The 70,430-nt window shown below is 33.8% G+C and overlaps 4 protein-coding genes and 1 long non-coding RNA gene across 7 annotated transcripts; 4 read left to right on the top strand and 1 right to left on the bottom strand.

Annotated features, from left to right (window-relative positions):
• Positions 1-19,956: 19,956 nt before the first annotated feature.
• LOC128675768 (tryptase-like) lies at positions 19,957-27,166 on the top strand. 3 transcript variants are annotated; one of them, XM_053755427.2, is made up of 10 exons: positions 19,957-20,206; positions 20,867-20,916; positions 22,442-22,498; positions 22,743-22,884; positions 23,362-23,424; positions 23,799-23,881; positions 24,634-24,813; positions 25,391-25,610; positions 26,094-26,257; positions 26,960-27,166. In XM_053755427.2, the coding sequence occupies exons 1-10, from the start codon at positions 20,170-20,172 to the stop codon at positions 27,143-27,145; spliced, it is 1,182 nt and encodes a 393-aa protein (XP_053611402.1). In that variant the 5' UTR covers positions 19,957-20,169; the 3' UTR covers positions 27,146-27,166. The 3 variants fall into 3 exon arrangements, with proteins under 3 accessions (XP_053611402.1, XP_053611404.1, XP_053611403.1); XM_053755429.2 differs by lacking the exon at positions 24,634-24,813; XM_053755428.1 differs by lacking the exon at positions 19,957-20,206 and having other exon boundaries at positions 20,861-20,916; positions 22,696-22,884.
• A 2,223-nt stretch (positions 27,167-29,389) lies between these two features.
• Positions 29,390-46,004, top strand: LOC128676089 (uncharacterized). Its single transcript, XM_053756028.2, has 20 exons — positions 29,390-29,545; positions 29,647-29,693; positions 31,212-31,265; positions 31,897-32,095; positions 33,098-33,160; positions 33,982-34,070; positions 35,348-35,530; positions 36,924-37,140; positions 37,510-37,673; positions 38,892-39,089; positions 40,326-40,365; positions 40,546-40,592; positions 41,442-41,489; positions 42,115-42,247; positions 42,749-42,811; positions 43,207-43,304; positions 43,825-44,007; positions 44,399-44,618; positions 45,326-45,489; positions 45,792-46,004. The coding sequence occupies exons 1-20, from the start codon at positions 29,503-29,505 to the stop codon at positions 45,984-45,986; spliced, it is 2,448 nt and encodes an 815-aa protein (XP_053612003.1). The 5' UTR covers positions 29,390-29,502; the 3' UTR covers positions 45,987-46,004.
• Positions 46,005-46,518: 514 nt separating this feature from the next.
• LOC128675767 (serine protease snake-like) lies at positions 46,519-54,018 on the top strand. The gene is made up of 10 exons (XM_053755426.2): positions 46,519-46,663; positions 46,821-46,867; positions 47,700-47,747; positions 48,331-48,457; positions 50,707-50,769; positions 51,229-51,326; positions 51,893-52,075; positions 52,442-52,661; positions 53,332-53,495; positions 53,806-54,018. The coding sequence occupies exons 1-10, from the start codon at positions 46,621-46,623 to the stop codon at positions 53,998-54,000; spliced, it is 1,188 nt and encodes a 395-aa protein (XP_053611401.1). The 5' UTR covers positions 46,519-46,620; the 3' UTR covers positions 54,001-54,018.
• A 454-nt stretch (positions 54,019-54,472) lies between these two features.
• On the top strand, positions 54,473-58,990 carry LOC128675766 (serine proteinase stubble-like). The gene is made up of 10 exons (XM_053755425.2): positions 54,473-54,717; positions 54,834-54,880; positions 55,728-55,805; positions 55,887-56,730; positions 56,825-56,887; positions 56,982-57,052; positions 57,279-57,461; positions 57,782-57,998; positions 58,090-58,253; positions 58,613-58,990. The coding sequence occupies exons 1-10, from the start codon at positions 54,681-54,683 to the stop codon at positions 58,889-58,891; spliced, it is 1,983 nt and encodes a 660-aa protein (XP_053611400.1). The 5' UTR covers positions 54,473-54,680; the 3' UTR covers positions 58,892-58,990.
• Positions 58,991-59,172: 182 nt separating this feature from the next.
• Positions 59,173-60,123, bottom strand: LOC128675769 (uncharacterized). The gene is made up of 3 exons (XR_008405330.1): positions 59,998-60,123; positions 59,554-59,601; positions 59,173-59,265 (listed from the first exon to the last, which is right to left on the bottom strand). It is a non-coding gene; the product is annotated as an uncharacterized LOC128675769 (long non-coding RNA).
• Between the last annotated feature and the right edge of the window lie 10,307 nt (positions 60,124-70,430).

Here is a 70,430-nt window from a genome sequence, read left to right as displayed (position 1 = left end):
AAACATCCAAGATCCGGACCGGGGATCGAACCCGGGACCTCTCGGTTCAGAGGCAAGCACTTTACCACTGCGCCACCGAGGTCGTCAAAATCGTTATCATCTTTGTATGTAGATTTATCTGTGATTCAGTTACGTTTTCGCACATTACTTGTATATGTTTTATCGTGGTCTGGCATTCATTAGTTATCTGTTGCATTTAATTTTAATATTAATGTTTACCTTTTGTTATTAATACCTACTATTTAAATTTTTTCATATTTTCGCATGACTCGTGATCATAGATTTTTAAGGTAACTTTTAAATATTCTTACCTTCAGTCATAATAGTTAAGTTAGCTGTAATAATACGACTTATGAAAATAATAATATAAGTACTTAATATTATTTTTTGGATTAGTAACAGAGCGAAACAAAAGGTTTTAAGAACGTTTCAATATACTCAAATAACCGGCCAAGTGCGAGTCGGGCCACGCAGAGTGTAGGATTCCGTAGTTTAATAGTTTTATGACGATATATTCCATGGAGTTTTATAGTAGAATACAGTTGGTCGACAATTACTCGTAAACTTATAAAGCCAACTTAGGTGTGATAGTTTTCCTTCTAATTTTGTTATATATGAGTACTAATGTCGTAACGTTTCAATTCCTAACAATAATTGTTTCGTTGGTACTTGGCTTTAACGAAAACTGGCCATTTAAATCTTAATAATTTTCGAACGGCTTACATATCCAAAAACAGTCTTCACACAATTATTATGAAACCTATCCAACAATATTCCACACTATAAGAAAAAAAATTAAAAATCATTTCCTCTTCACGTGTATTTGACGACTTACTTCTTACTTCCCTCGAGGACTGTTTTCCGCAATTAGGCCTCTTGTCTGGGCCCTTTCTGCGTGCGGAGTCTGAGCCGCTGATCATTCCAGCCAGCCCAACTCCTTCAGGAAGCGGAGCATCGCCGATGGTTAATGGCAGGCTTCGCTCATGGTCCCTGGATTGTATTGAACTCTTGTCTTGTTGATGCAACGCCACGACATTCCAGGAGGAGGTGGCTTGCAGTTTCCTCAGCCTCCATGCATGCTCTGCATAGTGGGCTGTCTGTAAGACCTAGGGTGAAAAGGTGTTTGTTTAGTGCACAATGACCAGTAATGATACCAACCATGATACGTAGATACCTTCTTGGTAGTGAGATCAGACGTCTTGAGTAACGACTGTCCCAGTCAGGTAGTGCTTCCCTGGCTTGTCGACATGTCTCCAGGTATTTGACGACTTTGTCAGCGTGATTAATTTGTATACCCCTTACTAAATTACATCGATCTAGTTCTTATAATTTTTGACTAGACCTCGGACAGACGGACGGACATGGCGAAACTATAAGGGTTCCTTGTGTGTAGGTCTACGGAACCCTAAAAATCAATATACTCATGCATAATCGATATGGAGTCGATTTTGGAAAACCTTTAAAATAATTTCAAATTTAACAGCCATTTTTTTTCTCTAAAATCAATTATGTATTCAATAACTGGAATACATACAAAGCAGCCTAGTTGACAAAGTATGCATCAAGTATTCGTCTAATGGAGCAGACTAAACTCAAACTAGTGTTACACTGGTGCGCGATAACTCCGCAACTCCGACTATACTGTCTCCTTATTCTTGTTGTAGAGATGTACTAATATTTGGATATGGCATAAACTGACACATCTGAAAAAAAAATGGTTTACTATCATAAATGTGCGAACACATTTAATACTTATACAGACTTACCTATACCACTATATAATGCAAAAATTCTGACACATTAGTTTTCTGTTCGCTTTGTTTTTGCGCATACCTTCGTCAGTTATAAATAATATATTTAATAATAAACTATAATAAAAACTTTTTCTTTCCCACTGTTTCTTTTATGTTGCGAGTATTATTATGAACTTGTCAAATTCTATTAAAGTCACCCAATTTGACATGACTTTTGCGACTACTACTTCTATCTAGAGGCGAAAGTCGCTTACTGGTGGGCCAAACATGTCGTTACTCAAAAAGGTGTTGCATTTTTAAATTTGTGCTATTTTTAAAATCGACAATTGCCCATAGTCTATACTGCTGCTATACCTATGTTCCAACAAGTTGGACGGACCACTGGTGTCAAGTGTGCAGGATACCTCGCGATATTTTCTTTCACTAAAAGCGAATACGACGACCTCGGTGGCGCAGTGGTAAAGTGCTTCCTCTGAACCGAGAGGTCCCGGGTTCGATCCCCGGTCGGGTCATGATGGAAAATGATCTTTTTCAGATTGGCTCAGGTCTTGGATGTTTATCTATATATGTATTTGTTATAAAATATAGTATCGTTGAGTTAGTATCCCATAACACAAGTCTCGAACTTACTTTGGGGCTAACTCAATCTATGTGATTTGTCCCAATATATTTATTTATTTAAATGGTAGACTATAAAAACTACTGTAAAATATTTGTGTGAAACCTAAAAATTTTCAAACATTCCTCTTCGATTTTACAACATGGAGTGGTAATAAAGTTTTGACAAATGAACATTCGCGAAACTGCTTTCGTGTCACTAGTATCGTAATAAAAAATAAGCTTAAAATACCGCATCCTACCATTGATCCTACATCCTAAAACTGTAGCACGTTAAGTTTCGGATATAATAACGACCAAACTAAGCAACGATTACAAGTTTGACGTGTACTCTGAGTGCCTTATTGCTCGCAGCAATTTCAAACGTTAATGACGTCTAATTCGTAATGCTTTATTGAACACATAATTATGTATCTCCCTCATTCTTGTTCGTTTTCGATATGTTTTCTATTTTGACGCTGCGAGCAAAGACAATTTTTTAAGACAAAGCAAAAATTATTTTTCTCGTCAAATATCAATATTGACGCTGTTCGCAGCGAGACTTCTTTAAGTTGCAATCTCCTAAGTACGTCTTCAGCCCTTATAGGGTAAACAGAGCCAAGAGTTACGGTGCTCGAAAGCAACTTTACTTGAAAGATAAGTTCATGGAATTAGTATGTACTCCGTTGTACAAAGTACTTACTAAATCCATGGATAAGTTTTAAACTTATGTAAATTCGATTGTAGTTTTCCTGCCGGCCAGTTACTTTAAGTCAATCCTTTTTGGGAATACTGGATCTTTAAAATGTAAACATGTATTTATAACCTTTTCACGCAAGAAGTTTAATTGTTATAACGACTGTAGACGTTAAGGACACTTAACGTCTAGCGTTAAGTGGACCCTAGGTGTCACAGCCGAATTTACGACCAGAGATACATGAGAAAGAGAGAGAGAGAGAGAGAGTAAGAAATTTATAAAAACGTATGTAATGTATAAAAATAAAATAATATAAAAACGTAAATTCAAAGGAAATATGACAAATTCCTAGACTGATCTCCAAACACTCTTCAGATAACAGTATTAACATTATCACCTGTTTAGTCATGAATCCCATAAGCATTTTCATACTAGATCGTAAAATGAGCACTACAAACAGTAAAACTAGTACCCCGTCGAGGATCTGAAGACCCAAGCGGCAGACAGTTACACCGAAACGAACGTATCGAATCAGTCGGTCGTCGATTCCCTGCCATACTATGCACTTGATGGCACGGGTCTTATTATATACCAGGCAGTAAGTAGGTACTTGTGAAAAAATAAAATAAAAAGTTAAATAATTTATTTCAGAATATATATTCTGAAATAAATTATTTAACTTTTACATGGTACATATATATGTACCATGTTTCATACCTTTCTTATTAAAATTTAAGTTAAAAGTAAATAACATTAAAATTTGTAGTTAAGATTTTCAGAAGGTTCACCTCATCATATGTATGACAGTACTCGGTGAGCGTATAAAATTAGACGAAGAAGTTCAGTAGTATGTCTGTATTTTTTTACTTTTTATTTATCTCATCATCATCTGCAGCCTCCTTTCGTCTACATTCCGCCATCCTTATTCAATTATTGTCTGCAATTTCCTTTCTATCGTCGACCCACCTAGCTGCCGAATATCCCACTATCATGTACATACTAGTCCCACATTATTTATCTCTCCAACTATATCCTTATCAAAATCACCTCATTATCATTTGATTCTATGGTCCTTCTTTCGCGTTAAAATTGAGCATCCTCACTTTTTACATGAAAGAAGAACGTATAAAGTACACTTTCACGTTTATAAAATTACTGGAAATATCTATACTATTATTATAAACAAGTAAGCGTTTGTGAGTTTGTATGTTTGAGGCCGATTTCAAAAATTCTTTCACCATTAGAAAGGTACATTGTCGAAGATTGCTATAGGCTATATTTTATCTCAAAATTCCCACGGGAGCGAAGCCCCGGGCAACATCTAGTGAATTATAAAGGCACTCACTACTGCACAACAAAATGTATTGAATTAGAAATACTTTAAGGCTTACCAGACACCCAACGGTGTAAGAGTTGTCCAGCCTTACAGTAATCTTCCATTTGAGGCAGCGATTTGTCTAGTAGATGGATAGCAGTCTCGCAAGCCGCCATGATCCGCGCATTCGGCTCAGACGCACAACCCATTGCGATTGTATGTGGAGCGATGTCCTGGATTACTGCCACTTCCTATTAATGTATGAGCGCCTGGTACTGCTCCTTAAAAATTTTCGTGCTTAAATTGTTTCTAAGTACCTAAACTGAAGCATTTTCAAGCCACCGAGAAAAAACCTGTGCCTATAGAAATTCTAAGTTGATGGATTAGTAATTTCATAATATCTTACACACATATACTAATTAAAAATTCTTGTATGAGCAAATATATCTATTTATTCCAATATGTGCTACATTAATCACTTTCTTTGTATCAACGTCTCACATTTCACCTTATTTCCTTCCTGGCCTGAATTTGAGTGATTGGCGGAAGCGAGAGATTTTATTGGCGTATAACATAAACATACTAGCTATTGCCCGCGGCTCTGAAATGAAGCCTACGATTCCAGTGTGACGAATTTTTATTAAAAAATAATTTAAATAATTTTAAATTATTTAGAAGAAAAATATTTAGAAGAAAAAGAAGTATTTAAATTAAACCGTATGTGTCCACTGCTCTATCAATAGGTACATTTTATTGGTCGATTCGTTGCGATTAAAAGGTAGGTTATAGTGTCTAATTCCATAGTGTGCTAAAACTATTAAATAAAAACCTAATTGGATTATTTGTACACTTAACCGCAAATAAAGTTAAACAATGAATTAGGTTGGTGTGCCATCGACCGTACTATAAAACATTCACAAATTGACGTTATTCCTACAACAAAATAATTTACGATCTCTCAAAGGGAGATTTACTTCCCCTCTAAGCTGCCCATCACGGAATCAGTTAAACAAACTAAAAAGCAAAGGCAATCTGACTGTTGAGTCTATGACCGGATTCCATTTGAGCGGATCTCGAATGTACGGATTTAGTATAATCTGCCTTTAGTGAGAGCGGTTCGTCTGAAGCGCTCAATTCTAGAGAAATAGTGTCTTTTTGATGGTAAAGCGAACAGTTTTGGGGGAATAGAGGCGATATATTAGTATTTTTGTATCGCTTACTTGATCTAGTGGCTTGTGACCTTGAAAGTCATGGGTTCAAACCTTATTGGCATGATTATATTTGTTAAAATAACCGTAGTTAATTTAAATATATAATATACTATGTCGTCGGTCTAAACCCACAGTACGAAAAGACACTTTTATAAAGATTTTGTTTTATTACAAAATTTCCAAATTCTAAATTTTATTTAAAATTTTTTGACCTTAATTCCACCATTTGTACATATCATTATTTTTGTTTGATTTTGTGCAATTTTTTTTTAATAACTAAACAAAATGTTGCCATTTCTAATAATTAAGATATTGAGACGATTACAGAATACGATAGAATTAAAATATTTTTGAAATGTGTAATTTATATTACACTTGTCCATTCTGTTATTTAGAGTTTCTTAGACGCCTACAATGGTAGTAATTACTTCAGGCGTTGCATACACATGCACAAATGCGCACAACTCCACACAATGCTCACACATACAGTGCGTACGCGCCCCTCTGCGCTCGCTATTACAATATTGAAGTTAAGTCCTCAACTCGCTGAATAAGTCCTACCGTACTTTAAGATATTTTCTTGCAAGTTCCAAACTCATTTAGTAACAGGTTAGTATTACTAGGTCACAGTAACGCCACGGTACAGTCGCTTGCATTATAAATGCACTCGCCAAGTTACACACTTAACTTGGTGCCGTGCAACAGGCGCCTTTCATAATTGAACGCACCTGCCCATCCCATTTGCTAAAATTAAGGAGGGTACAGAAGAATAATAAGGTAAAGTGGGGCAAACACAAATTCAAATTCAAAATTCTTTATTCAATTTAGGATAATATACATCACTTATTGATGACAAAAAATAACTTAAACTAAGTCTATTGCCGACTTCCAAAGCGCAGGTGAAGAAGCGGCGCAACAAACTTCACTGCAGTCTTTTCTCCAAGGACGTCAAATAATAAATGTAGGTATTATAACACAGTAATGTCAAATCTAAGAATTATTATGTCATTTTAATGTAATGGATTTCCTTGATGGCTGCAACTAAAGAACATATTTGGAACAAACATTTAGTGTACCTACATTTTTTTCTACATTTGTCTCGGATTTTCAGTAGATGTTGCAAATTTCATATTTATAATCTTTATATTTATTATTGGGTCTCGACTAATGGGAAAAGATCGCAAGGCAAGCCGAAGGAGCGATGGTCCTACGAACTGTCGGCCTTCGATAAGGAATGGCAACAACTGGCGAGGAATAACAGAGGTTGGAAACAAAAAGGGGAGTCATTTGCCCAGCAGTGAGACCTGATAGCTACATAAAAAAGTATATTTTTATTTTAATTTATATATTTTTTTTTAATTTCATAAAATGCATTCACACTGCTTCATTGTGTGAATGCAATTTATACATTTAATTCATGCATAAGTAACTAATCTATTGTTCCATAAATCCGTTTTGATTACTTAGTATTTTAATTACTATTTCTTTTTAATAATACTCTGTTTCTTTTTTCCTTCTTTAAAATTACTATGCAGTTTCTAGTATATATTATATAACTTCTGGCTAGTGTAATTTCTTGTGACACTGTCCTTTTGCTTAGATATCACAATTTCTTATTCTTATGTTATCTGTGGAGACTCTTAATTGGCTCTCTGTTTCCTATTCTTATTTCTATGTTTCTGTTACTTAGCTGTAAGCCTTCCTAAATAGTAAATAAATAAATAAATAAAGTATGCTACACTTCTTCACATTCCTTCTTTTATGCCATCTCAAGCTATTTTCACACTAACCGACAAGGAATCAGGTCGTGGTAACTCTATTTAGCTATATACGGTTACTTTGTATTTAAATAGATTCTGACTACGACATGCCCTGAGCTCAACAATATATTTATTGAAATAACTGTTTTTATTGTTTTTATTATAGACAAAAATGTCATATTCGCTAGTATAGCTTATATAGGTAGGTGACCTATATAATCTATACTAGCTAAGTAAAGTCTCATTATATTAGTCTTCTTTAATCTGTTATATATTTATTCATTGTTCTATAACAACAACATTTACGCTTGTCTGTATGTTTATATATTTCTTCTATATCTTTTTATTTTAATATTTTATTTTTTCGTCTAATTATTTAATACTGTTAAGTTTACTGCACCCTCTTAGTTTACTTGTGTCTCTTTCCATCCAAAGGTTGGCTGGAAGAAATTGCATTAGCGATAAGTCCGCCTTTGCACTCATTATGTTTGAATATCTTGTTGTAACTGTACTCCTTTGTGAATGGTGCAATAAAGAGTTTATCTATCTATCTATCTATCTAATATGACATTTTTGACACAAGTTTCTATTGTCGTCTGAGAGATCTTGTTGAAAAAAGCTCATGACCGTGCAGTAAACCGTTGTGGAGTTCTCTCGTTGGGAGCCGATCCTGGGTGCACCGTCTGGTCAATTTTAACTCTATAGAACAGGTGGAAGTAGTTCTTTTTCTTTCAAGATTTAATTCTTAAATAACTAAAATCTAAATAAGTAAATAAATAAAAGCTTTTTTTCTAGAATATAAACTTATTACAGCTATGTTCCGTGTTAGTATTTAAGTTTCTCATTAAAAATAAATAGGTACAATATCATCCCCGTTTCCTATCATAAAAGCACCATAACTAAAGCCGAAAATCTATACACACAACGAAATCCTATCAAAATTAATGAGAAATGTCCCAAAAATCGTGGTTGATATGCAAAATATATGCAGATACTTAGAATACACGTCCGATTCGTGGGCATCCTGAAATTTATGCGTCGTAAAAAACAGAATAACAAATGAGCTCGGGAAGTTACGAGGTATGGACATGGGTCCATTCACAGGACATAGTATAGATCTATAGAACACAAGGAATATTCAGGAAAATCAGTCAGAAATAGTCTTCTCAATATCAATCAGGTTCGTCTTCAATCATCAGTAAGTAGATTCGTGGCAAAGATACATCCTGTCCTATCTGTAATATAAATGTGTATATGTATTTTTGTTACTCTTTACGGGTAGAATTTAACCTAGAATAACACATAGGGTGCTATTTATCCCGAAATCCCCACGGAAGCGTAGCCCCGGGACGCAGCTATGCAGCTATACGCATAAAAATGATCCAATTTTAAACTACGATCCTCGAAATCATTTTAAGTAGTAGTTGTAGGAAGTTAAAAATTGATTCGTTTTATGCTTTCACCTACCCCTTATGGAATAAAGGCGATACTTTTATATAAATCTGGCCAAATATATCAACATTAATTATTTTATAACAAATATCAATAAACCAGTGAAACTCATCAAATCATCAGCCATTTTATTGGTGTTTCAGTCTTATCACAAGAAAATTCCATGACGGCCAGTAGGTTATAAATTACTATAACCTAATATACATATATATATATATATATATAATTATTAAATTATGTTCACTGATTTATTATTTAGCTTTTATACAGGCTTATCCTGAACCCAAAATCTTAATTTAAGAACTAGAAAACCCTAATCCAACATCAAAGACTCAGTCATCACAGCGCAGCGCTTCAAAAAAAAACAGCCTCAATTAACTTGATGGAGGTAGAAAAAATTAAAAACAAAACTTTTAACATGCAAATGGTTCCATCAACATGTGTACCAAAGAAAAAATGCTAATCATGGGTACAATACTTTTAAAATATTCTTCTTTATGGCCAGTCATAAATTTTTCCAGCAGGGTCAGAGGAAAATATAAACATGCTTATTACCTACGGAGTCTTGGTACGGTTGTTCAAAGCTTGTGATTTTTCTATGTAACTCCGACCCTAACTATTTTGTTTTTCTAGTGATATGACGTTTAGAATTTTTTTTTTTTAATCGAACGTATCTACTTATTTTATCTCTCTTTCACGCTCATCAAAGCGCGTTCCTTGTTTTTACTTTTAATGTGTTTTTCTAATGTCTTGATATGACAATAAATTGTTGTTAACCTTCTTATAGCCTGATAAAAATTCTCCGTAGTCTCGTAATAACTTGTCGTAACTTATTTAACTTAGCAAGTTTGATTAATTTTTCCACGGTACTTGATATTAATGAGGAAAAATGTGTATTTGACGGATCGCTTCGCCAACTTTTTGTATCATATTTGTCGTAACTCAAAAAGATTTATGGAACTCGAGTTTTTAAGATTCGCAAGAGATTAATTCTCTTTCTACAATCTTTTTATTCATTTTGCACAGGGGTCGCTATTACGGCATGTTTGCAAAGTTTACAGAATTTAATTATGATATTATTTTTCTTGAGAGTCTCTTTTCTTACCTGATGGAGATAATAAATTATGAGTAATTTTACTTAAGCAAAGCACGGATTTCACGCACAAATTAAATACCAAATAATATTCAAAACGTGTAGGTATATTTCACAATATATCATGTTTGAATCAGGACAGTATTAGCCTAGGTTTCTATTCAAACATCTTTCTGAAATATCGCCCACTGAAGATATATTTCAGCGCAAACATCTATGTCACTTTAACTCTTAGAAGATAAAATTATATAGAATGATTTTTTGTATAAAAGATACCCTGATGGTTATTAGGCTACTCTAACCATTTTACATTGAATGGGCCACAAGTGTATCTGTTTCCAATAAAAATTTCAATAAATATTGCACGCGGAAGTAGAGGTAATAATTCAGCCGTAGTGGCATGGTTTCTATAGCTCTGTATATAGCTGATATTATAAGGCAGGAGCGTTGTTTCGATTTATTTACCCAAGAATTTTTCTTGTCGTTATTGAAATTTGATAAAAATCTAATTTGTTTTCAGCTTGATTTACATCAATCGAATTAAATCCATTCCCTGACCAGCCATTGGTTGAACATTTAACACTAAGAAAATAAGCATTCGCTCGCTTGGTGTAAATACACCTTTCGACTTTAAACACAAACATACAGCGTTTCAATCTAAAAGCACACACTCGCAGAACCAATACAGCTAAATTAGTCTATGTATCAATTGTACATACGTCGACTCAAGTTGTAGTGTTTGCGGAGTTGCTCGTCATTAGCTGGTCAAACAACAGCTGTCTTGGCGACTGTACAGCTCACAAATAAACTTGGACGCCGTTTGCGAATTATGTTCAATGCTGTGCTGTGCCCGTAGATAGAGAGAACTATAGACATTGTCACAAAATGAGAGATACGAAAATGGAAGAGAAACGCGTATTAGACGTGAATACGAGCAGTAATACTGTCTGTCTGTCCGTCTGTCCGTCTGTCATTGGTGTGTCACATTTTTGAGAATATTTATTTTATTTTGTAATGTAACACTACCTTCTTTCTTTGAAGAAAACCATGTTGGTTTTTCAATTAATCATTTATGATTGACTGAATTAATTCTTCGTAATTTTTTTCAATTATTCGGAAATGAAGCTTCTTCAGAAAATGTACGTTTTGTTTGTCAGATTATTTTTTTTTAAAACCGCTGAAACTTTGAGAATATATCACGTGACTGCCAAGTCAGTACGAGTGTATGGCATAGGCCAAATTTCTCATAAGATGTGCAACGATGCACCAAACTTCGCTCTTTCGTTTGCACTACACACAGTTTAAATTTGCTCACTTCTAAACCAAGTACGGAAAAAAATACACATTTTATGAAATTATAATTAGTTGGTATAATATCACATTTTAATTAGCGTATAATTATTAGTAACAATAAATAAAACATTTGTTAATTGGCTTCCTTGAAGAAAAGGCTGTGATTTTTTTTTCACACCGTTCGTTCTTCATCTGGCCTTAGACTTAATTTTAATTAAATTTTAGACGTCATTAAGAAGTTACATAATCATTCTTAGCCAAATAAATAATTTTGAATTGTAATTTAGTAAAAAGAAAAACAAACACTAGTCATTATCGCTATGCAAGCGCCTTTACTATACTTTCTATTTTTTTATATTTTTAGTTTTTATGGCTCCATCGTTCGCCAAAACGATGATTTTGCCAACGTCAAAGTTGAGATTAACACGGTATCGTATAAATACAATTAGGGTGAGTTGCACACGTCAACTTTGACGTTGATTTTAACCGGCGTGCCGCTGACATTTAGGCAAAATGGCGCATACGAGGTAGACAGAGCCAACAGTTGTGAAACTTGAAGGCCACGTTTTTATGTATGGTGGGTTTATTGGTAGAATTGAAGTGGAATTAACAGGTTGCTAACCCATCGGCTAATGGGAAGCTTCATGAACCCCCGACACAAAAATGGGGGTGTTATAAGTGGTGCCTGTGTATCTGTCTGTGGCATCGTAGCTCCCAAACGGACGAACCGATTTTCGTTTAGTTTTTTTCTGGGGTCATAGGTAATTTTATCCCGAGTGTTCTTCATGTTTCATGAAAATCTGTTCAGCCCTTCAAAAGTTGTAGAGAAATAAATATTGAAAATCGGGGGTTTTTAATTTTGTATTAATTTGTCTAACAAATAATCTTTGTTTATATACCCGTGATCGACATCTGCGCGAGACTAGTCTCCGGCACATTACTTACATGTTTTACCGGTTTCCGGCACATTTAGTATAAAAGTGTCCCTTAGATGTTCATAAAATTTGTTTAAAGTACGTGCATATCATCATCATGGGGTGCCATCTTCGAATTGAAGTTGGAACATACATATGTTCTAGTTAAAACCCGTTTTTCGCTACAACGCGTTATCCCAGTTAGAACTAGATTTTATAATGGCATTGCTATAACTAGAAACACCAAATAAAATATATAATATATATCTAGTTTTGACTAACTAGAATTTGGTATACTTATTTTATTTTCAGATTCTAGTTGTCACACCGAGCTTTAGTAAAACTATCTCTGTAGGAACTAATTTGCTATTTAAAATAAAATAAATATAGTTACATCATTCAGCTCTATGTGTCTCGGTCAGGTAAGTATGTATGTTATCATACTGCTCACATAACCTCGTCTACTAAAAGCCTTTGCATACAAAAGTTGGCGCGTAAACCCAAGCAGAAGTGACTGTAATGATGAATACTTTTAATATGAATTTATGAATAGGTATGCAATGTTTTACAGTATGCAAAATAACGAAAGCATATTTAAAAATAAACAGAGTTATGGTTTCTTCTTAAATATGATTTCTTTATTTTTAACCCCCGATGCAAAAAGAGGGGAGTTTGGTTAGAGTTTGACCGCTAAGTGTGTCTGTCTGTCTGTGTACGGGTGAACCAATTTGGATGCATTTTTTTGATGGCTAATTTTTATGCGGTGGTTCTTAGATGTTTAATCAAAATCGGTTCAGCCGTTCAAAAGTTGTAGCGAAATGAATATTGAAAGTCGGGGTTTTTTTTACTTTGTCCAACAAATAAACCTATTTGGTTTCTGTCTCACCTTCGCTCGTTCCCGTGGCTGAGACGCCACGAAGCGCGTAAAAAATAACCTACAATTTTTTAAAATTCGGCTGTGACTTTGCGACCGGCCGCCTTCTTGACGTAAATCCTCCTTGGGCGGTTGTTGCTTATCAGCTGCCTCGGCTAGTCCTTAGTCGCTTCGTATAATAACCACGGGAGGATATGTATGGAGTGGTCCTATTCTAGGACGGAACCACCACAGTCTCTAGTATATAACATGGTATCTAGGGTCGCACAGTACACATCTATTTTATGTGTATCTAATGTAAGTATACATAGGTAATTTTGAATTCAATCAATCTCTAAAATGGTTTTGAATAAAAAAATATTTTTTTTTTGTTTTGTGTCTCTCGAGAGACAAAAAATAGCGTGTTCTAAATCTAGATATCGCCATCAAGAAATATTATATTCGCAATTGAACACTATTGCTGTCAAGATTACTGCACTCTCTTAATTCACTTATATCTCCTTCCACCCAAAGGGTTGTAGTAACTGATGATTTTGTAAATGTTGCCAAAGAGCTCATCTATATATATATATTCTTTTAACACCCGTCAAAACTCCTTTCTAGGTACAACATTGCACTACTAGTCGTGGGTAATCACTGTTGCCTTATACTCGTACACAACCGCAATTCATATAAAAATGTTTCGAAAAAAAAATCTAACCTAATCAGTTTTCATGTCTGAACTCTGACCGACCGCAATTTTTTCCGTCAAACAGTTTTGTTAGTGGCTGGCTTTATTTATGGCATGTGATAAGTTATAGTTAATAGCCGTCCTGTAGCTGAAAGTTGGAACGTCGGGTTACAAATACTTTTTTATTAATAAGGGTACCAGATATAACTGTTGAGGTTTTGACGAAAAATTGCCCTATTTTCGAAATCATTTGTTTATTTTTAACCCTCGACTATAGTAGCAGCTAGAAGTTTAACGTTTGTCTGTCCGTTGCATCATAGAAGCCAAACGACTGAACCGATTTAGATTTTTGTTTCTATTGTGTATAAGTCTATATTCACTTCCTCCCCACTACCTGTGATATAAGTCGTAGCGCTGCGAGCGAGCGCTCAGTTGTTTACGAGCCGGCGAGGCGCACGGACGTTAGAACATCAGTAATGTGGTTGTGATGTACAGTAACATGCGAGGATTGGGCACGTAAACTCGCAAGTATACTACAGTTTCTAACCATAAGTTCGCAAGAATATTCATTTACGCTTATTTATGTTTGAACAACTATTTAATACTTATGATTTTTCTGTAATAATGAGTACATCTATCTATATTTTATTTTAAACTTTTTTCAATTTTTTTTTTAGATTTTATGATGGATTAGATTTTATTATTTTTTAAATGTACTTTTTAATCAACTTTACACCTTCGTATAATGATCCAGCCGCATTGTTACAGTCCATGAATTGTCACAATAATAATCTGTCTCATATCACGATTCACAAACTCACAAAAAACTAATGAGAAATATATCTAAACAGTGATTCGTCAAGTAGTACCTAATAAGATTTACATTGGATATCCAGCTACAGATAATTAAACGGAGTGACGGTCGAAACTCATGAATGTTAACTCCAGTATAAATAGGATTCCACATCCCCTGAATATGGGTATAAACCTGAATTGTGACTATTGTGCGACTTAAATAACCTAGTTTAACCTAAATTTTAGTTAATGAGCAACAAAGGGAATATGGATTAATTATTGTTTAACACTAAATCTTTAATTGTTTTTGGATATTGTTGTATTGACAAAAATAAGACGTTATTGTAAAAAAATTTTTAACTGCTGGTGAACTGGAAGAAATCCCTTCATGGGACAAGTCCACCATTGAATATTTAACTTCTTGTTATGTATGTAACTTTAACATGTGTTCTTTGTACAATAAAGATATTTCAAACGAGGTATTTCCACACGTCTTCCATTACAATAATGCACCTAGAAATAGTCCTATTAATATTATAAATGTGAAAGTGTGTGAGGATGTGTGTATGTTTGTTACGTTTTCGCGAAAATTCAACTGGACCGATTGATATGAAATTTGGTACACGGGTAGAATATAACCTCGAAAAAAACATAGGATACTTTTTATCACGAAATTCCCACGGGAGCGAAGCCCCGGGGCGCAGCTAGTATTATAAATGTGAAAGTTTGTGAGGATATGTGTATGATTGTATGTATGTTTGTTTGTTACTTTTTCACCCAAAATCTACTGGACCGATTATAATGAAATTTGGTACGTGGGTAGAAAATAACACATAAAGTACTTTTATTACATAATTCCGTTTTAACAAAAAATAATTACCAACCCACTAGCGTAGCTTTTAAATTTTCCACGATTGTCAAACTTTGAATGTCTATAACATAAAAACGTAAACAACGAGCTCGGGAACAGACAAACGAGAGGGTCGGCAAACAAGGCGGCTTATTAAAGTTAACCGCCAGTTAATATTTGATTCGCCAATGTATGCGCGGACACGCATCTCCGTCGCACTAGTAATTATGTGCATTGAATTTATGGCGCAGGTCTTAATGAGAATGTAGTGTATTAAACTAGCTGTCGTGTGCGTACACCAACGATTCTCAACATCTTTTTTGAACACGGAACCTCTTAGGAAAGCTGAGGGAGGCCCTATTTTAACTATCTCTCGAAGCTACGAACTACTATACCCTATTCATTTTGAACTGAGACAAAAGGTAAACAAACCTTGAGCAAACAAGTTTATTTGTTAGACAAGTTAAAAACCCCCGACTTTCAATATTAATTTCGCTACAGCTGTTTAACGGCTAAACTGATTTTAATGAAACATAGCTAAGGACATTTGGGTTAAAATTGTCTATATACATACAAAAAAAAAACTAAACGAAAATCGGTTCAACCGTTTGGGAGCTACACAGACACACAGATACGCTTATAACACCCCTCTTTTTGCGTCAGTGCTTAAAAATCATTATTTTCTCGTTATTCCTTTTTTTTAATTTTGTTCTTAGTTTTTGTTAATGTTAAATTTTTAGTAATTGTTGCTTTATGGAGTCATGTCGCTTACTTAAATTTTTTGGCTTGTTTATTTCTCGGTTTCTTTTGTACTTTTGTGTCTCCGGCCAAAATGAATAGGGTATAAGTTAGCCATTTGGAACGATCACTGCTCAGAAGAAATACCAAAAGAAACTCATGAAGTGTTGGTGCTTATAATGCTTAGGCTTAAATACTATTCCTATTACTCTATATATTTTTTTCGTCACGTCGCGGTGTTAGGACACTTGATATAAGTGGACTTATGTCGCTTTTTACAGTTTCACCTGTCCCGTTGTCTGTCTGTAATCAAATCTTGCAAGTTAGATTTCTCCTACTTCCAGTTGATCTACAGAGTTGAAATTTCCAATGTCGCTTCAGTTTCTGATGACAACGCTTTATTATGATAAGCATGACCTGATGGTGCAGCCCGGATCGACTCCAAACGAGGGAACTCCTCAACGGTTTATTGCCATATAAATATATGCCATAAGCTCTTTCTGATGATAATTAAAGCTTATGGCAAAAACGACTTTATTGTAAAAAAACTTGTTATGCTTTGGTTAAGACAGAAATTTTGGTACTTATTTTCTTCTGAACGTGTCGACTCGGTTAATTTCGTGAGATCCAATAGGACGCCATCCACTGATAGGTACAACATTTTCTGATACAATATTTCTGTTTGTAGGTGGTTGCCCCACTCAGATTTTTCCAACAACAGTTATCACGAGAGCGTCAAAAATAAGGTTGGTCATAAACTATGCGTCAAAAATAAGGTTAAGGTCATAAACGAACCGACACGTCGCGGAGACCACAGTTCTCCATTTTGCTGCAAATTGCGACGTTACGTGACCAACCAGAAACTGAACCCACGTAAACGAACCATTTTATTTGTGTGACAGTGTACAATAAGATCAATACAGAATTATTAAAGAATTATTTTATTTTGTAAGCTAAATTGTTTATTATGTTGTTGGTTATACAAATTTATATAATAAAAAAAAATATCTTCGCGTGTTCCCACAGTCACTTTCGGAACGATGAACCCCGAATCCCAGGCTAAGCGTAAAAAAAATTTGAAGAAGTGTACGAAGTACGAAGTATGTGTCTGTCACGTTTTTACGCCAAAAACCCCTGGGCCGATTTTGATGATTTTTAAAATAAGTATAGTTCATAATCACACGTTACCGCGGCCGGAGCTGTAAACAACGGCTAATTTACACATAAATATGAAAAAGTTTAAAATAAAAATATTTTGAAAGTTTTTAGTGAATTTGCTATAAAATGTATACCAGTTGTCATATCCCTCCGGAACGATCAGTCTAATGTGAGTGATTTAGGATTACAGACCTAAAAACTATATAAGAAATCTAAAGCTCGCTCGCTCGATGGCTCGAAGAAAATCACGTCTAAACTTAAAAGTTGCACGGAAACTACCGTGGGAAGTAACCAAGGTCGTTTATTATCCACACTTAATCGAAGTGGACCCGTTTACGAAGCTCGTTACACACTTTATTACTGTAGGTGGCACATAAAAGAACCTCCGACACAACAAATCACTTTTAACTCTACAATCTGGAAGATAAAGTTGAAACTCGACTGATAAAATTTTTAAGGTGTCCAACTTATTGAGTTCACCCATTATGTAAGATATCTTAATTAAATTGTCGTTGAATTAAGACACTTGTAATGTTTAATAGTCGTTTAAATGACAATTGATAATGTGGATTAAAATTTTAAAGATATAAATAAATTTAATTTTGATTAGATATCTTTTGTTGTTTTCTAGATTACATAGAAAAGTATGGCGTTACAAAAATGTAATGAGCTGGGGAATTACCCATAGCCCGGAAAGACGTAAAATTGAAACTCTAGAATAATAATTTTCGATTTTTCCAACCACGGGTCACGAGGACTGAATATATGTTTTTCTTAGAGGTATTGTTGAACGGATTTGAAATACAAATCTCATTAAATTTTCGAAGCGGTTGAGATTCGGCGGTGTAGATACCCAAAGGTCCCAGGTTCGAATCTCACTAGTGCTGCATTAGTTTGTATATCGATCCGACTTATGTATAGTAGTTTTCGTAAGCCACTCTTGCTTCCGGTGAATGAAAACATCGTGAGGAAACTTATCTTTATTGTTACTACATGGTCATGTATAGTCTTAAAAGTCTTATCAAATGCCTTTAGGCGACTTAAATAAAATCTAACACCTGTGAAATCTAACATACTCGAAAAGAAAATTACATTGTCACATAAATGTGAACCAAAATTCGACTAAGATGTAAAAAAAATTATATCAAACAGGCACCTCGACCTGAATAATAGCTCTTAATAAAGCTCCCAGAAAAACAGATTTATTATAACCATTGCCAAATCCCAACTTTCTGAATGATAACAATGTTCTTCTTAGAAATGCTTGCTTATCTCAATTAGATATTCGGAAGAAATACAGCTTCAGAAAACGCCTCAAGCCAATTTAATCTTTTCCTTCCACTCCATTAAGAATTAATAGACACACAACGTTTCCCAGAACAACCAATTTATATTGACATCTGGCTTATTCAAAATCCGTATTCTGTTGCCAAAAATGTATGGCGTGGAAAGTTCTACATAGACTGGTCGGCGGTGACACTGTTTCACATGTTGTAAGACCGATGATATCTTGGTGATACATGGTTTTAGGTATATAAAAATAGGTAGATAATAGATATAAGAAAGTAGAGATTAATATGTTATAATCTCAATCTTTTGACTGTTATAATCTGAGATCTGATATTCTAGATTTACTCAAACTTCGACGTAGTAGAATGGATAATACCACATCTAAAATATAAAATATTTTTTTTTTATACCATGATTTAAAAATCATGAATTGTTATTGGATTTTATTGAAATGACATATAATTGAGTGCAAATTATTGAAGAATGTTATTCCATTTTTAGAGTTTCGTAAAATTCAGTCAGATAAAAATTATATATTTTTAATAATATTCTTCAAATCAATAATTTGCACCTAATTATTAATTTTATCATGTCAATTAAATCTAATAAAAATCCATGATTTTTAAATTATGGTAAAAAAATTAATTTATATTTTAGAAGTTTTATGTTACCACTACTACGTCGAAATTTTGGTCTAATTCAAATTCAAATCATTTATTCAGAAATTAGGCCTTCACAGGCACTTTTTCACGTCAATTTTTATATTGAATAGTTATTTCTCACAAGCTACAAACTACTGGCATTTCGGAACGACCACTGCTGATGCACTACAATATCCAATCTCTGGTACTAAATATTTATTTATTTAGTAAATATTTATATATTTAGTACTAAATATTTATTTAGTTCCAGAGATCGGATATTGTAGTACATCAGCTCAGAGGTCGTTCCTTCCATTCCTTCTATTCATTGATTCATTGTATAATTGCTCTTCTCCTGTCTTGTTTATTTATTTACTTAAACTTTTTTAAATTCCTCTGCCGCGTCTGTCTGTTCGCGAGAAACTCAAAAACTACTGCAAGAATTTTCATGCGGTTTCCTCCAATAGATAGTGTGATTCCTGAGGAAGATTTAGATGTTTTTACCCGAGCGAAGACAGAACAAACCGCTAGTAAATTATAAGTTGTGGAGTGCAGGAGGAAAAGATCATCAAACAATCACAATAGCAAAGTATATTATAAAGTTACATAACGTTGACTATTCCTTTCCGTGTTATTCGTAGTAGGTTTAAATGCACTCTTAGTAAGTAGGTAAACAAAGAATCAACTTGAAATATAATAATATTGCGATAATATTGCGCACGCGCCGTGAGGTTGCCGCGTAAGCAAAAGTATGTATATGACTGTACACACAGGGACAAAAAGGACAGTAAAAGTTCAAGATCAAAAATCGAATAATTCTTCATTGGACCGGTTCCTCTACATGCGCACGCTTGAGACAACTTCATACTTGATCCCAAACACAAGTCAATTTTATTATTCACATTAACGTACAGCGATGACACATCTGATTTCTTTATACATACAAAAAACAAACGTACGCGTGTCTTATTAGATGTTCTTAACTTATTTATCTGCAAGTGCGTTCAAAGAACGATCGTGTTTTATGTTTTCGATGTGATTTGTGAAGTGACTTCATTTGATAAATTATGTGTCGTGTAGTTTATATAGTTTTGTTGTTTACAGGTGTGTATAGTAAATTTTTTTCTTATAATTATGCGTAATCATCATCGTTATAAGGTATATTATCAAATATTTTAATACTTAATTATGTATGTTAGGCTATGAGTTTCGCTTCAAACAACCAAAATAGTTTAATGAAGGCAAGTCTTGGTTATCCTTCTCATGTGTGTTGATTGCTAATACTAGTGATTTATTCATGTCACATAAAGGCAACTGACATTACTTTTTCTAATACCTACCGCGTCTAGTGGCAAGTAATTGCATACACACTAGTGAACTTAAACTGTCAACCATAGATCGCAAGTTATTAAATTAAGCAAGACCTTCAATCAGAAAGTGCATACATAGAGGAAAACAGCGGGAATCGAGTTTGTTTTATACCATGTAGTGATGTATGTAACTAAGAAGAACATAATGTTCATATTGAGACGAAATTCATATTTTTTATTCAATTTATGATGATATACATCACTTATATATCTACCGCCGACTTCCAAAGCGTAGGTGAAGAAGAAGCAGCGTAACAAACTTCACCGCGGCCTTTTCTCCAAAGACGTCAATTAACAAATGTATAAGACCTACTTATACATGTATTAAAAACTAAGAGGACGAAGAGGACAAATTGTTGCTTAAGCCGTAGATAATAAGTTGTTGTTGTTTCAGTTGTCGCAATTACTAATGTATCATCAGGAGATAACATCAGAGGAAAACGAGTAAGTGCTGTTTTTTATGCAAATGCTACATACAAGATTTTTATTGCTGTCAGAGAAATCTTGTTGCATTGAACGCGTTCCAAAAAAAAATAATTTCCATGCAGTTAACCGTTGAGCAGTTCTCGTTCGAAGCCGGATATCATCCTAGGTTTGTCATCAAATCACGCTCATCATAATAATGCATTGTCATGGAAACTGAAGCGACGTGGATGCGAAAAGTAAAAAAAAAACGATAACAGCCATCAAAATTAGTTCTTGATAAAAATTTAATTTCTAATTCTAATGGTGGTCATTCGATCCGATCATTGACCTTTGCCTCTTTATTAATGGTTATAATATCTATATTTCCATATCAGTGTTATCATGCTGGCTTGGATTTCTAACGTTTTGTTTCATTCCACAACACGTTTCGTACTTAACTGAACTGTTTGCACATTCCTACTTAGGCAATATAGTTGTACCAATAGTTGTTACTTTGGCTTTTGTAAAATTTTGTGTTGTTTTTTTTTTCTTTTAAACCCTTTTGTAAGTTGTGATTTTGCACATAAATATGTCGATTCTATATACACGTGTACCTGGAATACAATCTAGTGCCTAACTTCTCTTTATGCCTATACTTAAGACCTGTTTTGATTGTAATCTGTTTGCGTATCAACTAAATAAATGAATAAGTATAAAATAGTAATCATGCTATAATCACAAAGCTACGATACAATAATGCGATATGATGTCAGCATGCAATTACATGCTGACATCATATCTATAGACCACATGAGTGATTTTCCTTTTATTTCATATTTCACACCAAGAACATAATATTTTCTTACCATACTGGTCAGTAAGGGATTTACCGTTTCCAAAGCGACTGGACTTCACACTTTCTAGATATACTTATAGTGCATAATATATAAAGACATTCCAATTTATACTGTTATGCCAAGAATATAAAGTGTTAATTCGATTAACTACCTTTAAAGATTTTTCCAATATTTGCTTTTAAGAAGTGCTAGCTTCATTGAAGTATCGTGCTACTAAAAAAGTATGTCATCTTTCTCGTCACAGCTTTATTTTTAATGGACCTTTAATTTTTATGTCACTAATTGTAACTGGAGGTTTGCTCTCTAGGAATTTCAGGAACAAACCTCCTATCCCAGATTTTACTTTAAAGCAAAACTCGAATCGAAAAATATGGAACCCTCAAACTTTTAGTCGAATTCTGTCGTGTGTATTACAAAGATTCTCTCACATCTTGAAATCCTAATTCTAACTAAAAATATAAATGTGAAAGTAAGTTTGATTGTTTGTGTATATATTTATTAAGTCTTGCTCTAATCGTCTTGAAATTTTGCATACATCTAGTTTAAAGTATGGAGAAGGACATACCCTTTCATCCCATAAAAATAACTGCTCCCGTGGGAAACTCACGTAATCACGTAAATCGGGTACCTACGCTTGTAAAAACCAGATTACTAATTAGAAGGATTTCTGTAACTAATAAGTAATAATGTTATTTTACTCTTTCTAGCAAGTCGACGAAGACAGATGGGAATGGGGCTACTTCGACGAACCGATGAAACCGAGCGTAAGTTTTATCGTCGTCGAACAGTGTGCCAAACTATGTCTGATTCTGTATACATTGCTAGTATTTCATTGCTGTAAATAAAATCTCTCATACAAATTACGTTGTTCACACATTGGCGTAGACACGTGTCAGAGTTCGGCGACAGTTTGGAGCTGGTATTAGCTTCACGATAATGATCGTTTTCTTTTCTATTAAAGTTCCACCAGACACAAGCCTTCTTTACTTTACTCTACATTTACATCAGGAGAATGCGAGTCTACGAATAGAAGTTACGACAACAACTACAACGAAACGAGAGGAAGACGAACCAGAACCCAGCTTCTGCCAAACATACAATCCTGACAGGCCAAATTTTAACAAGCCTGGTAGAAGAATATGTGAAGCCAGTAAATATTTTTTTAAATTATTATTGTACAATGCAATTGAAATTATTGTACCTATTTACCGGCTATAATTGCAGTCGTTAAAACCCACCAATTCACATTAGGTCCATAGGGAACATATCCATAGGGAACCCCAGTGCCCCAGCAGTGGGACGATTACATACTGATGATAATGATTCAAATAGCTTAATAAGACGATAATTCTATACTAATGTAAGAAATGTAAAAGCTTATTAATGCTTTCAAGACTAAAGCGATGCCTGCCTGGTCAGATTTAAATGAAATTTGGAATAGACGAAGTTATATAATGACTCTAGGGTTCAATACTAATTACTCAAAAATATGTTTCAGCGGGCAAATCCGCGAGCAATAGCTAGATAAAAACTAATATTTAGCTACAAGTTATTGTTTATTTATTGCAATAAATATACATTTCCAATTTTAGTTTTGTTTAATCTTTAAATTTGTTGACTTTTTCAGAATGCTACGAGTACATTTGGAAATTAAACGTGCGTTTAGAAGAAGATAAAAGATTTCATCAATGTAAGTTTCACACAATTATTTTAAACGAGAGAAGCACGTCTTTCGATGTATGATGTTGTAAGTTCTAAGAATAATAAAATTATATTAAACATTGAAATAGAATACAGTATACAAAAATAGTATAGTATAGTATAGTATACAAAAATACAGTATGGAGGTTTAATTAGAAAGTATCGATCGACTTATGAAAGAAATCGAAAATTTTGTTATCAATCTTTATTTAGGTACTCACTTTACATTTTGGTTGATCAAATATCCAAAATATAAATCCTGCTATTTGGCAAGATTTTCAACTTCGTTCAATTTTGATTTTACCATGTTTAGCATAGTTAATTGAAGCCAATAATGTGATATGCTAATTACATTCATTGAAGGTCTGGACTGGAAGAGAAAAAAATACCAAATCCAATTTGCAATTGGAGGACATCCGACTGGGCCAGGTGATTATCCTCATATGGTGAGTGTGCTATTTTTATACATTATTTTATACATCATTATATTTTGCCCGCGGCTTCGCCCGCGTGAATTTCCCGTGGAAACATGTATTTTTCCGGGATGAAAGGTACCATATTTCCTTCTCCGTGCTTCAAACTATATGTATGTGAAATTTTAATAACATTAGTTAAGCAGATAAAGCGTGAAGAGGTAACAAACATATTTTCGCATTTATAATATTAGTTTAATAAGAAGTAGGAAATCAGTAGGATTAGAATCATAATGTTAAAATATAATTAACCAAATCAAATAATAGATTTAATAAAGAAATTAAATAAGATCAATGAAATACAATTTCAAAATCAAATTCTTGGAAGGTAAGCTTAGGGTGAGTTGCACCATCAAATTTGACGGTGATTTTAACCGGCACGCCGCTGACGTTTAGACAAAGTGGTGTACTTTCCATTTTTCTGCGCACGTTATTACCAACGTCAAATTTGACGGTAGGGTGAGTTGCAATTAGTACCACTAGGTCTCTCTATCTTAGACTTCTGTTCATCATGGCTGAGGGTCTTGGCATCATGTGTATCACACACTACAACCATTATATTTAGTGGTTTGCCATTTTCCTTCTCCATTTCACACACTAGCTGATAAATCATCCACTAGAGTGTAGGTTTCTATCACCGGATAACAGTATCCGGTGATATTAATAAAAAAAAATATTAATTTATCTGTATAAACTAATATTTTTTACTACCAATTATCTTTCAGGGTGCTATAGGATGGAAGGCATCAGTAGGCACATGGGTGTTCAAATGTGGTAGCTCCCTCATCAGCGAGAAGTTTGTCCTGACGGCTGCTCACTGCGCGAGAGCATCCTCAAGGGACTCTTCAATAGCTGATCCCGTGCCCAAGATTGTTAGACTTGGCGATAAGAATATTATTGATTCTGTAAGTAAAAATTTAAACTTTATTGCGAAAATATATATTATTTAAAATCGTTTAAAAACACACACATATGCAAGAATTACTGAAGTGCGGAAATTAGGTGATTTATTTCGAATAGACTTACCATACTAGGTATTAGATAATGCAAACAACCATTGACTCAAATATATTACATACAGTACAAATTAGATTAACATGTTGCACTTTCCACTCATCTAATATAAAAGCGTTTTAATTTATGATAATGACAAGTAAAGAAGAACAGTATTTGTACAATTTAGTTTACTTCGTTACGACGTAATCATAAATTATTTTGCACAGCAGTTAAATTCGTAACATTATTTAATAATAACACCATGTCAGACAAACTTGATCAAAAATTATGTTTTTAAATACCTACGTACTACTTATACTATACCTGCTACTAATTATTTTAGTTATATCGTATTTTTCGTGGTAGGTAATAAGGTGGGGTTGCACAGTCAACTTTGACGTTTAACGTGCGCAGAAAAACGCAAAGTACGCCATTTTGCCTAGACGTCAGGGGCGCGATTAAAATCAACTAAATTAATTGTTACAGTTCTACAAAGGTTTGAAGCCAACAGATCGTAACATAACCAGGATAATTGTCCACCCACAATTCTCTCCACCGAAGAAGTACTTCGACATAGCGCTGATGGAATTGGACAAAGAGGTGATATTCTCGAGGCTTCTCCAACCGGCTTGTCTTTGGACTAACTTTGACACTAGCAAGCTTGGAAAAGAGGCTGTATTGACTGGCTGGGGCATTGTAGCAACCGGTAGGTTTAGTATTTATTAAACGTTCGCGCTTTGAACACATAACTAGATAAAGAAATTATTTTAACGGGGTTTAGCACGAACCTTTTTTATTTGCTTTTTTATTGAATGTTGCTGATGTTTCAACGACCTTTCGTTTGTCGTTGTAACGTCATCAATATATCCTCACCTCATAGATATAAATCCAGTTAATATAATTTTTGTAACTGTTGCTAGCACATTTATATATTATAGGTATTCTGTAGTCACTTACTCTATATGTCTATCTCTCTCATCTGATCTGATCTCTCAGTATTCCGGTTGTTTCTTCTACATAGAATTTTTAGCCGCGAACACAGTCATTGTCTCGATGTCGCTCTCATCCGTTTCTCTGATGTTGAAGATAAAAGTGGATAGTGGATTTGAAAATAATAAAACATAGTTATTCTGAAAATTATCTTAAGATTTATTCGTGCAATCATTTTAAAATCTAAATCCATTCGCAGGTTCTCTCAACATCTCCCCTGAGCTACAGGCAGCGACGGTCGATATTCTGGATTCACAACTATGTGATAATTTCCTCAAAACCTCCTGCAATAGAAACTGGTGCGGAATGCAGGACGACCAACTGTGTGCTGGAAAGTTGAAAGGTGGTGTGGATGCTTGTCAGGTAATGTTATTTTCATTTAAATGAACAACACTCAACGGCCCGCACTAAGCATAGACACAAACACTGAAACGAGAACAACGTACAAACTTAGATATTTATCTGCAGTGCAGATGTGATAGTTGTCCCGCGTTTGGAATCGAGCGAATCTTATTTATGAGGATAAAGATCGTATCTGTAGAGTGTTATCCATCTCTCTCTATCTTCAGCCATCATGTGATCTCTTTGTATGACACCATTATTGCCTTCTCTATGTGAGCCCTTGGTTTTCTCTTCTTCTTCTCGTTTATATTTTTCCTTCTATCAGAAAAATTTTGAAGATTCGCTTGAATATTATGACTTGCCTGTCGCTCTGTCAAGGTTTATCGTATTTGTCACCTCACGGAAGGATCTTGAATGGTCCTATAAAATAAAATACTGTACAAAATTAATGGAGGTCCTCTATGGCGGAAACAACACGTCACGCTTTTTTAACCTCCTATAACTGGTAGTTCTCAGAGCGTTTCGACCGCTGCGGCGACGCTGTCATCATCACGATACGTAAATTTTCTTGAGGAAGGATTAATTTCCAAAATCAATCGTTCATAAAATTAACATTACAGACAAATTGTTTTAAAGTTAGATAATGAAACTAATTCTTCGCAGTCGCGAGAATCACCATCTACTCGTAGACTTATTAAAATATTATATATAATATCTTTTCAGGGGGATTCCGGCGGACCTCTACAGGTAAAAATCCCATTGCCTACAAATAAAGAAGGCCAAATGCACTACGTGTTAGGCGTGATATCATTCGGTATAGGATGTGCTTATCCTAACCTGCCAGGGATCTACACTAGGGTGTCCACTTTCATCGATTGGATCGAGGACAACGTGTGGGGAAACAGTTAAAATAAATTATTGTGAAAAATATTTGTTTTGTTTTAATTGGTCGCCCTTGTTTTTGGCATTGAAAAAAATATTCGAGAAATAAAGATTTAACATTTTCATTTCACTTAAAAAAAGATTTGAAAAGTAAATCGTCAGTTTATTTTTCAAGCAATTAAAATGTACTCGAATATATAGATATATTTTCATACTTTTTAATTAATATCCATACTTCCCGTAGATCAACAAGCAGAAATGTGTGTAAGTGTTTGTTTGTCTTCTATCATGTCAAAACGGAGCATTAAATTGCGATGTGGACAATTAATATATTCAATTGTAGAATACAGGTGCAAGCTAAAGTCTCTCAACTGCTTGTACCTACAAGTTATATTATAATTACGTTTCAAGCGAATCTTATTCGAGCTGCGTCGAGATGGACACCTCATTAAAACATTGAGGTAAAACCTGTTCAAAAACTGGAAAGGACACTTCATTAAGAACGCTATATTTACAAAGAACAGACAGTTCTTATTTGCACAGTACACAGGTTTGAAAAGATTGTGACGTCAGTGTCTATAGTCATTTTCTAAACCCCCGACGCAAAAAGAGTCGTGTTATAATGTCTGTCTGTGTACGTTTTTTTTATTTGATGGATGCCGGTTTTTTTTATTTGATAGCTAATTTTTATGCGGTGTTTGATCAAAATCATAGTTCAGCCGTTCAAAAGTTGTAGCGAAATGAATATTGAAAGACGGGGGTTTTCTAATTTGTCTAAGAAATAAGCTTGTTAGGAATTTGAGTACGTTTGACCACAACCTTTATATCGAAAGTGAATTTGCCACTCCCACTTCAAATTCTCGGCTGCGGTGTTTCCTTAACATCAGGCAGCCTGCACGATCGTTTGCATATTTCTTGACGACAAATTGATATCTATCGCTATCGATTCTATATCGATAGTATTGCTCTTTATTGCTTATCGATATGCTATCGATACTATCAAAAGCATCGATAGCATATCTAATACCGCAGAACAATACTATCGATAGTGTCGATAGTCTTCATGTCATAACAGTTTGATACATCGATAGTATTGATCTCTATCACGAGCATCAGTACCGGCCTTTTTCGATTGAAACTATCGATTGTAAAACTATCGATAGTTCGGCAACACTAATTTACAGCAACCAACTAAAGAATAACATACATAATTGTTATGGCAATAAAAAACGAAAGAAAACTAAAAACAACGAGCTAGCGTACCTGAATGCGATTCTCATGTATTTTTCGTGTTTCTTTTTCCTGTATGAGCGAAACGGAATATATGTTGAAGTATATAGTTAATTTATTGCGTAGACAGAGAAAACTAGTTTTCTTGTTGATTGTTCAAAACTCAGCTTTAGATGAAGCGAAAGTTAGCACAGCTCTTGTCGAATCTGGCCCTTATGGTGGGGAAATAAATTTATTAGCTTTCATACCAGTACCACACCATAGTTTCATATTTTGAAATTACTGATTTATAAATAAAATATATGTAAATCAGTCAGTAAAGATTTTTGTAATTAAAACGAGTACATTTAAACTATTAGTTCGAATCAAATCGAATGGCTTTTATATGCTTGACCAAGTTTTAGTAAATACTGGCTTATTTCATATAAGTATTTTCCTATGTAATTGTAGTAAATATATAAAATCACTTTTACAAAATGTATACTAAGGAGAAGTATCTACAGTTTCAAAGATTTACAAAATTTTCTTTCGGTATTTGGAGATGAGTGATTAGGAGATGTTAGGACTTTGTCAAGCGATAAGACGCGCCACAGAACAATAACCTAGATATTAACCCGGAGATCGAAGTTGAATTCAAAATTCGAACTGTAGTTTTATTTTATTTTTATTAAAACTGCCAGTATTTTATATGAATTTCTACCACTTTAAATTTCATAAGGACTGTGATATTCGTTACATGTTTAGACAATTAGGGTGCTTCAACGTTGAATTTGACGATGCAATTCACCCTAATTGTCTAAACATGTAACCAATATCAATACGACACCACAGTTTTACATATATCTTTATATTTAAGGGTCGCCATGAACCATTTATATAATTACTGCAGTTGTTATATGTAAACAGTTGCATAGTCTTTGATGACACACAGACGTGTAGGTCCAAAATTTTTCCCAAATAAGAAACAAAATCCAGAGTAAATTACGATTCGTTGTATGTAGATGGCTTTATCTATATTGTCACATTAGTATACATGTGAATTGCAGTTCTTTGGAAAAAAGATTATCAGGTATAACCGGCTCTGAGGTTAAGTGACTCTTAATATGAGACCGTAGGAACTAAGACGGACGTATTTTTTTGTTAAAGGTGTGAAAATGAATTTTGTAAACAACGTGATCATATTTTATTTATGCGCTGGTAATTATAATGTTTTTTGTTAATATTTCTTGGCTAAATAATGACTAATCGAAATTTATAAGTTTAATTATTAATTACATTTAAAATTTTATTCTTTCTAGTGATTGTGACAAATGTGCAAACCAAAGGAATAAAATTGACAAAAAGAGTGAGTATCATTGTTATGTATCTCGTGTGATTTAATTCTAAAAGGTTCTAGCAAAGAACTGAACTATTATTTTCTACCCTAAAATTTTAACTACATTTGTGTACACTTTAACTGTATTGGTAGTTACAATTAAATTTATGAATTTATAGTATACTAGAGGCCCGTCCCGGCTTCGCTTGGTTAAAACTGTAATAAAAATCACGTACGAGTAGCACGTTACTCCGGAAGATTTCGTCTGTTTCTATGCCAAATTCCATCAAAATCGGTCAGTATTTGAGATTAATATTTTATAAAAACAAAGAAAAAACAAAAACATTTTTTTCTCCTTATAATATTAGCATGGATGCATAAATATGATAATATGAATTATATAACAACTACTGTTTATAATTTTCGGATAGTCTTAAAATTGTAGTACCTATAGCGATCTATATGTAACAAAGGTACATGTATTTTCTTCAAAATGTTTTTTTTGTCGGTTATCCAAAAATCACGTGCATCCATTTTGTAGTCGACCTAGTATAATTTCTTGTTCTTCAACACACGAACAAGATAATTCATTAAAGGCCAGTAGAAGGAAGTTTTCCTTTATCAGAATCTTGTTCATTGAAAAGATAACAGTCAACATTCATTCGTCCTTTGCAAATTTGTCTGTATTACATCCATGCATGGGTAACTTGACAATCAATAATCAATAGTGTACTTAGAATCATAGTTAATTGCTTCTAAAAAATCTAAATCGTTTATTTTTTTATCCTAATTAATTGTCGCGCTAGAGCTGTTTTTGTATAATGTTATTATGATCTAGCATTTTCCTGTTCACCGCGTCACTGACTTGTGCTTAAGTACTGGAAACATTGTGTAATCTGTGGCTTAAGTCAGTCGGTCGTCTGATATAAGTATATTTCCTCAAACAAATACTATTTAACAACATCAGACTTAAAAATAGTGCAATAAGAAGAATGTAGAAAAAAAAATCATCAAAAATATTGTTAATATATGTCCGCACAGGCTTATAATCCTATCTAATATTATAAACGCGAAAGTAAGATTGTTTGTTACGTCTTCACGCTTTATCTGCTCAATCAATCGTCTTTAAATTATGCATACATGTAGTTTGAAGTACGGAGAAGGACATAGGATAACTTACATCCTGGAAAAATAAAAGTTCCCGTGGAAAATTCACGCAGACGAAAACGCGGAAAAAAGCTAGAAATATATATTATATCAATAAATTTCTGTTAAAATTAAAATAAAATCTCTATAAGAATGTACAGAACTATAAATGGATGTTGGGCGTGGTCACCACGAATGTAACCGAGAACACACTTACAATCTGAGAGAGAAGTTAATAATATCAAAATGCGTAGAAAAGGCTGCGGTGAAGTTTATTGCGCCGTATCTTCTTCACCTGCGCTAGGGATGTCGGCAATAGAGTTAGTTTTCAGTAGGTTTTTTTTTCGTGAATAAGGTGATGTATTGAAAAAATAATTTTGAATACGATATTTTTTATTTTAGCAAACTGATGATAGATGGTCATGGGGCTATGAAGAGGTGCCTGGATCTACAAATGTGAGTATCAATCAGATATTATTGATTAAAACTTCGTTCAACATAAAGTTCATGAGGAAACTTATCCGGGACATGACGCGTCTTATCTAATTATTCTCAGTTTTCTGAAAACTATAACAATAACACAAACTAAAATAAAAGTTATTTTATTTTCAAAATGTAACGATTTACGAGTACGTAGCATTCCAAATATAAATTCGTATTTTTTCGAGATATGAGATATTTTTTCTGAAATAAATCCACCTTGTGCTTTACGTTTTTTATGAATTGACAATAAATGTAGTATAAAAGTGTATTATATTATAAAAATATACATATAGGAGTGTCATCCATGTAATAAAAAAATATAATATACATCAGTTAATGGTTATTGGATGTTTGCGTTTGTAGATGATAAGTGTAGAATATTTACCTTTATGACAATTTCCTTGATGAATTTTGAGTCCTCTTTGTCCGTTAAAATACCTTGCTTGTGAGAATTATCTGCACTGCACTAAATCCAATGACGAGGATGCACTGGACTGGCTTACAGAGCCCTGATTCAGTTAATTAAGTCCGCATTTTATATATTTTTTTTTATAAAGTGAAATAAATAATATTTATTTCCGTGCATTGATAATGTTTTTTGCAGAAAGATGTAAACCCAAGACCAACCATTGACATTGCAACTGTAAGACAACAAACAACAACTGAAGTAACAACAACAACAACAAATAAACCTACAACCTCAAAGCCGCAGCGAAATACCACACCTGCTTTCTGTTCTTCGTCTTATGAACCACCAGGAAAACCTGACTATAACGTGCCAGGAAGAAGAATTAGCGAAGCAAGTAAGATTAAATGAATCTGTCAAATGGTAGTTGACAAGGTCAAAAATTGTAAAAAATATGTATAATCTAGGTAAAATATTTATACCCTATTCATCTTGGACTGAGACAAAAGGTAAACAAACCTTGAACAAAAAATCATTATTTCTCCTTATTCCTTTATTAATTTTGTTCTTACTGTCTGTCAATGTTCAATTTTTTATTTGTTGTTGTTTTATGGAGTCATGTCGCTTACTTAATTGTTTGGCTTAATTTCTCGTTTCTTTTTTGTTTACTTTTTGTCTCAGTCCAAGATGAATAAGGTATAGGATCATTATGATAATTTATAAATTATATGGATCATATGAAGATTTTACGTTAATTGGATATTCCATTTTCAAATTATAAAAACGAACTCAACCGTCATAAAAAACAAAAATTTTGTAACAACTTTTATTAAGAAGTCGCCACCATAAACGTAATTAATGTAGCTCTCGAACAAACATATCTTTTTTTTGCGAACATTTTAGCAAGTTGTGACGTCACATGTTTGTGTCATTTAGTATGAAGCTATTGGACGTACGTATCCAAAAATGTGTGATTTTATTTTTGTCATATCCTTGAAAGCATTGTCATTATCACAGTATTTTTTTCACTGGTGTTTCTATTAATATAAGGGCCTTAGAATAATCATCAAAACAAATATTTGTCAATTAGCCTATTACATTGATAGGCAGGAAAGAGACTACATCTTTTTGAGGTAGTACAACAGTGTACTTGTGTAGTAATTTGCCAATCGAACTAAGCTAGCAACAGCATCAACACATCAAAAATAATTAAATAGTACCTTTACTTGACCGTACTCGATCAAAACTATGCGCTAGTGCGGAGCGGAGCTTCAAACAACCAATGGAGTGGTCCTATTCCAAGGCGAAATCATACACCACCATTTTAATTGCCAATTCGACCTCCCTAAAAACTTTGAATTAAAATGTTAATTTTTTGTCACACAAAAATTGCTTTCAGAATGTTACGAGTACGTGTGGGAACTGAAAAATCGCAAGCAAGAAAAAGATCAACAAGTTATATGTGAGTCTTGTTTTAATTAATTTTCCAAAATGTTTTGTAGTTTGTAGCTTTGACAATAATAATTGTCACAAACTATAAAATATATATGAATAAAATTTTGCCGGGACGTGCGTGTTAAGGTCTGATTGTCCACATAAATTGAAGGAGATAGACATTTCAATTGCAATTGAATGCATATTATGATCTCTTGTTTAAGTTATATTAGTCAAACTAAAATAATTCCCTAGTTTTTGTGAATAAGATATTATTGATTTAAAAAGTTTTTTAGGAAAATATTTTTTTGCCACAAGCTTTTAATGTCGTCAAAAAGATTTTGTTGCATTCAATTCCTGTTCCCTCAATGGAAGCCGATCTAGGTGCACCATTAAGTCATACTTATAATAATAACTAGTTGTTCGCCGCGAACTTAGACCTGGCTAACACAATATATATATTTTTTTATTGTCAATATTTCAAAAACGACTTGACCGATTTTGATGCCCCACGAACTTAAAAATTCCTTTGACAGATCATACATACCTTTTAATTTCATCAAAATCAGACCAATGGTTCGAAAGTTATCGCGTTGCAAACAAACATACATACATACATACATATATACATACATACATACATACATACATACATACATACATAAATACATACATACCCTAAGTATAATGTTAGTAATATATAGTCATGGAAACTGAAGCGACGTGGAAAATTTCATAATTTCATTTTTTACGACAAGCGGAAATAGGTGTTTAACTTGCAAGATTTGATTACAGACAGATAAACATCGGGGCAGGTAAAACTAAGTATAAGCTTGTAATAACTTTTAGGTAAAAAGTATAAGAAAAAGTGGAGTCACGGCGGCGGCAGTCACGGAGTAGGAGGCCGCGCGACGAAATCCGGAGAATTCCCACACATGGTAATAAAAAAAAATCTTGTTCCCACACATGGTAATAAATCTTGTCTCTCTCTCTCTCACAGCCATAAAGTTTTGGAGCGCAGTGTCTGCTTTCTTATTTTTCTTCACTGATATTGACGGGACATATTTTTTTTTATATTCTTACTATTCATAATTATACATATGGCGCTATTCTTCCCGTAACTTATGTACTTTTATATATTATTAGAAAAAACATTGTAAGAAACAATAGTTAAATGGTAAGCCCTTCTGGCATGATAAGGATCAATACTGTTCAAATGAGTTTCTTTCGGCATTTCTTCTCAGCAGTGGTCGCCCCGAAATGCCAGTAGTTTGTAGCTTGTGAGAAATAAATATAAAAATTGATGAGAAAAAGTGCCTGGAAGGTCTTAATTTCTGAATAAATGATTTGACTTTGATTAAGCTATAGGCATTTCAAATAAGCATACCATACAGTTACCTTCAAATTTCGCGATCCATATTTTATTTCTACTAAGAGACAATTTTTAACATGGAGGACCTAAATGAAACCAACGATAAACTTATAGACTTATATTGACGACCTCGGTGGCGCAGTAAATTTGCAAAAAAAGCAGATAAAGTTGCCTCTGTCCCGGGTTCGATCCCCGGTCAAGTCATGATGGAAAATGATCTTTTTCTGATTGGCCCGGGTCTTGGATGTTTATGTCTATGTATTTATTATAAAATATAGTATTATTGAGTTAGTATCCCATAACACAAGTATCGAACTTACTTTGGGGCTAACTCAATCAAAGAGTGATTTTTTCTAATATATTTATTTATTTAATAATATTAATAAAACCAAAAGCGTGGTCGCATACAATAGTCATTCCGTTTCGACTAGAAAAGAAGAAGAAAAGATAAAGACGTGATACTGAATCTAACTATTGAATTTGAATTAAGAATTTGATCTCTCTCTCTCACCCATCTCTGCATGTCTTAGGTTCGGTACTGTGACGCAGCGATGTCAGCGCAAAAAAAAACATAAAAATGTTTAAGGTTCGAACGAAAGATTGAAACGTCTCGGAAATAAAGGGGAATGTGCGCGTTTCATACCTGTCGTTTAATATATCATTTTGAAGATTCGGCTGTAACATCACAACCGGCCAACTGCCTGACGTCAACTCTCCTTGGGAATACTATTCTTGCCTATCAGCTATGTGTCCCTCGTAGTCTAGAAGAATAGAGTGGATCAATTCTAGGACATAGCCACATGCCAGACTAATTTAAAAATTAATGATAATTTAATTATGCAGGGTGCATTAGGATGGAAAGCAGTGATAGGCACCTGGGTATTCAAATGTGGCAGTACCCTCATCAGTGACAAGTTTGTGCTGACAGCTGCACATTGCACTAAAGCATCTCCTAGAGATCCCACTATTGCAGATTTGGTCCCGAAAATTGTACGGATCGGTGACAAGAATATCATCGATAAAGTGGTAAATATTATGTACAGTCAACAGCACATACAAGCTGCCCTGCATGTATCTCGATAGCGCAGAAATAGCGGTGAATTTTGAATGAATTTGGGTAGGTTGATGTGCTGTTGACTGTACATACTTAAGTATCTATATAAATGCCAGTCTCGGCAATTCGTTGCATTAATATAATCATCCTATTTCAGACATTAGAGGTCAATAAACTTATTATTTTTATTATTATTTATTATAATGAGGCTCGTCATAGATTAAACCTGTTTTTTATAAAAAATCTAAAGTATACTTCATGCTAATGACACGTCGATAAATAACTCAAAAATAAAAAGTATGCATTTTTATTCCATACAGAACTAAACCTATTGGTTTTAAAAAAACAAGTAGGTACTACAAAAACCTTTAGCTTTTCCGTATATAGGGTTATGGTATCAAACGCAAAACCTCCTAAAGACAACTTGGGTACATCAAAACAAGCAACTTTTATTCTACAACTTTTCGTTATTTGTAGTTTTTGTTATTAAAAACATCTTAACTCTAGAGACAGTACAGTAGCGTTATGTATCGGAATCTAACATAGAGTTTTATAGAAAGAAAACATTTTTTTTGTATTTATTACGTTTAGACAAAAGTGGTATAACAAAAGGTCTCTATGTACCTTATGCGGGTTTGGAAGGTTATGCGTAGATACCAGTAACTCTGTATATGGGGAAAAAGAGAAAACGACTCGACGATAAAATTTACGTTTTTCACATTTTATGACCCTCAAATAAGCTAAAGTAGATATGCTTTGACTAGGTCTGTCAAATATTGTAATATTGTAGTCGCTATAGTGACAAAAATTACTTTAGCTTTAAGTGTGCTTTAACATTGTATGAATAGCAGGGTTCGTAAATAACAACTTGTATATTGTTTTTCAAAATGTGTACTTACCATGTTAGTAATAAAAATATAACATTCTCTATGAACATGAAACAAATCAACAAGCAACTTTTAAATGAACAATCTTATAAAACTTATTCTTCTTCTTCTTGACCTTATCCCACTCATGTGGGGTCGGCACAGTATGTAAGTTCCTTGCATTTCGTTCTGTCATTTGCCACATCCATTGATACTCCTTTCCTGTTCATACTATTCTTGACACACTCCATCCATTTCTTCTTAGGTCTTCCTCTATTCCTGGAACCCTTTACTTCCATCTTTAATGCCCTTTGAGTGATGTGATTAATAGTTATGTTTTGTTAATCATAAATATTAATCACATCACTCATTCATTGTGTCATTTTAATATTTTGTAAATTGTGATAAGCGAAATTTTTGTCTAAACGTTTTCAAGTTTAAAGTTTACCTACTCCTAAATCCACTTGAAAATATTAATTCCTGTGTTTACATTTTACAGTCTTATAAAAGTCCAAAAAAAGACGCCAACATCGCCAGAATAATAGTACACCCTCAATACACAGCACCTATCCAATACTACGATATTGCTCTAATAGAACTAGACGAAAAGCTAAAGTTCTCAAAATTCGTCCAGCCTGCTTGCCTTTGGAGCAAATTATCCACAAGCGAATTGGGAAAACAAGCCACTGGGACTGGTTGGGGAGTGATAGAATCTGGTAAGGATATCTGTATATATATATATAAATAAATATGTTAAATATAGGTACCTATTCAATTATAATTACTTACCTCACTCGCGACTCGTCGCAACATATATTATGTCGCGAGGATAATGCCTCTGCGGAAACAAAACGTGAGGGACAACATTATCATCATGGGGTGCCATCTTCGAATTGAAGTTTGGAGGTCAGCATACGGAAACCCTATTAATGAAGGACATAAGGAACCTATAACCATTTTTGTATTGGCCTGCAAGAATGGAGATAAACATATTTTTTCCTGTTTGGACGTGACCGTGAAAAGACGTAGGGGACACAAAGAATATATTCTTATCGTGTTTATCAATCGATTTCTATCCATTGCAGGTTCTCTTGATATCTCTCCGGAGCTGCAAGCGGTAACAGTCGATGTATTAGAAACTAGTCTATGTGATCAGCTGTTGAAAGATTATCACAATAGAAACTGGAAAGGGTTCATGGATCATCAGCTCTGCGCAGGAGTGCTGGCTGGAGGAATAGACCCTTGTCAGGTAGTTTTTCATAAACGACATTTATATTTTCTAGGCAACGACAGATACAGCATGTGGGACAGATAGTGGATGGACTTGAGCTATATTAATGTTTTGACGACCTCGGTGGCGCAATGGTAAAGTTCTTGCCACTGAACCGAGAGGTCCCGGGTTCGATCCCCAGTCGGGTCATGATGGAAAATGATCTTTTTCTAATTGGCCCGAGTCTTGGATGTTTATCTATATATGTATTTGTTATAAAATATGGTATCGTTGAGTTAGTATCCCATAACTCGTACTTACCCAAAGTCTCGAACTTACTTTGGGGCTAGCTCAATCTGTGTGATTTGTCCTAATATATTTATATTATTTATTTATGATAATTATACATCATGCATGTGGTGCCTTCCTAAACCATAGCACACTTATTGTGCTAGTTACTCTTTGTTGATCAACGTACCCAGCAACATCCGAACAACAAAAGTCTATAAATGTTATATGATGGCTTCATATTGGTCACAAATTTAGTCGATCATGTGGCTGTGATGTACAGTAACGTGCGAGGATGGGGCACGTAACCTCGCTAGTATACTGAAGCTATAGAAGCGAAAAGAGAAAAAGGAATGCCGTACAGGGAAGACAATGGCTGAGGATAGGGAGAGATGGAAGGAACTCCACCGACAAGACCGACATTCTTAAATTATAAATGAATGAAACAACTTTTAAATGAACAATCTTATAAAACTTCTTCTTCTTCTTGACCTTATCCCACTCATGTGGGGTCGGCACAGTATGTAAGTTCCTTGCATTTCGTTCTGTCATTTGCCACATCCATTGATACTCCTTTCCTGTTGTATGAACAGGTCTATCCTTGACACACTCCATCCATTTCTTCTTAGGTCTTCCTCTATTCCTGGAACCCTTTACTTCCATATTTAATGCCCTTTGAGTGATGTGATTAATAATTTGTTAATCAAAAATTTTAATCACATCACTCATTCATTCATTTTAATATTTTGTAAAATGTGATAAGCGAAATTTTTGTCTAAACGTTTTCAAGTTTAAAGTTACTCCTAAATCCACTTGAAAATTCCTGTGTATACATTTTACAGTCTTATAAAAGTCCAAAAAAGATGCCAACATCGCCTTAAATTATAAATGAATGAAATGACACTCTTAGCTAGACTCTTAGAAGAAATAGTCATATATTTATTTCTTAAAATTGTCGTGAATTTTCAGGGTGACTCCGGTGGTCCCCTTCAAATGAAGATGCCGCTGCCAAAAGATGTAACAGACTCAGAAGGGTCCATGAGTTTTGTCATTGGCGTAATATCTTTTGGAGTAGGCTGCGCGCACCCCAACTTGCCTGGAGTTTATACTAGGGTGTCCAGCTTTATCGACTGGGTTGAAGATAATGTTTGGAAAAATGAGAATCAGAATTAGAACATGAATAAATGATCCTGTTTTCTTTATTATATTCTGGACACTCTTATAAATCCATCAGCTTTGTTTTTCTCAAATCGTCTCGTTCCTGTTCCTTTTTTTACTTTATCTTAATTTAGCCGTCGTCATAAAATGTTGTTTTAAGAATATCAATAAATTAATACAGCAGTTATTCATCTAAAGATCTCTATATTTAGATACGACATAGGTACGTCAATAATTGCACACTTAAGTTGACCACGGTACACAGTTATTAAGTATACCAAAACTAAGCTCAAGAGATTTAAAAACTATCTTCATAAGTATTTTTCTTAATGTAGATGTGTGTATTGCATATTATATTTAATATATAGGTATAACGACCTCGATGGCACAGTAGTAATGTGCTTGCATCTGAACCAGGAGGTCCCGGGTTCGATCCCCGGACGGGTCATGATGGAAAATTATCTTTTTTTGATTGGCCCGGGTCTTGGATGTTTATCTATATATGTATTTGTTATAAAATATAGCATCGTTGAATTAGTATCCCATAACACAAGTCTCAAACTTACTTTGGAGCTAGCTCAATCTGTGCGATTTGTCCTTATATACATATATTTATTTATTATACAGGACTCTAACAATCCTCGTAATTAACGGACATTTTTTGAATTCTTTATATGTATCATTTTCATTATTATTTTTTGAATTACTGTCTGTTTATTTTATTTTATTCTGTTGAAAGAATTTTTTTATACGCATCTAAATGATAGAATAAATAGCATTATCTTATTTTACTAACAAATAACAATTAAACAAACAAAATATATAAGAAACTAGCGACCTGCCCAGGCTTCGCTCTTGCAAAACCATAATAAAAAATTAGTGTTACTATTACTATGTTACTCCTAAAGGTTTTGTCTATCTCTGTGCGAAATTTAATGAAAATCGGCCTAGCAGTTTTTTAGTTTATTCATCACAAACAAAAAATACTAATCTTTTCTCTTTATAATTTGGTATTAGTCTAGTATATAATATGCATAATAGAATCCTAAGTCATTATTTACCATGGTATATTATTGTCATTACATCGGTGTACATGTGAATTCGCCTTATTACTTGCCACATATTTATTTAAGTGGATATTCGAGTTATATTTCTGGATTCCATGGAAAACTAGTTTGAAGACACATTATTTTAATATACCGTGCGAATGGACGATAGACGTGTGTTTTACACTTTTAAAAAATGTTTAGCGAAAATTTTTTTTTAGTAATTTTTACGTGCACCGGTAAATTTTATTTTAGTTTTATCATTATAAAATTATCTAATTAAAATACATTTGAAAAATTCAAGATTCGATTGATATGCTTTTTCCTTGTTTTTACATATTAATTGCTTTTTCGATTGCCTACTATTTATGATGATTTACATTGTATAAAGATTAAATTTTATTTATTAATATTAACAGTGATAATATCCAATGTACAACCAAAAGGAATAAAGTTGATAAAGAGAGTAAGTATTTAAGTCTTTTCAAATATTTTATAAATTATTTATTTTAAATTTAATTTATTTTTATTTAAATTACGTATTAATTACTGTACAAATTGTATATCAGAAAGAGGAGGATTTTGAAAGAAAATCCTATCTTAATCCTAACTAATATTATAAATGCGAAAATATGTTTGTTTGTTACACCACTTCACTATGAATCTACTCAACCAATCTTCTTGAAATTTTGCATACATATAGATAGAAGTACGGGGAAAGATATAGGGTACCTTTCAAACATAATCTTGTTGCAGTGGGAAATTGACGCGGGTGAATTCGCTAGTATGTTATAGTTACTTAAAATCTAGATCATGTCTTAAAATCAAGATTTGTTATGGCTAAATAAATATATGTTTATATGATAATGATAATATTTCATAATATGTATACATAATTCCGGATCGAACCAGTTCCTTATTTATTTTCTTTTAAATAAAGATTTTTTAAAGATTGCTCTTTGAGTGAACAGACAGACATTGTAATATAATCTATGTATACATATAGTGATCATTTTCCTGCTTGCCGTCGGCGGCATTGACCGATGCTTGTCTCGGTCACATTTACTTTTAGCCGACTATATAAAAAGAATGTTATCAATTCGGCTAACTACAAATTATTTCTTCATCTGTCCGTCAATACCCTACTTTGTTTCTGAAAATATTTGATGGCTTTTAATCACTAATTTATTATTTTGATTAAAATTTATTAATATTAAAATGTACATTAGAAGCTGTAAGCAAAAGCAGCTATTACTCGAAGAACAGCACATTTTAATAACAAACAAATATTAGGTACATTTTTTATTACTTTTAGCAAACTGAAGACAGATGGTCATGGGGATATTTGAATCAGTCGCAAAATGTGAGTATTTTTCAGGTTAACCTATAAATATAAATCAAATATATATAATATATATACAGGGTTACTAGTGAAATATCAGAAAAATCGTCATTAATCATCAGAATAAAAAGATATAATAAATGTTATCAAAACTTGTATAACAAACTTTATCGTATAATGTTATATACGATTTTTACAAAGAAATATGTAACCGAAATGTGTATGACATAAGCTTGTGAGTTTCACTATTGAACAGAAGGATAAACTCTGAACAGAATCAAAATTCAGAAAGACAAAGAAAACTGATTACAAAGTTACTAGCGTAGCCAAAATCAAATCATTTATTCAGAAATTGGGCATTCACAGACACTTTTTCAAGTCATATTCTAATGTAAATAATATTTACCAAAGCTATAAACTTACTATGAGATTATGCCAAATGAGATAAAATATTTCTTTCCTTCACGGATTACTTCGATTATATTCTTATAATGTTTCACTCAATCTGTGTGATCTAATACCATTGCTCAGTTTTATCAATTACTTCATTTTCTATTTTTTATTTTCATTAAGTGTAATAAGAATAAAAAATATAGTAAATTACGTACTTAATTTATTAATGAAACTGATTGAATATTCCTTGCAGACAACAACAGAAAACCCAACAACTATAGATGACCAAGAAATTACTACACCTAAATTCTGTTCTCCTACATATAAGTATAAACCACCAGAAAAACCAGATTTTAAGACGCCAGAAACGAGGATAAGTGAAGCAAGTAAGATTCTATTTAAAAATATTTTAAGTCATTAATGCAGTGTAAGATTAAACGTGGTGTTTAAAATAAGTAACGTAACATAGACAGACTGAAAACTTAACCAATCTTTAGACTATATGTAATGCACAATCATTTGTAATCTTTAAGATGTACACATTTGTTAATAAATTAATTTTGAATCATAAAACTAATACACAATACCGGTATTATTTAATCTGTGACAATACTAATCGCTTGAGGGCGTTTCGCAGAACAGCTGCGACCGCGCAGTCATTACGTACGATCCGTCATTCTTGAGGAAGGAATCATTTCCCAAATCGATCATTCATAAAATTTACATTACAATAATGTTAAAGTCAGATAGTAAAATTAATTTCTCTCTTTTTTTTAATTTGAAAAATTGTAACGACACCGCGGTCGAAACGCTCTGAGAAACACCTTCACGTTGGTTCCAAGTTATTCAATTATTAATGGATTTAATAAAACATAATTTTCTTTTAGAATGTATGGAATACGTTTGGGAATTAAAGCAACGCAAACAAGTAATCGATGACCTTATAATATGTAAGTCAATATATTTCTTTTATATGTAGGAGTAAAATAATCGTAAATGAATAAATTAATGATTTCGACGAGAGCCGCTAGTGTAGCTATGAATAAAATATGATTTATATTAAAACACAAAATTATATTAATTTAAAATAGAAACTATCTAACTTAAAAATAAATTATAAATACTTAGAAATCAAAAATATCTAAAGAAGCCCCACAAGGCAAGAAGCCCATTACACAGGCAGAATTTCCACATGAAAATATAATTATAATAGGTACTTTTCAGGTTCAGAATACGAGCAAATATGGAACGGACATTCGAACCCACCCGTGCAGGAGGTCGGAGGTCGAGTGACATTGCCAGGAGAATTTCCACACATGGTAATGGAAATCAATGTCTTTTTCAGGTGCACGGTATACAAAAATATCGGAGAATCAGCAAATATCTGGTCGTCCCGGCGCGGTAGGAGGTCATGCGACTCTGCTAGGAGAATTTCCCCATATGGTCATTTCCTCCTATTTATATTTGTAAATAAGGAAGTTTTTCATATGCACTGTTGTCTGTATAATAGTGGGGCGAAATCCTTAGGTCTTGTTGCGCACATTCCTATAACAATCTCTTCATATTATGATAATCTAAACGTTCATGAAATATTTTTTGTATACGAAAGTAGCCTAATCGCTACCTCTGCCTATAAAGACGCCTGCAAAACCATGGTAACGTTTGAACAACTCTATAATAATATATAGTCTCAGTGTTTCTAGTCAAGCAAGGAACACATCCTTGCTTTCTCTAGAGACCAAGGTCAGAGTAAGTATGTAAGAGTATCTTTTGTTGAAGTTAAACATTTTCTTGTTAACTGCCTAAGAAATTTTGATAAACAAATTGGTGACAAAGGAGATTAAAAATTGACTTTTTGTAATGTTTATTCACAATTGTTACAGCAAAAAACAGTTTTGATATTTATCGAACCATATCTTTGATTGAGATTTATTTCGAGTTTCAATGAGTTTCTCAATTCCAGGGTGCCATAGGATGGAAAGCCGTGGTCGGTACATGGGTGTTCAAATGCGGCAGTTCCCTCATCAGCGAAAAATTTATGCTTACTGCTGCCCACTGTACAAAAGCCTCTACAAGCGATACCACTATTTCGGATGTTGTCCCGAAAATTGTTCGGATTGGCGACAAAAATATAATTGATCTAAATGTATGTATGTGGGTTTTATTGTTTTGTGTGTATGTGCATTTCAATTAGAGTCACTGCAAAATTGTTTTTGTATTTTTTATATATTTAACTTTTACACTCTATCAATCTTATATTATTTAACGATTATTTAGTCAAATTATTTTTCAATGTCGTCACAGAGATCTCCAAAATAAAGATGACTGTGCCCCTCGTCGGGAGAATATACAGGTTGCATCTTCAAGTTATGCTTATTGTCATAGAAACTGAACCAGGAATAATTTAAAGACTAAAAAGTTTCAACTTTGGACAAGCGCAAGATGATGAAATTTAATGTACAAAATTTTATAACAGACAAACGAATTGGACAGGTGAAACTAAATACGAGCTTGACAAATCAGACTTTTCATTTCAGACTATTGATAGTCCACCAAGAATAGACGCAATGATCACAAGAATAATAGTACACCCTCAATACAAACCACCGAAGAAATACTTCGATATTGCCCTTATAGAACTGGACCATGCAGTAACATTCTCAAAATATGTTCAGCCTGCTTGCCTTTGGAACAAGCCATCTACCACTGAACTAGGAACACAGGCGGTTGGAACTGGTTGGGGAGTGATAGAGTCTGGTAATGATTAATTAATTATTATCAACCGTTGGTGAGATTTGATTCTCAGATATAATTTATGGAACCTCAGGTGAGATCTTGTAGAAGACCGTCAGAAACCATCCAAAAGTCGCAATATTAACCTCAAGGAACTAATGGATCGCACCATAGAAAATAAGGTCTATTTTGTCTGTGTGATATCAATCCGTCCCTTTACAGAGATCTACATATAACGTGCAAATGTCATCTCGAGAAAATTCTCCGCCTCGTCTTGCGTTCTAAATTATTCCAGCTATTTAGTCATAACGACGAAATTCAGTAATAAATATCCAAACAACTTACGCATTTACAACAATTAACGATAAAATTCCCTTCAACAACTTAATTTTGAACTTTATTACAATAAAAATAATGCTTCTAATTTTCTTCATTTTATTATACTATAGAACTCAAAATAAATAGAAATGCTATCTGTATTATGACAAGCACGTAAATCAGAATTCAAATATGTTCTCATTATAGCGTTTTTCCATTTCCTTATTGCCGCGATTGAGCATCGGAGCCTAAAGTAAACTTTTCTACGTCTTCTTGTCGACTGCATGGTCTTCAGCATCCAAACTATTAAAACGCATCATTATTTATAACATTTTTCAGTTATTTATATCAATATTTATATTTTACACGTTCACGAAAGTTGTCTGATAGGCATATATTTCCATCCATTGTAGGTTCCCTCGAAATTTCACCAGAGCTCCAAGAAATAACAGTCGATATATTAGAAAATGACTTTTGTGATCAACTACTCATGAACAACCAAAACAGAAACTGGCGTGGGTTCATGGACCACCAACTATGCGCAGGAGTACTGGCCGGTGGAGTGGATTCCTGTCAGGTAATCTTTTTATGTTATTTTTTTCTCAATTTGTGGCCAGTAATAATCACATTTTTAAATCTGGAGAAAATTATATATCAACTATGCCAGTCTCAATCCATTACTGCCATAATTTGCTTGATTATAGCGTTCTAGGGCCTTGCATGCGGCAAACCAAAAAAAACAATTTTTCAGTGATATATTGTGTGTCTTTTATCCTATCTCTGTCTTGTTGCGTTGTACATCCGTGTACCAAAGAATCTAATATTGAGGCTTGACTTTACATAATATTTAAATTTTAATCTAATCACTATAATTTCCAGGGTGACTCGGGTGGTCCTCTGCAAATAAAAATGCCGCTACCAAAAGACCTCACTGATGTAGAGGGAACTATGAGTTACGTCATCGGCATAATATCGTTCGGAATTGGTTGTGCACATCCAAATCTACCAGGGATTTATACGAGAGTGTCTAGTTTTATTGATTGGATTGAAGAGAATGTTTGGTCAAATGAATAAAAGTATTTAAAAGTTCAATTTACAGTATTTTCATCGTTACTTCTTCAGAGCTGAAATGGATTACCCTCTTATGAAATGATAGTAAAGCGTAAAGTAATTATTTTGGGCGTATGATCCCCGCCTTAGACCAATACCACTTTATATTCTCGTAAGAGACGATTAGGTAGTCTTGTCTGGCAACAACTGCAATCCAAACTCAATCCAAAGAAGATTGATCAGTCAGGCGGATAGTCTCGAATCAGTACCAACGAAAAAGTAGTGTTACGATTACTATGTTACTTCTAAATGCCAAATTTAAAGGCCTTTAAGCCCTCTGTGCCAAATTTAATGAAAATCAGCCTAGTAGTTTTTGAGTGTATTCATCACAAACAAAAAATACTAATCTTTTCTCTTTATAATTTGGTATTAGTCTAGTATATAATATGCATAATAGAATCCTAAGTCATTATTTACCATGGTATATTATTGTCATTACATCGGTGTACATGTGAATTCACCCTATTACTTGCCACATATTTATATAAGTGGATATTCGAGTTCTATTTTTGTATTCTATGGAAAACTAGTTTGAAGATACATTATTTTAATATACCGTGCGAATGGACGATAGACGTGTGTTTTACACTTTTAAAAAATGTTTAGCGAAAATTTTTTTTTAGTAATTTTTACGTGCACCGGTAAATTTTATTTTAGTTTTATCATTATTAAATTATTTAATTAAAATACATTTGAAAAATTCAATATTGTTTTTGCATATTAATTGCTTTTTCGATTGCCTACTATTTATGATGATTTACATTGTATAAAGATTAAATTTTATTTATTAATTAACAGTGATAATATCCAATGTACAACCAAAAGGAATAAAGTTGATAAAGAGAGTAAGTATTTAAGACTCTTCAATTTTTTTAAAAAATATTTATTTAAAATTGAATTTATTTTTATTTAAGTTACGTATCATTATTGTACAAATTGTATATCAGAAAGAGGAAGATTTTAAAGAAAATCCTATCTTAATCCTAACTAATATTATAAATGCGAAAATATGTTTGTTTGTTACCACTTCACGATGAATCTACTCAACCAATCTTCTTGAAATTTTGCATACATATAGTTAGAAGTACGGGGAAGGACATAGGGTACCTTTCAAAAATAATCTTGATCCCGTGGGAAATTGACGCAGGTGCATTCGCTAGTATGTTATAGTTACATAAAATCTAGATCATGTTTTTCTATAATATTGATATGATAATGATAATATTTCATAATATGTATACATAATTCCGGATCAAACCAGTTCCTTAGTTATTTTCTTTTAAATAAAGATTTTTTTAAAGATTGCTCTTTGAGTGAACAGACTGACATTGTAAAAATCTATGTAAGTGATCATTTTCCTGCTTGCCGTCGGCGGCATTGACCGATGCTTGTCTCGGTCACATTTACTTTTAACCGACTACATAAAAAGAATGTTATCAATTCGGCTAACTACAAATTATTTCTTCATCTGTCCGTTTCCCTACTTTATACCCTACTTTGTTTCTGAAAATATTTGATGGCTTTTAATCACTAATTTATTATTTTGATTAAAATTTATTACTATTAAAATGTACATGTATAACGAAGGTAGTAAAAGCTGTAAGCATAAGCAGGTATCAGTCGAACAGCACATTTTAATAACAAACAAATATTAGATACATTTTTTATTACTTTTAGCAAACTGAAGACAGATGGTCATGGGGATATTTGAATCAGTCGCAAAATGTGAGTATTTTTCACGTTGACCTACTCGTATAAATATAAATCAAATCAATACATATAATAAAATTGAAGAAAGGCCAAATTGTACATTGGCTATATTTTTTTAAATTGTTCATGGAATATACTTAGTTACTGATATAGATGACGAAAATATAGTTTTGGAAATTTTTGTCTGTCTGTCTGTCTATCTGTCTGAACGCGCATCACTCGAAATTTAATGGACCGATTTGCTTGAAATTTGGTATGTGGGAAGTGGGAGTAGGAGCGGGAAATGGGATGGAGACACGTAGTGGGGAACGGGACGGGACACATTGCAAAAATCATGATGGCACAATATTATAGAAAACGGTACGAGATATCTACTTTACATTACATAACAGGAAGCGGGATTGGATAAGTTTACGGACGAGACACGCAGCGGGAAATAGAAAATTGAACTAAAGATGAGAAAAAATGCGAATTGGAATCATATATGTTTACCAGTCTTTCAGAGTACGCGATAAAAAAATTACTGAGATTTTGCTATGAAATTCACGCGAGCGAAGCACTTAATTTATTAATGAAACTGATTGAATATTCCTTGCAGACAACAACAGAAAACCCAACAACTATAGATGACCAAGATATGACTACACCTAAATTCTGTTCTCCTACATATAAGCCACCAGAAAAACCAGATTTTAAGACGCCAGAAAGGAGGATAAGTGAAGCAAGTAAGATTCTATTTTAAAATATTTTATGCAATGGGTGGGTTCAGATTAATTACAAATCAGTGTAAGATTAAACGTGGTGTTTAAAATAAATAACGTAAAATTGTGTATAGAGACCCTGAAAACCATGTAAACTTCACAAGTACAAATATACTTAAAATAAATCTTTAGACTATATGTAATGCACAATCATTTGTAATCTTTATGATGTACACATTTGTTAATAAATTAATTTTGAATCATGAAACTAATCATCAATACATATAATAATATTTTTTAAATTCTTCATGGAATATACTTAGTTACTGATATAGATGACGAAAATATAGTTTTGAACATTTTTATCTGTCTGTCTGTCTGTCTGTCTGAACGCGCATCACTCAAAATCTACTGGACCGCTTTGCTTGCAATTTGGTATGTAAGTACCTTATATACCGGGTTAACATCTTAGATACATTACATCCCGGTAAATAGTCAGGCTCTCGTAGGATAATTGAAAACTAATTATGAATCAAAAATGCCTCAGAATCCCGGGTTAACATCTTATAGACATTTCATCCCGGAAAATGAGGAAGGTCCTGTAGGAAAATTAGATACATTTCATCCCAGTAAATAGACAGGTTCCCGTAGGATAATTGAAAAACTAATTATGAATCAAAAATTCCTCGGAATCCCGGATTAACATCTTATAGACATTTCATCCCGGAAAATGAGCCGATTTACTTTAAAATTTTGTAGAAAGGGGTGAATATAAACAATTTTTTTGTCGATGAAAGTCATATAATTGGAAGGTATCAATTTAGATGAAATAAAGATGATTGATGGCGCCACCAAGACTTTTAAAATGCGCTATGGTTTCGCTCAGACAAAAAATTATATATATATATATTGTACTTCCGAAATAAATCACTAGATGGCGCCACTAAAACTTTTACATCTCTAAATCACGCGGTGTCTCTCTCACAAATCCATACTAATTATAAAGAGGTAAGCGTTTGTGAGTTTGTATGTTTGAGGAGGGTAATCTCCGAAGCTACCAAACAAAATACAAAATATATTTATTGCCCATAAAAACAATATTAGTACAAAATAATACAATTGTGCATACATATGGACCAATGGTGGGCCTGTTGCAAAGCAATCTCTTCCAGCCAGCCTTTGGGTAGTCAGAGAGGATAACAGAAGAGTGACTGACTTCACTTAGTAACATACTGCGCCCACCCTCTTCTGTTATCCTCTAGAACTATCCTCTAGACAACGTACACCAACAACCGAAACTGCTGGGCGGGAAGCTGAAATTTGGCATGTAGGTGAGCACTAAGAGAGAATTTTTTGAAATTCTACTCCGAAGGGGGTGAAAGGGGTGAAAAACTGTAAATATGAAAGTTCTACACCGTTGAAGTTAGTGACTTGAAAATTTGCATTTTGATTGTTTACATCAAATTAATGAATATGTGTTTCAGATTTTTATGAAAATTAACCTTCAACCTCTTTAAAAGGAGGGTGAAATATTTTATGGGACCTAATACAACTTTCAAGATAAAAAGCTGGAAATTGGCGCACTTATTTTTTGTAGTAAATAACAGTAATAGTAAAAACAAAAAAAGTTAAGTTTGTGGTTAATAAAAGACCGGGACATAAAACGCCATGGAAAATGAGACGATACGCGTGGCAGAAAGCGGGAGTGGGAGTCGGAGCGGGAAATGTGAAGGAGACACGTAGTGAGAAACGGGATATCTACTTTACATTACATAGCAGGAATCGGGATTGGCTGGAAGTTTGCTGGACGAGACACGCAGCGGGAAACAGGAAATGGAACTAAAGATGAGAAAAAATGCGAATTTGAATCGTATATGTTTACCAGTCTTACAAAGTACGCGATAAAAAAAAAATACTGAGGTTTTGCTATGAAATTCACGCGGGCGAAGCCGCGGGCAAAAGCTAGTACACAATACAAATCGCTTAAGGGTGTTTCGTAGAACAGCTGCGGCCGCGCTGTCCTTACGTACGATCCGTCAATTTTCTTAAAGAAGGAATCATTTCCAAAATCGATCATTCATAAAATTGACATTACCATAGTACAGAATAATAATTTTAAAGTCAGATAGTAAAACTAGTTACTCTATTTGTTAATTTTAAAAATTGTAATAACAACGCGACCGCAGTGGTCGAAACGCTCTGAGAAACACCTTGACGTTGGTTCCAAGTTATTCAATTAATAATGGATTTAATAAAACATAATTTTCTTTTAGAATGTATGGAATACGTTTGGGAACTAAAGCAACGCAAACAAGTAATCGATGAGTTTTTTATATGTAAGTCACAATTTTTTTTAATATGTAGGGTTAAAATAATCGTCAATAAATAAATTGATAATTTCTACGAGGGCCGCTAGCTAATTTCTTTATATTGGAAGTCACCTCATTATAAAAATATAATAACATTACTTTTTAAGTTCAGAATAAGAAACAATAATGGTAAGCCTTTCTGACATGATAGGGACCAACACTGTTCAAATAAGTTTCTTTCGGCATTTGTTCTCAGCAGTTGTCGTTCCGAAATGCCAGTAGTTTGTAGTTTGTGAGAAATTACTATTTAATATAAAAATTGACTTGATGAAGTGCCTGTGAAGGTCTAATTTCTGAATAAATGATTTGAATTTGAATAAGCAAATATGAAACGGATATTCGATCCCACCCGTGAAAGAGGTCGGAGGTCGAGTGACATTGCCAGGAGAATTCCACACATGGTTATAGAAATCAATATGTTTTCAGGTGTACAGTATACGAAAATATCGGAGAATCCGCAAATATCTGAGTATCCTATTGCGGTAGGAGGTCATGCGACTCTTCTTGGAGAATTTCCCCATATGGTAATTTCCCCCTATTTATACTTGTAAATAAGGACGACTTTCATATGCTCAGTCAGTCCACTGTTGTCTATATAACAGTAGGGCGAAATCCTTAGGTCCCGTTGCGCCACATTCCAATAACAATCTCTTCATATTATGATAATCTAAACGTTCATGAAATATTTTTTGTATACGATAGTAGCCTAATCGCTACCTCTGCCTATAAAAACGCCTGCAAAACCATGGTAACGTTTGAACAACTCTATAATAATATATAGTCTCAGTGTTTCTAGTCAAGCAAGGAACTCATCCTCGCTTTCCCTAGAGACCAAGCTCAGAGTAAGTATGTAAGAGTAAAATACTCTTACATACTTACTCTGAAATTGTTGAAGTTAAAAATTTTTAGTTACCAGTAGAAAGATAACAGTTAGAAATTTTGATAAACAAATTGGCAATTAAGGAGATTAAAATTTGACTTTTTGTAAAGTTTATTCACAATTGTTACAGCAAAAAACAGTTTTGATATTTATCATGCCATGTCTTTGATTGAGATTTATTTCGAGTTTCAATGAGTTTCTCAATTACAGGGTGCCATAGGATGGAAAGCCGCGGTCGGTACATGGGTGTTCAAATGCGGCAGTTCCCTCATCAGCGAAAAATTTGTGCTCACTGCTGCCCACTGTACAAAAGCCTCTACAAGCGATACCACTATTTCGGATGTTGTCCCGAAAATTGTTCGGATTGGCGACAAAAATATAATTGATCTAAATGTATGTATGTGGGTTTTATTGTGTTGTGCGTATGTGCATTTCAATTAGAGTCACTGCAAAATTGTTTTTGTATTTTTTATATATTTAACTTTTACACTCTATCGATCTTATATTATTTAACGATTATTGAGTCAAATTATTTTTCAATGTCGTCACAGAGATCTCCAAAACAAAGATAACTGTGCCTCTCGTCGAGAGAATATACTGGTTGCATCTTCAAGTTATGCTTATTGTCATAGAAACTGAATCAGGAATAATTTAAAGACTAAAAAGTTTCAACTTTGGACAAGCGCAAGTTGATGAAATTTAATGTACAACATTTTATAACAGACAAACGAATTGGACAAATCAGATTTTTCATTTCAGACTACTGATAGTCCACCGAGAATAGACGCAATGATCACAAGAATAATAGTACACCCTCAATACAAACCACCGAAGAAATACTTCGATATTGCCCTTATAGAACTGGACCATGCAGTAACATTCTCAAAATATGTTCAGCCTGCTTGCCTTTGGAACAAGCCATCTACCACTGAACTAGGAACACAGGCGGTTGGAACTGGTTGGGGAGTGATAGAGTCTGGTAATGATTAATTAATTATTATCAACCGCTGGTGAGATTTGATTCTCAAATATTATTGTAGATCTTGTAGAAGACAGTCAGAAACCATCCAAAAGTCGCAATATTAACCTCAAGTAACTAATGGATCGCACCATAGAAAATAAGGTCTATTTTGTCTGTGTGATATCAATCCGTCCCTTTACAGAGATCTATATATAACCTGCAAATGTCATTTCGAGAAAATTCTCCGCCTCGTCTAAATTATTCCAGCTATTTATTCGTAACGACGAAATTGAGTAATAAATATCCAAACAACTTACGCACTTATTTAATTATGAACCTTTACCAACTTAATTTTGAACTTTATTACAATAAAAATAATGTTTGATTTTCTTAATTTTATTATACTATATATTAGATAATAAATAGAAATGCTATCTGTATTATGACAAGCACGTAAATCAGAATTCAAATATGTTCTCATTATAGCGTTTTTCCATTTCCTTATTGCCGCGATTGAGCATCGGAGCCTAAAGTAAAATTTTCTACGTCTTCTTGTCGACTGCATGGTCTTCAGCATCCAAACCATTAAAACGCATCATTAGCACATTTTTCAGTTATTTATATCAATATTTATATTTTACACGTTCACGAAAGTTGTCTGATAGGCATATATTTCCATCCATTGTAGGTTCCCTCGAAATTTCACCAGAGCTCCAAGAAATAACAGTCGATATATTAGAAAATGACTTTTGTGATCGACTACTGATGAACAACCAAAACAGAAACTGGCGTGGGTTCATGGACCACCAACTATGCGCAGGAGTACTGGCCGGTGGAGTGGATTCCTGTCAGGTAATCTTTTTATGTTATATTTTTTTTCTCTATTAGTAGCCAATAATAATCACATTTTTAAATCTGAAATATATATATCTTGTATGCCAGTCTCAATCCATTACTGCCTGAATTTGCTTATATATAGCGTTCTAGGGCCTTGCATGGGGCAAACCATAAAAAGTATTTTTTTCCACGCAGCCAGTGATATATTGTGTGTCTTTTATCCTATCTCTGTCTTGTTGCGTTGTACATCCGTGTACCAAAGAATCTAATATGAGGCATGACGTTACATAATGTTAAATTTTAATGTAATGACTTTAATTTCCAGGGTGACTCGGGTGGTCCTCTGCAAATAAAAATGCCGCTGCCAAACGACCTCACTGATGCAGAGGGAACTATGAGTTACGTCATCGGCATAATATCGTTCGGAGTTGGTTGTGCACATCCAAATCTACCAGGGATTTATACGAGAGTGTCTAGTTTTATTGATTGGATTGAAGAGAATGTTTGGTCAAATGAATAAAAGTATTTAAAAGTTCAATTTACAGTATTTTCATTATCACCTCTTCAGAGCTAAAATGGATTGCCCTCTTATGATAGGGATATGATATGATAGTAAAGCGAATTATTTTGGGCGTGTGGTCCCAGCCTTAGATCACTACCACTTTATATTCTCGTAATAGACGATTAAGTTATATAAAGCATTATACGTCTTGTCTGGCAACAACTGCATTCCAAACTCAATCCAAAGAAGATTGATCAGGCAGGCGGATAGTCTCGAATCAATACCAAACATTACAAATTTAAAGGCTTAGTTTTTACGTCTTGGGTTTCAGACGTTACAGCCCTGAATGCAACCGGGAATATGAGAAGATGAAAGAGGGACTTGAGTAACTTTTATAATGTAAGCTAAAATGTACAATCTCGTGCTCCTTCGTGATACGTCTCAATCATTAAAACTACCAGCCAGTCTAATGCCCACATGGCGAGACGTTGCACATCATAAAAAAAAGATCAACATGTGATCAAATTACCAAAAACGCAGAATATTTTATTAATTTGTCGGGGTTCGTCTGACTTTATTGACCTAAAAAACATCATTTAAATTCGAAATTGGCTTAAACCTAAAAACAGGTTGTTATAAACAGCAATTTTCTCGTCTCGTGGTTTGGTGAATACGTATTTTGTTACAAACACGTGAGGATGTGTGGTTATATTGTATTGTTTGTATTATGTGCTGGTAAATCTTTATTTTTATTATAATTTTTCTTTTCTATCAGCTGCTGATTCTTCATTATTGTTTATCGTATCGTTAATTCCCTGAAAATTTTAAGAATCACAATCTATTTATTACAGCGGCAGGTAATGAAGTATTTTCAAGGGAAATCACTAGATCTAAAACAGTAAGTACTCTTATTTATTTGGTTTACATATTACAAAAACATACAGGTTAAATTATTAAATATATAGGAACAAATCACACAGACTGAGTTAGCCCCAAAGTAAGTTCGAAACTTGTGTTATGGGATACTAACTCAACGATACTATATTCTATGACATATACATATATAGATAAACATCCAAGACCCAGGTTAATCCGAAAAAGATAATTTCCCATGTTGACCTGACCGGGGATCGAACCCGGGACTTCCAGTGTAGCAGTTCTGCTTGATGACCATTAGGCCAAGGAGGTCGTCAACGGGTACAAATTTTACAATCATTGTTTTATATTCTTATATTATTTGCTAAAACCATTTTTTTTAAACTTTTTTGTTGATCTATGGCTGAAATGGAATATATTGTTTTGAGGTATTTACTCTGATCTTTGAATGGTATGTGAAAAGTGTGCACCATTTTTTTGTTTCAACTTTGATTAACCCTTGGACCTTGGTATGAAGTTTGACTACGAAAACCTGATTTCACTTTAGTAAAAATACAGTGCCACATTTTTATTTAAATTATGTATCATATTATGTAGACGAAGCATGTATATATGTAAATATTATTTATTTTATGATCGGATCATAAAATTATACAGAATCTAAAATTCAAAATTATAAGATTCTATTACGTTGTTTCATGATTCATTTATGTATTGTTTCGCATACACGAAATATCTATCGAAATAATAATTTTAAATATATATTATTTGTCATGTTTAGAGTCAGTAACCGTAGCATTTTAACAATGTTTAGCTGTGGACGAAAAATCTAACTAATTATCTAATTTATACACTTCTTTATATTCTAGCACAACTTGAACTTCGAAGATGGCTGGGACTGGGCATGGGGTTATTTTGATTTTGAAGATATAAATCCTGAAATTAGAGTAAGAATTTTAAAATTATTATCTCAAAATTCTCAAGCGCTAAACTCAACATTTAATTATACGTACCTTCTATTTTTACAGAGTAACTTGACTGCTGCTAATTCACTGAGTGTTGTCGCAGTACCAGAAATAAAATATACTTTTGGATCAGAAATAAATCAATTCGATTCAAATATTTTCACAAATACGGAAACACGTATAATTGATCCAGATACTACTTCATCTACAACAACTCATACAATAGTCACATCAACTACATCTGAAACTACAACCACATTTACATCTAAAATATCTGTTCCATCAACTTCACCCTCATTAGAATTAAAAATTATAAATCCTTCAAATACATCAAAAACAGAAGCAACTACTATTGTCGCAGTACCAGAAATCAAATATACTTTTGGACCAGAAATGAATCAATCCGATTCGAATATTATCACAAATACGGAAACGCGTATAATTGATCCAGTTACTACTACACCTACAAGAATTCCAACGAACCCACAAAAAGTACTAGAAAATAAAACTATAGATCCACCGTTTACACCAATAGTCACAACAACTACAATTGAAACTACAACCTCATTTATACCTAAAATATCTGTTCCTTCAACTTCACCCTCATTAGAACTTAAAATGGTTAATCCTTCAAATACATCAAAAACAGAAGCAACTAGTACTCAAGTTCCTATTACAATAATGACTACTAGTGATATTTCTATTACAACCAAAGAACCAATTCTAACTAAAACTGGAAGTGACACTTTAGGTGAAATAAGATTGGTAAATTCTACTGAAGACCCTAAAACAGAAACCACTACCGAACCAAAACCAACAGAGTCTACCACTAAAACACCTAATGCCTGTGATCCATTGCCAGGGAAACCTGATTTTAGTGCACCTGGACGGAGAATCAACGAAGAACGTAAGATTGACATTGGATTTATTTTATATTTTTATTTAATATTTTCGAAAAAATAATAAATCATTAATTCTTTTCAACTCATTACTTGTTTCAGAATGTATGGGTTACGTTTGGGAACTCAAAAATAGGATAAAACAGCGCAAATGGGATCGTCTGTGTAAGTTGTGTTTTGTGAAATATTTTTGACCGGGTCAGAAGGATTTATTGTCGCAAGTAATTATTATCACACACAATTAATTATATTATGGCAGGTACCAGACAATTGTTTGTCAATCATGCAGTCGGAGGCCGAAAGACGGAAATTGGGGAATTTCCACATATGGTAAGTAAAATGGAAAAAGAACATAATGTACAATCAGTTTCATTTAATATCATATATAAAATAATACTATGGAGATAGATAAAGTTGGCGTAAATGAAGAGAGGCTAGTTCAGCAGTTGAAAGAAAAGGGCTGAGAAGGTGATGATAATAAAATATCAAAACAAATATTAAAAATGGAAAGCATGAGTAAATTTAAAACACTGGTAACTGAAGTTTTTCAATCTAGGCTGCAATAGGTTGGAAGGCAGCAGTAGGCACCTGGGTGTTCAAATGCGGCAGCTCTCTCATCAGTGCCAATTTCGTGCTGACCGCTGCTCACTGTGCGAAAGCTTCTGATAAGGACTCTTCGATAGCTGATCCTGTTCCGAAGATCGTGAGACTTGGTGACAAGAACATAATCGATAGAACTGTAAGATGTTTCTTAAGCATACTCAAAAAAATATTTTCAAATATGTATTTTATATTATCAAATTTCGATTGCAAGAGCATAATTTTCTAAATGGTAAATAGCCATTGTAAATTTCCATTTCATTTGACTCAAACATTGATAAGACAAAAAAAATATTATTTTTATCTACAAAATTAGTTGACAAGGTGTGCCAAAAAATATTTATTTGTACACATAGTCCGGTCCTTTGAGAAGCTCTCATGGGGAGAATCTCAATATGTAGACAGTAGTGAGTCCCCTTTGGAGGGTTTTGATATTATATGGCTTATTTATTATTTCAGTCAATTTTTACATTCCCAACGGACGCAAACATCAGCAACATTCTAGTACACCCCCAGTACCATGCTCCAACGCAGTACTATGACATAGCTCTGATGGAATTGGAGGAGCCAGTACAGTTCACCAGGTTCATTCAGCCTGCCTGCTTGTGGAACAGCTTCTCTACTGGCGAGCCTGATCATGAAGCCACTCTGACTGGTTGGGGAGTGGTAGAATCTGGTAAATCGTGTATTAAATTTTGATGACAAATTGGTGCAATAAAATTAAATATAGCTTACTAAATAATAATTCAATAACGTTCAAACCGTAGGATCTCGTGACATTTCGCCAGAGTTGATGGCAGCTACAGTCAATGTGTTAGATTCTGACCAATGCGATGTGCTACTTCATGACGCCCGCAACAGAAACTGGAAAGGCTTTCAAGATCATCAACTGTGTGCTGGGAAGCTGGCAGGCGGGGTTGATTCATGTCAGGTGGTCTATATAATTGATCGTTAATTGTGTATATGATAATCCAATGGTATGTGTTTAGTAATACGTTTAGCCCATACGAGCAGCACAGCACACATTGTGTAAAATAGCTTGCAATAACTTGATTGACAGTTGAAAGTTTACATAAACTTTTTCATATACCCAATTTGTAATGCTATAATTTCGATATATAGTAGTCTATGTTATAAATTATAAGCTTATTATTTATAAGATATCTTAGTGATAAAGTATCTGATAGTTTAGATACTTTATCAATAAGCGCTCAAACTTTTTTTTACAACTACTATTTTGGATGGGGCTTAGATGGCTATTGGATCCCTTGAATAAATAATGTCTTTCAGGGGGACTCCGGTGGTCCGCTACAAATGAAGATGTCGCTTCCCAACGAGATCACAGAGAAGGAAGGCAACATGCACTACGTCATAGGAATCATATCCTTCGGAGTAGGGTGCGCGCATCCGAACCTTCCCGGTGTGTACACAAGAGTGTCTTCTTTCATCGACTGGATTGAGGACAATGTCTGGAAGAATGGACACAATCGGACGTATGTGGAGCCTCCTCCGTCTGATATTATTATTGATGACAAAAACTTTCCCAAATTAACTTTACTCAGGGGTTAGGTGCTATACTAATATTTTGTATCGTTGAAAATATTTAGTTGTATTTGTCCAGTATTTACTTGCTACTAAGATTATGAAATATAAAAAAATAAGATATTATGTAACACATTTTATTCCTTTGCCTTATTACAAATCGTTGCTCATCGCTGAAGGTACTCATTATGTGAAATGATAGAGACAGTCTCAGTAACAGTGGATTGATTAGCTTACCTGCACCGTTTCTTGGAAGTTCATAATATTATAAATGAAATACTTTTAGGAAGATTTGTTTTATTACAGTACTAGTTTCAACCTGACTAGTCCAAGATTTAAAATCTGATATTAGTTTCTTCGTAGTAACCCCATGTCCATCTATTCTCGACTTCAAAAGTTTGCTGGAAGAAATCAAAGAAAAAAATCGCTTAAATTATCATACAATTTTATTATTATCATTTTAATGTAATGAAATCATTATTTCTCAGGTGATACAAAGGTAAAAATATTCTTAGCAATTTAAAAAATTGTGTTTGTTACTTCCTTTGCAAATTCATGAGGAAAATACAAACTTGTTGAAAATAAATTAACTGAACGAGTCACCTCAATCACAATAGAATGATGTGGTTTGCCTTATAAGAAATAAAAAGTATGATTATCGTAACTTGTTTACATTAAAATTACTTTACCCGTTTTATTTCTTGCATTTTTTCTCGCAAAAATACATTTATCTGCTACTGCAAATTAAAGGAAAATCAAAAACATTGGATTGAGATTTTGCCGAATGCTTACAACAAAACTACATATATTGTGTTTAAGCTAGCCAGCATGGACTTCAGCTAGTTTATAATGAAATCCCGCGACTTCATTCGCGTGGTAGAATTTTTGGTAAGGAGTCAACATTATTAGAGAGATTAAAAAAATCTTTACACACTATATTGGGGGTATTTCTTGTTTATTATAATTTTGAGTCAAATAATACAAAAAGAAGAATTAATTACTGTCATGAAACGTGAGTGATTATAAAAATCAACTATTTTAATATTCTGACCCGATATCTTAATGGCCAAATCCGAATAACTCTGTAAGCTAAAATTATTTTGTTACTTTAAAAAATAAAACAATATATCTACCGGCACAGAATATAAATATGACAATAAAACTACACATCCTCGCATTTAAATGCAAACTAAAAGTGACTCCGTCCAGTAAAACTTGTTTTATGGTAGGGTCTTCATAAAAATAAAGGCGGGTTTCCACCAGCGTCGTAGATTTTGACTTAACAATACAACTTTTGCCCTTCTCATGATAAGAAATTTAGTTTTTTTATTTGTGAAGTTTTTTTTTTACTTTTCGTTCCATAAAATTGGAACTGTCTTACTACAAAAAGATTTTAAACAATGATGACCAAAATACACGTTATCCTTGAAGTTTTACATGTAAATATAATAAAGCACCAATTGCATCTGATAAAATGTGAAAAGAAAACATAGGTAGATACTTAGGGTGAGTTGCACTGTCAAATTTGACATTGACGTTTAGACAAAATGGCGTTTAACGCATATTTTTGTGCACGAACACGACAAATTTAATGTCTCAAGTTCGTTAACTGGAGACGTTAAATTTGTCGTATGCGCACCGTTGTGCCACCCATCATTAATTTTTCTAGAGTGTGAAATGCAGGTGGCAATTGGCAAAATCACTCTTAACATTGCCTACAAAGTGAACGCTTGCTTACGATAAAGGAAAATAATATAGTGAACTCACAATTTATAAACTTATTAAAGAATAAGCAAAATCGTACGAGTTTAGGCGATTTTGCAACATCTAAAAATCTGAAAGAGAGAGAGAAAGAGGGAAATCTATGCCTCAGCGCAATAATCTTTTACAGCCTAATAATTAACGGGAAACCAGTGAAGCGGGGTCCATTAACAAGAAGAACTACGTTCATTATTATTTTATAGGCGTCATCAATATTGGCCAAATGTCGCCATTTTTTCCAAACCCGTCTGGGCCTGGTTAATTTTACTTTATTACTAATAAAAAATATATTAACAACTATGTCAAAGGGCTTTGGTTGTGTAGTAATTTTGGGACTCTCACTTTACTTAAGTTAGCATTTTGGAGTCAAAAATATTTTATTTAACTCTAAAATGCTAGTAAAAGCAAATAGAAGAGCAGATTCAAACTAGAATCAATACAAGTGTTAAGGTATTACTAAAAATTAACTGTTCCTCTCTATATTTCTGCTATTTATTTTTCCTTTTGTATTAAGTATTTCGACGGCACCAGTAATAATGATTTTATATTTTTTAAATATTAACTTTTAGGGTTAAGTTTATAACGGAGCAAATTTTAATGGAGTTAAAAACTTGGCGAAACAAAAACGTGATACATGTTTTAAACTATTTACTATAAAGTAGGTACATTACATTACAGTAAATAGTTTAAAACATGTATCACATTTTTGTTTCGCCAAGTTTTTAACTCCATTAAAATTTGCTTGCAGCCGCATTTTAAGAATACAGAAACAATTATGTAGCCTCAAAATAATTTATAAACCGCGCAACATAAGAGAAACTTTTTAAAATTATCGTGTAACTTTTCGTTGTAACTTCAGAAAGAGAATTAAGTAGACGGGATTCCTGAAAATATACGTTTAGTTCCGTTTGGAAATTCTTATCTGAAACTAACGTTGAACTGTTTATCTTGCCACTATTTTTGACTCCTGCTAATAATGCTTAAGTTTGTTTTTTTTTTTACAAAAATTGCACAATTTTTTACACAAGCTTTCATTGTTGTCAGAGATATTTTATTTTATTGCATTCAATGCGTGACAAAAAAATATATAAGTACATTCAGTATACCGTCGAGGAGTTCCATTGTCGGGAACCGTTCCTCGGTGGACCGTCAAGTCACGCTTATATAATAATGCATTTTGCCGGCTACACACTATCACCGAACTCGGACAGATATCGATGCGAACCATTAACATCGCTTAGTTAATTATTTACCGGAATAAAAAACCAGCCATGTATACTGAATCCAACTAAGTTCAAATAATCGTTCATTTTACCACAAAGTTTGCGAACGAATAATATAAAAGCATCCATGCGATTCGCGATGTTCGTGTACGCGATGTTGGTTCGCTTTGAGTCAGGAGTTGATTTTAACATGGAATTGCTAACAGACGTGCGAAATTAACAGGAAAACGGGACGAGGGTGGAACCCGTGTCACGCGGGACAGCGATATTGCCTGGCGTGTTTCGAGCATGGCGTGTTGGCGGACCCTGTGGAAAATACTGGACAATCCACAATATACACAATCCAAGTAATCATTTAATATACCTATTAAAGATGAAGTGTTGATGATTAAAATCACCACATATATTTGTAGCCAATTGTACTTGGGTAGTTACTTATATTTTTTGGTACATTATATTTACTGTACAGTCAACAGCATATAAAGTTACCCTCCATGAACCTCTATGGCGCGGTAATAGCGGCGAGTTTGCAGTGAATATGGGTATGATGTGCTGTCGACTGTACATTAAAGAGTTCATTTATTCATATCTTGTCCGAAGGCGCTGTGCAGGTCTGTTGAAATATATTTCCCGATTGGCCACAAAAGTACCTATAGCATAATCGAGATATGAAGAACATGGATGTCGCATTAAACGACGTATAGCCGGGCCTAGGCTGATAGGCAACAATAACATTCCCAAAGAGAGTTGGCGCAAGGCAGGCAGCTGGTTGTAAAATCATAGTAATTCCTCAAAATTTCAAGGTTTCTTTGTTGATTCTTACGCTGGCTTCGGCATCATAGCTCTGGAAACATGCAGGAATGAGACAGAGCAAGAGAATGGAGATATAAAGAATTCGATCAGTAAAGTAGTAAGCTAATTAATAAATAACTTTCTATCAAATCTATCGAGTAAGTACAATATAAATACGTTCGTAACATTCCGTTCCCGTAATTTGTATTTTATCTGGGATCATTTATCACACCCAAGAAAACTTTTCCATATTAATGTTATCTCCCATTTTTCACGGAGCCCTGTGATTGGACAGGGATGTCAGGTGACGTCACAATTCTGACTTTAGTCATTAATTTGCGATGAAAAGGAAATAAGATTGTGAATTGATGGATTGGTACTGGCTGGCTAATAGCCGGCCATGTTGTTCCCTATTCATTCATATCAAAAACATAACATTACTTAATTAGCATCTCTAAGACTTAAAGTTATATAGTAAAATAATTCATTTTACTATATGACTTTAAAATAATTAATCTGAACTGAGGTAATGTCAATTTTATGAATGATTGATTCTGGAAATGAATTCTTCCTTGAATTCATTCATTCATTCCTTCCTTCCTTCAAGAAAACTGACCGATCTTAATGATGAGATCCACACATTACTAACACAACTGAAGACACATTAACATAACATTACTTTTGTATCTTTCTACACGTTTATCACTTAATACTGTTGAATGCTATTTAAACGCGAACCCAAACTGAGTTTTAACTTAAATTCTTGTAAGGCTCGGAACAAAAGGACTTATTTTAGTTTTTAAACAGTTCTCGAAAGTTCCTCGACAGTTTAACTTCTGAGCGCCATGCACCATGTTAAAGGAAACATTTATTTTCCGTAAAGGGTGCTAAGTAATTTCATCTGTTCCCAAGGGAGGTTGACGTTAGGCAGGCGGCCGGTCGTAAAGACACAACCCAAGTTCTTGCGCTGACCCCGGCAATGTGACCTGCTTCGCGTCGTCACAGCCCCGAATGTAATCAGAAACATATCTTCGTGAAAATTATAAATAAATAAATTTATATCAGACGGCGCAGCTAGCGCCTCGGGGCTGCGCTCCCGTTAAAATAAAAAGTACCCTATGTATTATTCCCGGTTATATTCTACACGTGTACCAAATTTCATAACAATTGGAAAAGTAACAAAGATGCACACATACATCCTCAAAAACTTTCGCATTTATAATATTAGTAAGATTGGTATTAGAGCATATAATTTAAAATATTAATGCATAATTTTCTGTAAAGAACAAATACGAATAGGCTATCGAAACTTGTAAATAATTTTTAGATGCATTTTCTGTGAAACATTCCATCTTCCAACATCTACTTGGGGCAAAAATACATTTTTTGTATGTATGTATGTTTGTAACGCGATAACTTTCGAACCGTTGGTCCGATTTTGATGAAATTTAAAAAATACATAGAATATGCCAATTGAATTTTTAATTTCGTGGGGCATCAAAATCGGTTTAGTCGTTTTTAAAATATTCACTTGTAAAAAATTATTGTGTTCGCGAGGTCTTAGTTCGCGGCGAACAACTAGCGTTTACATGTTACACATGTAAACTTACGCTTCCCAATTATAAATTCCTAACTTTCTGATAACTCAAAATTTAATTTAACATCTGACTTTTCAAAACTAACAACAGGTCTAACAAGATACAAGTCAACTGCGGCTTATACAGTCAACAGCACATCAGCCAAATTCAAAGCAAATTCGACCTTATTACCCTCGCTCATTAGTCCAGTAGTATAACAAATTATGCAGTCGACTATACCTAAGTTAGATTAACTTGAATCAGCAGAAGCCCTTGACTTGAATGAGCTCTAAGTGGTGTGCCTCACTCCAAACTCGGAGTAGGAATAATGGCAGGAAATAATTGAATTTTAACCTATTCCCGCGGACTTCTCTGTACTAACTCTCGTCCATTATAACTTAGTCTCCCGATCGTTGGTCCCGCCATACAAAAGACGGAAACTTTCTACGATCACGTTAAATTTATAGGGGTCAAAGTAAGTGGTCGTTATAGGGTCGCTCAAAGGGTCTAAGGGAATAAAATGCACTTAGCAAGACTGTTTTGTTCAGACCTTTCAGACAGAAACAAGATTATGTGGAATGATGGACGTGAGGTTGCCTATCCGATTGGCTCTATAAGTCGATAGCTTTCGCTGTGAATAGACTTTTTATCCATTTCTTTACGAGATAAATTGTATTAGTACGTGAAAACAGACATAGGTACATATTTTCTTTCACTCTTTGTTTGTTCTACAATACAACAACATGGGGCAAAAATAAATTTTTGTATGTATGTATTTTTGCCCCAAGTAGAATGGTAGAAAGAAGTCGTCAAAATGTTTACCTACTTTCATTTCTTACTACACCAGGGCTTCACGGCGTCACAGCCCCAAACATAACGAAACTAATAAGATATAGTTTTACAACGTCGCTATATGATTGCATCTTCTTTCAATGCCATCCTAATTGAAGGTCGGCAATCACCAAAGCGATCTGTATCTTTGAAACGGCTGCTCGGAACAAAGATCGCGTAAATTCTTCTTCGTCCAGGTCTCCTTCTGCCTTTGATCTTGCCTTGTATAATAAGCTGAGGGTCATATTTGTTGTTTCGCATAAGAATCATAATATTTGAAGCCGTCCAAAAACAAAAAGGACCTTACAGCGGCTGGCACTTACACTCTTCATTGCCGTTGTTCGAATACAAAACATCGGCAATAATGGCGTAAGTACCGGGCGCCATAAGGTCCCTTTTGATTTGGACGACCACATTTTATAAGATTGCATAATATGGTGACGAAAATTTTGTCTAAAATACTACTTACCAAAAACTTTTAGCTCTTCATCAGCACAAACAAAGGCGCGCTCTAGAGGTTAAGATCAGACTAGGATAGTCTTTGTGCAACTTACCCACTAGTTGGCTTGCAGAGCTAAATGGGGACTTATCCTGGTAGCATCATAACAAATGTTATGACGCACATTTTACAGCTTGTGTGCGTCTCATATTACGAGTACATTCTCTTTGTTTTAATTTAATTTTTTTGTGTGTAATTTGTTTAATTAATTGTACTTTTTTTCACTAAGCAGGCAAACAGGCATACGGTCCACCTGGATGTTAAAGTCACCACAGCTTCGTCCGCCACAGTCCATGATTACGTTCAATCAATCGGCTTCAGGGTAATAAAAAGCATTGGAGTGAATAAAAAACATACAAACCAGTAACTAGGTTATCGTGGTGAAGCCTCTGTTTTTATTTACCAGCTAGCGCAGCGCTGATCTTGCAGATTTACCTTATGCATTATTTTTATTGTCCTCCTATCACACCGCAACGCAAAATGTTTTGATATATCCCAATTTTCGCAAATTGATAAAGTTTATAGCAACATTGCTAAACGCGGCGCCACCCACACTAGGTAACAGCTGAAAATCAGTGCTGGACATTTTTGTTTAGTGTAACACTAAGTCGTTACTAGTAAAAATATTTTATTCCATTGCGTACGTTGGACGAGACAGAAAATAAGTTTAATTGTTGTAACTGCCATAGCATATTATCACAACAAATGAAATCAAACATAGTAATATTACATAATCTATAATTTTACGAATCGACAATGGAGTTTTAACATATTTTTTTATGACAACATAAGTTTAAACTCCCTATGAAACAATATTGAATAAAAGTAATTTTTCGAGTTCACTCAGCCTAGTTAATTAAAATGTTGATTAACGTATTCTTCGTCGTGTTGATATAAATAAATAAATAAACCATCCTACCGATTGTCGTAAAGAAATTACGCAACAGTGTAACAGTCAGCCAGTTCTGTGAATTGACCCAGAGCAAAATAACTTTCCATCTGACGAACAACAAGCGATCATTCGCGTGTAATATCGGGAGCAACTGTTCATGTTCTAATAGTTACGAACAAATAGTTGCGTTCCTTTATACGTACCTACATTTTTATACTGCTAAGCAAGCAATCATGCTGTATTACATGTAATACTTTTCAGTCTTTTTTTTCGATCAGACTTCATTTACGAAGTCCAAAATACTTAACTCCTAAAATATTATTCTCTGATTAGCCTCGGAATAGTTACTCTTTGTATTGGTCTCGTTCTTTCAATGTCTAATACTGAAAAGAGAGAGAGGGACAAAACAAAAAAAAAACTACTCCAAGCCTAATCAGAGAATTAAACGTTTATTAATAAAGCGGGACGGGTTTGGCGAAATTTGTTTTTTTTTTTTAGTGAACGTGAATGTGCAAGGTCAATAGAGTGTTCATACTTCATTCAAATGTTAGAATTTGTAGATCACATTATCACGTAATAGCGATCAGGATCCATGCTTTAAAATAACTATAAATACATTTAAAGAAATCATGTCTTTTAATTACACTCACACAAAGACTGCCGCTCTGTCATATCTATTATTTATTTATTTATTTATTGAGGAACAACACACAGTTACAAAATGTAATGGTAAAAAGTGAGAATTAAAAAACTAGTTTACATAATTTCGTAACCAACCACGTTATCCACAGTTTGTTTACATTCGTTTTGTTTAAAAAGTTGCAGCTAGTGGGTAAACAGGTAAAATTGTTAGGACAAAGTTATTAGATATTAATAGTTCATCATCAATTCATTTAGGAACTTTGTTCTTGTCAGCGGAGCATTTCCCATCTATTTCTGTCCTCAACCATCGATTTCACCCCCCTATACGACACGAGCTCTGCCTTCTCTTTTATTTCATCTAGGAATGCCCTTCTTGGCTTTCCTTTTCCTCTTCTTGCTTCGATTTTTCCTTCAATCAGATATTTCATTTGTTGTTATTAATATTATTATTTTTTAACTTTTGCTGTTGAAACGATGGGTCCTTGGGGTCCTGAAGCCAGGCTATTTTTAAGAGAAATAACGACGCGCCTCGTGGAGGCAACGGGAGACTCGAGGGCTGGCAGCTTTTTTGCTCAGCGTGTAAGCCTCGCTATACAACGGGGCAACGCTGCCAGTATACTGGGCACGTTGCCTCCCTGTGGCACGTTGGAAGATTATTTTTATTTGTAAAACGGCATTTTTGTTTTGTATTTATGATGCTTTTTGTAAATAAAGTTATTACCAATCATATTATATTTTGTGACATATAATAGTATATTTAAATATGTACTTAGATCTAGATGAACATCCAAAACCAAGGTCGATCTGATTAATAGAATTTATAGTTAGGTAAACTAATTCAACTACCTGAAAAATATTTGCAAAAAAAACTTGAGTATAATACAGGTTGGTGTTGAAAGGAAAAACTAAGCCTACTGTTACCAATATAATATATAGTTATATATAGGTACAAAGCAAAACAAAACCTTACTTACTTACCTTTGTTTATAACAAAAGCAAAACAAAAAGAATTCATTTTAGGGGGAAATAGTGTCAAGGTCAAAATGGAGGAAAGTCGATTCAACATTCCGAATATTTCGCGGCCCAATTTTATTGAAACGGAACGTACGTACCGACGCTTCTATTTGCATTATATCATAGTATTTCTTGCACCATAGTATCATATATTTTCAGTTTATCCGCCAGGATCTGAAGATTCGTGGATTTTTTATTCTTTTTAGAGCGAGATAATGGATTTCTCGAAAGCATGTTTCATTGAAGATTTTAGTCTCCATTCATATTCATGTACTTCATAATAATAAGATTATATAATATTTTATTAAACTTGCAATGTGTGGGTATTTATCTTAGTGTGGAATATTGTGAAATTATGAAGCAAATATCTTTTACCGATTGAGCTGAAATTTGATACTCGCGTTCAGTTTGAATGACAATGCATCCTTACAATTATAAAACGAAGTCCTCTGCCGCCGCTGCTCAAAAACTACTGCAAGGTTTTTCATATGCAGTTTTCACTAATAGAAAGTGAAGTGATTCCTGAAGGAAAGTTTAGGGTTATAATTTATTAAGTTTTACCCGAGCGAAGTCGGGACGTGCGGCTAGTTATTATGATAAGCATAACCTGAAGATGCACCTAGGAACGGCTTCCGACGAGGGAATTCCTCAATGAATTACTGCACAACATGATTTGAAGCCGGGACGGGCCGTTAGAAATATATTTTTTTATATACTAAATCTTATAAATAAATCATAATCTATCTACAAATACTTCATTTGACAGCTATCTTCACCACGTGACTCTAGACAAATGGATATTTCATTCCAAAAATCCACTGAACATTTACAAGTTCGGTCTTGGACATTGAACCGAGTGTCATAGATATAAGATTTAACAGAGGTAGTATAACATGACATGTGGTTCCGCCCTGGAATAGTACCCATATCAAGTACTCCATATCCACTCGTGAATCACCTTTGCAGCTGATAAGCAAGAATTGTATTCTCAAGGAGCGGCTGATTGTAGGGTAGAATCACGGACAAATTTTAAATATTTATTTTTTATCCTGGGCTTCGCAGTTTCGCTGCCATAAAAGTATAAGTTAGAGGAATTAAAATTTTCCAGTCATTGTCTAGAAATTAAAAAGTCCATTCGAAAATACATTCATTTACATTTCATAATGCCCGTTGTTGGCCTAATTATTAAAACGTCCACCTGCAGTCCAATAGAGTTTGAATTTAATTCATTGTGATTAAATAATTTTGACTGAGTCAAATTGGCAATAAATGTTGGTAAAAACCACCACTTGTTACCGGTGAAACTGAACACCGTGAAGACGACAATGAAAAACCACTCTTATGAGATGATTTTTATGAAATAAATGTAAAATATTAGCCTATGTTTGACCACAAATCAATGAATAATTATTCCAAACATAAAAATCGATCCAACGGTTTAAAGTATGACACACAAACGTTCGTTTTTGACTTGATTGTATTTACAGATGCTCCATCTGTCATTTCTGTATCATTGCGTAGTCTTCCCCAGGGAATTATTTCTCAATCGTGCCTTCTCATGAATACGTAAAGGTATTTGTCTCATCAAAAATGAATTTGTATTTTTCGCCTCGCTCACACGGTGTATCGATTTAACGGTTACATTCTTATCTTTTTTTTTCTGTCTTCAAATTAGGTATTTGTTCTGGTTCTGACAACAAGAGTTTTGTTATCTAAAGAATGACTGGATTTTTCATTATTGAAATTATAAGAAATCTAATAAATATATTTAATTCTAACGTTCTGAAATATAAAATCACCCTGCGACGTCTGTCTGTCTACCTGTCTGTCTGTATGAACGCGATAAACTCAAAATCTACCGAACAGATTTACGTACATTTTTACCAATAGTTAGTGTGCTTCCGGAGGAAGCTTTAGGTTCATGTTTTTACTCGAACGAAGCCGCGACGGGCTGCTGAGAGCATGGAATCGTAGGTACTGCGTACAACCGGAGTAGGTACCTACTAATTCCATGGATAACAATGTACGTTTTGTCTCCACCTGTCAATGTCAATATTTTGAAAGTGTCATAGTGACAAGTGTTTATCGAAAAACATACTACTTAAGTCACAATGTGACACAAAATTATTATCATAAACTTGCCTTAACGCTTATTAGTAAGAGCGCTTGAAGTCTCTGACAAAATACTTTACGAGCGCATTCTTAGCTCCAGCTAGCGTGGCAGTCGTTTTATGCTTTGCTCGCTTTATATCAAGAAAATTTGTTTAAGCTTCATTCTGACGTATGCGGTTATCCCCAAATTTTCTGTACAATTCAGCCGGCACAGGACTCGCGT

The sequence above is a fragment of the Plodia interpunctella genome, chromosome 15, assembly GCF_027563975.2.
Source record: "Plodia interpunctella isolate USDA-ARS_2022_Savannah chromosome 15, ilPloInte3.2, whole genome shotgun sequence".
In the NCBI taxonomy this organism is placed as follows: Eukaryota; Metazoa; Arthropoda; class Insecta; order Lepidoptera; family Pyralidae; genus Plodia; species Plodia interpunctella.
This window is presented reverse-complemented; position numbering and strand designations above follow the sequence as displayed.

What these genes read in the sequence shown, in the direction of transcription:
- LOC128675766 (XM_053755425.2), top strand. Translation starts at nt 54,681, where the DNA reads ATGTGTGGTTATATTGTATTGTTTGTATTATGTGCTG. An exon ending in TTGGGGAATTTCCACATATG is followed by an intron (nt 57,053 to 57,278) that starts GTAAGTAAAATG and finishes TTTTCAATCTAG; the next exon opens with GCTGCAATAGGTTGGAAGGC. An exon ending in AGAACATAATCGATAGAACT is followed by an intron (nt 57,462 to 57,781) that starts GTAAGATGTTTC and finishes TTATTATTTCAG; the next exon opens with TCAATTTTTACATTCCCAAC.
- LOC128675768 (XM_053755427.2), top strand. Translation starts at nt 20,170, where the DNA reads ATGTGTCGTGTAGTTTATATAGTTTTGTTGTTTACAG. An exon ending in TATAGTTTTGTTGTTTACAG is followed by an intron (nt 20,207 to 20,866) that starts GTGTGTATAGTA and finishes TTGTTGTTTCAG; the next exon opens with TTGTCGCAATTACTAATGTA. An exon ending in GTGGTGTGGATGCTTGTCAG is followed by an intron (nt 26,258 to 26,959) that starts GTAATGTTATTT and finishes ATATCTTTTCAG; the next exon opens with GGGGATTCCGGCGGACCTCT.
- LOC128676089 (XM_053756028.2), top strand. Translation starts at nt 29,503, where the DNA reads ATGAATTTTGTAAACAACGTGATCATATTTTATTTATGCGCTG. An exon ending in CATATTTTATTTATGCGCTG is followed by an intron (nt 29,546 to 29,646) that starts GTAATTATAATG and finishes TATTCTTTCTAG; the next exon opens with TGATTGTGACAAATGTGCAA. An exon ending in AAAAGATCAACAAGTTATAT is followed by an intron (nt 33,161 to 33,981) that starts GTGAGTCTTGTT and finishes AATAACTTTTAG; the next exon opens with GTAAAAAGTATAAGAAAAAG.
- LOC128675767 (XM_053755426.2), top strand. Translation starts at nt 46,621, where the DNA reads ATGTTTAGCGAAAATTTTTTTTTAGTAATTTTTACGTGCACCG. An exon ending in AGTAATTTTTACGTGCACCG is followed by an intron (nt 46,664 to 46,820) that starts GTAAATTTTATT and finishes ATTAATTAACAG; the next exon opens with TGATAATATCCAATGTACAA. An exon ending in GTGGAGTGGATTCCTGTCAG is followed by an intron (nt 53,496 to 53,805) that starts GTAATCTTTTTA and finishes TTTAATTTCCAG; the next exon opens with GGTGACTCGGGTGGTCCTCT.